Source organism: Rattus rattus, chromosome 2 (genome assembly GCF_011064425.1).
Source record: "Rattus rattus isolate New Zealand chromosome 2, Rrattus_CSIRO_v1, whole genome shotgun sequence".
Lineage (NCBI taxonomy): Eukaryota > Metazoa > Chordata > Mammalia > Rodentia > Muridae > Rattus > Rattus rattus.
Window position 1 is genome coordinate 8,774,872 of NC_046155.1, and position 60,948 is coordinate 8,835,819.

The 60,948-nt window shown below is 43.2% G+C and overlaps 1 protein-coding gene across 1 annotated transcript; it reads left to right on the top strand.

Moving 5' to 3' along the window:
* Window positions 1-36,809: 36,809 nt before the first annotated feature.
* On the top strand, window positions 36,810-57,928 carry Asrgl1 (asparaginase and isoaspartyl peptidase 1). The gene is made up of 6 exons (XM_032891526.1): window positions 36,810-37,641; window positions 49,681-49,823; window positions 50,441-50,598; window positions 52,630-52,748; window positions 55,605-55,715; window positions 56,646-57,928. The coding sequence occupies exons 1-6, from the start codon at window positions 37,413-37,415 to the stop codon at window positions 56,855-56,857; spliced, it is 972 nt and encodes a 323-aa protein (XP_032747417.1). The 5' UTR covers window positions 36,810-37,412; the 3' UTR covers window positions 56,858-57,928.
* Window positions 57,929-60,948: the final 3,020 nt, after the last annotated feature.

Genomic DNA, 60,948 nt, shown 5'->3' on the forward strand with positions numbered 1-60,948 from the left:
AAAAAAGAAGAAGGAAGCCCAAAACGTGGATGCATTACTCCTTCTTTGAAGGGGGAACAAAATTCTCACAGGAGGAAATATGGAGACAAAGTGTGGGCAGAGATTGAGGGAAAAGACATCCAGAGACTGCCCCACCTGGAGATCCATCCCAGACACCAAACCCAGACACTATTGCAGATTCCAAAAAGTTCTTGCTGGTGGGAACCTGATATACCTGCTCCTGGGAAGCTCTGCCAGAGTATGGCAAATACAGAGGCGGATGCTTGCAGGCAACCATTGGACTGAGCATGAGATCCCCAATGGAAAAGTTAGAGAAAGGACTGAAGGAGCTGAATGGGTTAGAAACCCTATAAAAAGAACAAAAATATCAACCAACAAGACAAACCAGAGTTCCCAGGGACTAAACCACCAACCAAAGAGTACATATAGAGGAACACATGGCTCCAACCACATATGTAGCAGAGGCTGGCCTTGTCAGACATCAGTGGAAGGAGAGGTCCTTGGTCCTGTGAAGATTCGGTGCCCCAGTGTAAGAGAATCCCAGGACAGAGAGTTGAGAATGGTTGGATGGGGGACCACCCTCATAGAAGCAGGAGGAGGGAGGATAGAATGGGAGTTTCTGGAGGAGAAACAGGACAGGGAATAACACTTGAAATGTAAATAAATAAAATATCCAATTTAAAATAAAACAACCGGGAGTTCAAAATATATCAATAAAATAAAAGAGACTTATACAAGACCTGGACAAAGCATTTTTCAGACTGAATGTGCATTCAACACAGGTTGCAGCTAATAGCATATGCCTCTTAAATGCATATTTTGATGCATGGATGAAAACTCCCACGTTGTGTTTTGTTATACCTGAATGTTTCCTGTGAAAGCCTGCTTCTTTTTATGTAAGTTTAAGTTATAGGTGATTGTAAAACAATGAATTCCATTATGACCTTTTCACACATATGCATCATTTTGATTCAGTCATTTGGTCCTATCAATACTCTGCTTTAACAAAGAGTTCCTCTTCTACTTTCATATTATATTTTCAGGGAATAATAGATACATATATGTTCAGAAATTTGGAATGAACAAGGAATGGTAATTAATGAAATCACTCTCTATGAGAGTCTTAAGTAAGGATCAAAAGATAATAAACTTCCTCTGAAACTCAAAGAAGAGAGTCAACAGGAAAACATGATTGTAAAAACAGGTGTGTGGCAGTGCTGAACCTAACCACTGGAACCATCAGAAACAGAAATAAACAAAATGAAGCTATTTATAATTGGAAAATAAAAGTTAAAGATCAAGAAAAGAATATGAATAAAGAGAGATGAAGTAGGAAAAAAAGGGGAAATGTGTAATAAGATGATAATGAAGAAGACAAAAATATGAGGGGGGACAGAGGAGGAGTGCAAAAAGGCAGAGAGTATATTATTAAAAAGTCACAGTGTGCACTTTCCTTCTGGTCTACACCTTCTGCTGGGACAGATCACCAGCTTGTCTGCTCTGCTGAAGAGCCAACAGTCTGAAGACATCCCAGAAGTCTTGCTCCATGCAGGGCAACAGGTAAAGGACACGCTCAAACAATTGCAGCAGCTGGAAACCCCAAGGAGCACAGCAGACTTGGACCAATCCCTCCATTTCCTCCTTCTTCCTGTGCACTCTGCAGGGGCAGATCACCAGCTTGTTTGTTCCGTGTTTCGTGACCAATTATATGGTCAATTTTGGAGAAGGTACCATAAGGTGCTGAGAGAAGGCATATTCTTTTTTCAGGATGGAATGTTCTATAAATATGTGTTAAGTCCATTTGGTTCATAACTTCTGTGTCTCTGTTTAATTTACTTGCATGATGTGTTCTTGATGAGAATGGGTGTAGAAATCTCCTACTATTATTGTGTGAGGTGCAATGTGTGCTTTGAGCTTTAGTAAGGTTTCTTTTATGAATGTAGGCACTCTTGCATTTGGAGCATAGATATTTAGGATTGAGAGTTCATCTTGGTAGATTTTTTTCCTTTGATGAATAGGAAGTGTTCTTCCTTATCTTTTTTGATAACTTTTGGTCTAAAACTAATTTTATTCAATATTAGAATGGTGACTCCAGCTTGTTTCTTCAGAATATTTGCTTGGAAAGTTGTTTTCCACCCTTTTGCCCTGAGGTAGTGTCTTTGTCTCTGAGGTGTGTTTCCTGTATGGAGCAAAATGCTGGGTCTTCTTTATGTATCCAGTCTCTTAGTCTATGTCTTTTTATTGGGGAATTGAGTCCATTGATGTTAAGACATATTAAGAAATAGTGATTGTTGTTTCCTGTTATTTTGGTTCATAGAAATGGAATTATGTATGTGTGTGTCTCTCTCCTTTTGGTTTTGTTCCATGGAGATTCCTGTCTTGCATTTTCTAAGGTGTAGTTTCCCTCCTTGAGTTGGAGTTTTCCATTTTATAGTTTGTAGGGCTGGATTTGTAGAAAGATATTTTGTAGACGACAAAAGGAGCCAGAGATACAACCATCATCAACAGAATACAAGAGATAGAAGAGAGAATCTCAGGGCAGAATATACCATAGAAAACATCGACACAACTCTCAAAGATAATGTAAAACGCAAAAAGCTCCTAGCCCAAAACCTACAGGAAAATCAGGACACAATGAAAAGATCAAACCTAAGAATGATAGGTATAGAAGAGAGTGAAGCCCAACCTCGCTGATCCTGGCCCACAGCTCACTGCCCCCAAACCCCTTGGGAGAGAGAGCTCACTGCCCGGAGAGGTGGGCACTCCTGAGACTGCAGAGCGGGAGAGACGACCAATACTGCCCACCCCTGCCCACATGCCTGGCCCAAAAGGAAAATGTATAGGGCCTCTGGGAAACGGAAGATGGGGCACTCGAGCGGCAGGTCCCCTACATTCCAAACACCACCCGGACCTGAAGGGACCCAGTCAACAGTTCTCTGCACCCAAATCCCAAGGGAGGGAGAGCTAAACCTTCAGAGGGCAGACACGCCTGGGAAGCCAGAAGAGACTACACTCTGCCCACATTTCTGACTTCAGAGGAAAACACCTAACACCATCTGGTACCCCAATGCACAGGGACCCTGGGAAAAGGCAGTGCAGGCCCTCCTGGTTGCTGCCCTCATGGAGAGCACAAAAGCAGCCCCTGACGAGCAACTTGAGCCGAGGGACGACAAGTAAGACCAACTTTTCTGCTCCAAGCGACCTGCCTGGTAGACTCAGGACACAGGCCACAGAACAGCTGAAGACCAGTAGACAGGAAACACTACACGCCAGAAAGTAGAACACTCTGTTCCCATAAATGGCTGAAAGAAAACAGGAAAACAGGTCTACAGCACTCCTTACACACAGGCAAATAGGACAGTCTAATCACTGTCAAAAATAGAACAAAGTAACACCAGGGACAACCTGATGGTAAGAGGTAAGCACAGGAACCCAAGTAATAGAAACCAAGACTACATGGCATCATTGGAGCCCAATTCTCCCACCAAAGCAAACACTGAATATCCAAACACACCAGAAAAGCAAGATCTAGATTTAAAATCACAATTGATCATGATGATGGAGGACTTCAAGAAAGACATAGAAAACTCCCTTACAGAAATGCAGGAAAACATAAATAAACAAGTAGAAGCCTATAGAGAGGAATCACAAAAATCCCTGAAAGAATTCCAGGAAAACACAATCAAACAGGTGAAGGAATTAAAAATGGAAATAGAAGCAATAAAGGAAACAACCCTGGATATAGAAAACCAAAGGAAGAGACAAGGAGCGATAGATATAAGAATCACCAACAGATAGAAGAGAGAATCTCAGGAGCAAAAGATTCCATAGAAATCATTGACACAAAGCGATCTACAGATTCAATGCAATCCCCATCAAAATACCAATCCAATTCTTCAAAGAGTTAGACAGAACAATTTGCAAATTCATCTGGAATAACAAAAAACCCAGGATAGCTAAAACTATCCTCAACAATAAAAAGGACTTCAGGGGGAATCACTATCCCTGAACTCAAGCAGTATTACAGAGCAATAGTGATAAAAACTGCATGTTTATTGGTACAGAGACAGATAGACCAATGGAACAGAATTGAAGACCCAGAAATGAACCCACACCTATGGTCACTTGATTTTTGACAAAGGAGCCAAATTCATCCAATGGAAAAAGATAGCATTTTCAGCAAATGGTGCTGGTTCAACTGGAGGTCAACATATAGAAGAATGCAGATCGATCCATGCTTATCACCCTGTACAAAAGTTTAAGTCCAAGTGGATCAAGGACCTACATCAAACCAGACACACTCAAACTAATAGAAGAAAAAAACTAGGGAAGCATCTGGAACACATGGGCACTGGAAAATTTCCTGAACAAAACACCAATGGCTTATGCTCTAAGATCAAGAATCGACAAATGGGATCTCAAAACTGCAAAGCTTCTGTAAGGCAAAGGACACTGTGGTTAGGACAAAAAATGGAAACCAACAGATTGGGAAAAAGATCTTTACCAATCCCTACAACAGATAGAGGCCTTATATCCAAAATATACAAAGAACTCAAAAGTTAGACCGAGGGAAACAAATAACCCTAATTAAAAAATGGGGTTAGAGCTAAACAAAGAATTCAGCTGAGGAATGCCGAATGGTTGAGAAAACACCCTAAAGAAATGTTCAACATCTTTAGTCATAAGGAAATGCAAATCAAAACAACCTGAGATTTCACCTCACACCAGTGAGAATGGCTAAGATCAAAAACTCAGGTGACAGCAAATGCTGGCGAGGATGTGGAAAGAAGAACACTCCTCCATTGTTGGTGGGGTTGCAGACTGGTACAACCATTCTGGAAATCAGTCTGGAGGTTCCTCAGAAAATTGGACATTGAACTGCCTGAGGATCCAGCTATACCTCTCTTGGGCATATACCCAAAAGATGCCCCAACATATAAAAAAGACACGTGCTCCACTATGTTCATCGCAGCCTTATTTATAATAGCCAGAAGCTGGAAAGAACACAGATGCCCTTCAACAAAGGAATGGATACAGAAAATGTGGTACATCTACACAATGGAATATTACTCAGCTATCAAAAACAACGACTTTTTAGGAAATTAAGTGAGGCAAATGGTTGAACTGGAAAATATCATCCTGGAGTGAGCTAACCCAATCACAGAAAGACATACATGGTATGCACTCATTGATAAGTGGCTATTAGCCCAAATGCTTGAATTACCCTAGATGCCTAGAACAAATGAAACTCAAGGCGGATGATCAAAATGTGAATGCTTCACTCCTTCTTTAAAAGGGGAATAAGAATACCCTTGGCAGGGAAGAGAGGAAAGATTAAACAGAGACTGAAGGACACCCATTCAGAGCCTGCCCCATGTGGCCCATATATATACAGCCACCCAATTAGACAAGATGGATGAAGCAAAGAAGTGCAGAAGTGTAGATGCCTGAGAGACACAGCCAGAATACAGCAAATACAGAGCGAATGCCATCAGCAAACCACTGAACTGAGAATAGGACCCCCGTTGAAGGAATCAGAGAAAGAACTGGAAGAGCTTGAAGGGGCTCAAGACCCCATATGTACAACAATGCCAAGCAACCAGAGCTTCCAGGGACTAAGCCACTACCTAAAGACTATACATGGACTGACCCTGGACTCTGACCTCATAGGTAGGCAATGAATATCCTAGTAAGAGCACCAGTGGGGGAAGCCCTGGGTCCCTAATTACTGAACCCCAGTGAACTAGACTGTTGGGGGAGGGCGGCAATGGGGGGAGGGTGGGGAGGGAACACCCATAAGGAAGGGAGGAGGGGGGATGTTGTCGAAACCGGAAAGGGAATAACACTCTAAATGTATATAAGAAATATTCAAGTTAATAAAAAAAAAAGAGAAACTGAAAAAAAAAAAAGAAAGAAATCATTGACACAATGGTCAAAGATAATGTAAAACGGAAAAAGCTACTGGTCTAAAACATACAGGAAATCCAGGACTCAATGAGAAGATCAAACCTAGGATAATAGGTATAGAAGAGAGTGAAGACTCCCAGCTCAAAGGACCAATAAATATCCAACAAAATCATAGAAGAAAACTTCCCTAACCTAAAGAAAGAGATGCCCATAAACGTACAAGAAGCCTACAGAACTCCAAATAGATTGGACCAGAAAAGAAACCCCTCCTCTCACATAATAGTCAAAACACCAAATGCATAAAATAAAGAAAGAATATTAAAAGCAGTAAGGGAAAAAGGTCAAGTAACATATAAAGCAGACCTATCAGAATCACACCAGACTTCTCACCAGAGACTATTAAAGCCAGAAGATCCTGGACAGATGTCACACAGACCCTAAGAGAACACAAATGCCAGCCCAGGTTACTGTATCCTGCAAAACTCTCAACTAACATAGATGGAGAAACCAAGATATTCCATGACAAAACCAAATTTACACAATATCTTTCTACAAATCCAGCCCTACAAAGGATAATAAATGGTAAAGGCCAACATGAGGAGGCAAGCTACACCCTAGAAAAAGCAAGACACTAATTGTCTTGGCAACAAAACAAAGAGAAGAAAAGCACACAAACATAATCTCACATCCAAATATGAATATAACAGGAAGCAATAATCACTATTCCTTAATATCTTTCAACGTCAATTGTTGCGCCCGCCTCGGCCAACAAGGAAGATGCAACACGGTCAGATTCTTCTCAACAGCCTTTATTGCAGGACCACCTCTTTGCTGATACGGGGACCTTAAGCGGCAAAAGTGCTCCCCTTATATACACAGCAGGCTGAGGCTATGCTAATTGTCCTTCAGGGATTGGCGGAGCATGAATCCCTCATTAGCATATTACCGTCCCAGCCAACTGACACCAGGTGCAAAACCCGCGCATGCACAGTACCATTGTTCATTACAGGAGGATACCTACAATCAATGGTCTCAAGTCTCCAATAAAAAGACATAGGTTAACAAACTTGATACGCAATGAGGACCCTGCATTCTGCTGCTTACAGGAAACACACCTCAGAGACAAAGTCAGACACTTCCTCAGAGTGAAAGGCTGGGAAACAAGGTTCCAAGCAAATGGTCGGAAGAAGCAAGCTGGAGTAGCCATTCTAATATCAAATAAAATCGATTTTCAACTAAAACTCATCAAAAAAGATAAGGAAGGACACTTCATATTCATCAAAGGAAAAATCCACCAAGATGAACTCTCAAACCTAAATATCTATGCTCCAAATAAAAGGGCACGTACATACATAAAAGAAAACTTACTAAAGCTCAAAGCACACATTGCTCCTCACACAATAATAGTAGGAGATTTCAATACCCCACTGTAATCACTGGACAGATCATGGAAACAGAAATTAAACAGAGACGTAGACAGACTAGGAGAAGTCAAGAACCAAATGGACTTAACAGATATTTATAGAACATTCTATCCTAACGCAAAAGGATATACCTTCTTCTCAGCACCTCATGGTACTTTCTCCAAAATTGACCACATAATTGGTCATAAAACAGGCCTCAACAGATACAGAAAGATAGAACTAATCCCATGCATCCTATCAGACCACCCCGGCCTAAAGCTGGTCTTCAATAACAATAAGGGAAGAACGCCCACATATACAGGGAAGTTGAACAATGCTCTACTCAATGATAACCTGGTCAAGGAAGAAATAAAAAAAAAATAAAGACTTCTTAGAATTTAATGAAAATGAAGGTACAACATACCCAAGCTTATGGGACACAATGAAAGCTGTGCTAAGAGGAAAACTCATAGCTCTGAGTGCCTGCAGAAAGAAGCAGGAGAGAACATATATCAGCAGCTTGACAGCGCACCTAGCAGCTCTAAAACAAAAAGAAGCAAATACACCCAGCAGGAGTAGAAGACAGGAAATAATCAAACTCAGAGCTGGAATCAACCAAGTAGAAACAGAAAGGACCATAAAAAGAATCAACAGAACCAAAAGTTGGTTCTTTGAGAAAATCAACAAGATAGATAAACCCTTAGCCAGACTACCAAGAGGACACCCAGAGTGTGTCCAAATTAACAAAATCAGAAATGAAAAGGGAGACATGACTAGAGAATCAGAGGAAATTCAAAAAATCATCAGATCCTACTACAAAAGCCTATATTCAACAAAACTTGAAAATCTGCAGGAAATGGACAATTTCCTAGACAGATACCAGGTACCGAAGTTAAATCACGAACAGATAAACCAGTTAACAACCCCATAACTCCTAAGGAAATAGAAGCAGTCATTAAAGGTTTCCCAACCAGAAAGAGCCCAGATCCAGACAGGTTTGGTGCAGAATTCTATCAGACCTTCATAGAAGACCTCATACCAATACTATCCAAACTATTCCACAAAATTGAAACAGATGGAGCACTACTGAATTCCGTCTATGAAGCCACAATTATTCTTATACCTAAACCACACAAAGACCCAACAAAGAAAGAGAACTTCAGACCAATTTCCCTTATGACTATCGACGCAAAAATACTCATTAAAATTCTGGCAAACCGAATCCAACACCACATCGAAACAATCATCCACCATGATCAAGTAGGCTTCATCCCAGGCATGCAGGGATGGTTTAATATACGGAAAACCATCAACGTTATCCATTATATAAATAAACTGAAAGATAAAAACCATGTGATCATTTCCTTAGATGCTGAGAAAGCATTTGACAAAATTCAACACCCCTTCATGATTAAAGTCCTGGAAAGAATAGGAATTCAAGGCCCATACCTAAACATAGTAAAAGCCATATACAGCAAACCAATAGCTAACATTAAACAACATGGAGAGAAACTTGAAGCAATCCCACTAAAATCAGGGACTAGACAAGGCTGCTCACTCTCTCCCTACTTATTCAATATAGTTCTTGAAGTTCTAGCCAGAGCAATCAGACAACAAAAGGAGATCAAGGGGATACAGATCGGAAAAGAAGAAGTCAAAATATCACTATTTGAAGATGGTATGATAGTGTATTTAAGTGATCCCAAAAGTTCCACCAGAGAACTACTAAACCTGATAAACAACTTCAGCAAAGTAGCTGGGTATAAAATTAACTCAAATAAATCAGTAGCCTTCCTCTACACAGAAGAGAAACAAGCCGAGAAAGAAATTAGGGAAACGACACCCTTCATAATAGACCCAAATAATATAAAATACCTCGGTGTGACTTTAACCAAGCAAGTAAAAGATCTGTACAATAAGAACTTCAAGACACTGAAGAAAGAAATTGAAGAAGACCTCAGAAGATGGAAAGATCTCCCATGATCATGGATTGGCAGAATTAATATAGTAAAAATGGCCATTTTACCAAAAGCGTTCTACAGATTCAATGCAATCCCCATCAAAATACCAATCCAATTCTTCAGAGAGTTAGACAGAACAATTTGCAAATTCATCAGGAATAACAAAAAACCCAGGATAGCTAAAACTATCCTAAACAATAAAAGGACTTCAGGGGGAATCACTATCCCTGAACTCAAGCAGTATTACAGAGCAATAGTGATAAAAACTGCATGGTATTGGTACAGAGACACACAGATAGACCAATGGAACAGAATTGAAGACCCAGAAATGAACCCACACACCTATGGGCACTTCATTTTTGACAAAGGAGCCAAAACCATCAAATGGAAAAAAGATAGCATTTTTAGCAAATGGTGCTGGTTCAACTGAGGGCAGCATGTAGAAGGATTCAGATTGATCCATACTTATCACCCTGTACAAAGCTTAAGTCCAAGTGGATCAAGGACCTCCACATCAAACCAGATACACTCAAACTAATAGAAGAAAAAGTGAGGAAGCATCTCGAACACGTGGGCATTGGAGAAAATTTCCTGAACAAAACACCAATGGCTTATGCTCTAAGATCAAGAATCAACAAATGGGATCTCATAAAACTGCAAAGCTTCTGTAAGGCAAAGGACACTGTGGTTAGGACAAAACGGCAATCAACAGATTGGGAAAAGATCTTTACTAAGCCTACAGCTCATAGAGGGCTTATATCCAAAATACACAAAGAACTCAAGAAGTTAGACCACAGGGAGACAAATAACCCTATTAAAAAATGGGGTTCAGAGCTAAACAAAGAATTCACAGCTGAGGAATGCCGAATGGCTGAGAAACACCTAAAGAAATGTTCAACATCTTTAGTCATAAGGGAAATGCAAATCAAAACAACCTTGAGATTTCACCTCACACCAGTGAGAATGGCTAAGATCAAAAACTCAGGTGACAGCAAATGCTGGTGAGGATGTGGAGAAAGAGGAGCACACTTCCATTGTTGGTGGGATTGCAGACTGGTACAACCATTCTGGAAATCAGTCTGGAGGTTCCTCAGAAAGTTGGACATTGAACTGCCTGAGGACCCAGTTATACCTCTTGAGCATATACCCAAAAGATGCCCCAACATATAACAAAGACACATGCTCCACTACGTTCACAGCAGCCTTATTTATAATAGCCAGAAGCTGGAAAGAACCCAGATGCCCTTCAACAGAGGAATGGATACAGAAAATGTGGTACATCTACACAATGGCATGTTACTCAGCTATCGAAAACAATGACTTTATGAAATTCATAGGCAAATGGATGGAACTGGAAAATATCATCCTGAGTGAGGTAACCCAATCACAGAAAAACACACATGGCATGCACTCATTGATAAGTGGCTATTAGCCCAAATACTTGAATTACCCTAGATGCCTAGAACACATGAAACTCAAGAAGGATGACCAAAATGCGAATGCTTCACTCCTTCTTTAAAAGAGGAACAAGAATACCCTTGGCAGGGAATAGAGAGGCAAAGATTAAAACAGAGACAGAAGGAACACCCATTCAGAGCCTACCCCACATGTGGCCCATACATATACAGCCATCCAATTAGACAAGATGGATGAAGCAAAGAAGTGCAGGCCGACAGGAGCCGGATGTAGATCTCTCCTGAGAGACACAGCCAGAATACAGCAAATACAGAGGCGAATACAGCAAATACAGAGGCGAATGCCATCATTAAACTACTGAACTGAGAACTGGATCCCCGTTGAAAGAATCTTAGAATGGACTGAAAGAGTTTGAAGGGGCTTGAGACCCCATATGAACAACAATGCCAACCAACCCGAGCTTCCAGGGACTAAGCCACTACCCAAAGTCTATACATGGACTGACCCTGGGCTCCAACCTCATAGGTAGCAATGAATAGCCTAGTAAGAACACCAGTGGAAGGGGAAGCCCTTGGTCTTGCCAAGACTGAACCCCCAGTGAATATGATTGTTGTGGGGAGCGCGGTAATGGGGGAGGATGGGGGGGGAACACCCATAAAGAAGGGGAGGGAGGGGTCAGGGGATGTTGGTCGGAAACCGAAGGGAATAACAATCGAAATGTAAATAAGAAATACCCAATTTAATAAAGATAGAGGGGGAAAAAAAACCTCAGGTGACAGCAGATGCTGGCAAGGATGTGGAGAAAGAGGAACACTCCTCCATTGTTGGTGGGATTGCAGACTGGTACAACCATTCTGGAAATCAGTCTTGAGGTTCCTCAGAAAATTGGACATTGCACTACCTGAGGACACAGCTATACCTCTCTTGGGCATATTCCCAAAAGATGCTCCAACATATAACAAAGACACATGCTCCACTATGTCCATAGCAGCCTTATTTATAGTAACCAGAAGCTGGAAAGAACCCAGATGCCCTTCAACAAAGGAATGGATACAGAAAATGTGGTACATCTACACAATGGAATACTACTCAGCTATCAAAAACAATGACTTTATGAAATTCATAGGCAAATGGATGGAACTGGAAAATATCATCCTGAGTGAGGTAACCCAATCACAGAAAAACACACATGGCATGCACTCATTGATAAGTGGCTATTAGTCCAAATGTTCGAATTACCCTAGATCCACAGAATACATGAAACTCAAGGATGACCAAAATGTGAATGCTTCACTCCTTCTTTAAGAGGGGAACAAGAATACTCTTAGGAGGGGATAGGGAGGCAAGGTTTAGAACAGAGACAGAAGGAACACCCATTCAGAATCTGCCCCACATGTGGCCCATACATATACAGCCACTTAACTAGATAAGATGGATGAAGCAAAGAAGTGCAGGCCGACAGGATCTGAATGTAGATCTCTCCTGAGAGACACAGCCAGAATACAGCAAATACATAGGCGAATGCCAGCAGCAAACCACTGAACTGAGAACGGGACCCCTGTTGAAGGAATCAGAGAAAGGACTGAAAGATGTGAAGGGGCTTGAGACCCCATATGAACAACAATGCCAACCAACCAGAGCTTCCAGGGACTAAGCCACTACCCAAAGACTAAACATGGACTGACCCTGGGCTCTGACCTCATAGGTAGCAATGAATAGCCTAGTAAGAGCACCAGTGGAAGGGGAAGCCCTTGGTCCTGCCAATGCTTGACCCCCAGTGAATGGGATTCCTGGGGGGGAGGGTGGTAATGGGGGACGGATGGGGAGGGGAACACCCATATAGAACGGGATGGGGAGGAGTTAGGGGGATGTTGGCCTGGAAACCGGGAAAGGGAATAACAATTGAAATGTAAATAAAAAAATACCCAATTTAATAAAGATGGGGTGGGGAGAAAGAAAGCTAAGGAGATATAAGTCTGTAATTCCAGCACTTGGAAAGTGGCGCAGGAAGATCACAGCTTCAAGTCCAGACTATAGAAGTGAATTTGAGCCAAGTATCGGCTATATGAGATCCTGTTTAAAAAGACAAAAGCAAAAGCAATCATCATAGTACATGGTCCGGATCTGTGATGAATATATTTTACATCAAAGCAAATACTAGGACTGGAGGGATGCCTTACATCTGCTACTCAAGCCAGAGCAGGGATAAATTTGAATGCCCACCAACCACATAAAGGTGCTTGTCATGGTGACCCTAGCACTAGGAGGGAAGAGACAGGCAGAACCCCAGAGACCAGTGGCCAGCCAGCCTAGGCAATTGGTGAACACCAGGTTCCTTGAGAGATGGATGAACAGTTAAGAGTAGCTGCTGCTCTAGCAAAAGACCTGAGTTAATTTCCTAGCACTCATGTTGGATGTCCTTCAATGACCTGTAACACAGCTCCAGCACCAGAGGATCCAGTGCCCTCTTGTGGTCATCATGGGTACCTGCATATATACACACAAAATCTTAGGGGAAAACTACCATATGATCCACCTATACTTTCTTTTTTGTTACTATTTTTGAGGTTGGGGATTGAACTTACAGATTCAATGCTATATCTACAGCTTCAGCGAGCTCAATTATGAATATATTTCAAAATATATTCGGAATGAATATATTTGAATGAAATCAATGTACCGAAGAAACACCAGCACATAGTTTTACAGCACCGTTCGCAATAACTAAGTATGTAGTTAGGCTAAGTGACGGTCAGTGAATGAGTCAATAGTTAGGCTAAGAGACGGTCAGTGAATGAGTCAATAATATGTGTCATATGAACATATGGGCTGTTGTTTGGTCATTTTTTAAAAAGTGAAATTTTGTCCTTTACAGAAAAATTAATGGTATTAGAGGACATTGTGTTAAGTGACATAACACAGACACAAAAGAAGAAAAAGCCAAGTACTACATGTTTTCTGTCACATGAAGAAGATAAAAGGGGGGAGAGTGATATGACCATAATGAGGGTGGACAAGGAAGACTGGATTTGATCAGTGTGTCACCACCCTGAGCCCCCAAGTGACTGATGATCTATTGTTGTGTCAGTCAAGTAGCCCTTGATTACAAAGACTAAAGCCCAGCTGTTGATTAACCCATGTTCTCAGCTGTCAATTATCAAATATCACACGCTGTCAGCCACCCAAGGAAGGACTCCAGGCTGCCTCTCCTTGGTCCTGGTGCCATGTCAACACTCCAGATGATCTTGGGATCCTTCTAGTTTCATTATAATGATAAAACATACCAACCAATGCTATGAACCAATGCAACCACGCCCAAATGAGGAAGGAGAAGGGGTAGCACCCTCCTTCCCCAGAAATTCATGTGCACCCGTCACTGAGTTTACATCTTCTCAAACTTAGTACTCTGAGAAGCTGTGGCAGCAGGCAGAAGAGTATCAAATAGCCAGTTAACAGAGTGGAGATGTTCAGGGTCTAAAGGCACCTTCTCCCCACACAGGTCTAGGATTTGGATTCTTAAAGCTGGCTTCTGGTGGGGGTGGGGTATGCATGCTGTCATCTGTGCACTACCCTGCCCAGTTGTTTTATTGTGGTTTTGGGGAGAGGGTACTGGGGATTGAACCCAGGGCTGCTTCACACTTGCTAGGTAAGTGCTCTACCACTGAGCTAAATACACACACACACACACACACACACACACACACAAACACACACACACACACACACCACCTTTTTATTTTAAACTGTCCCTGTGGAGTTGTTTCTACTCCATACCATGACCCCACCAGGAGCATAAATTCCTAGCGTGTCCAAAGGACCCCATTGTTCACTCTGCCATGGCAATAAGCCATACTCATTGGCCAGCTCACAAACATCCAAATTACCCATTTGACTCATCACTCTAAGATCCATTGCCCTAGATTTCTGTAAATTCGTGGGAGAGGTACTTGCTTGTTTTTACATTTTGCTTGAGGGTACTAAACTCTTCTTTAACGAGCAAACATTCATTAAACCTTGAGAGATGAGTGCTGTGCTCAGCTTTCTGGTACCATCAACACAAGAATGCAACTCTTGTCGAAAGGGAAAAAGAAATAGGGTCCAGGAACACAGATTTAGGCTACCCCAAATTCCATATTCCACCATGGAAACAGTTTTTCTTTTTTGACATTTTATAGAAACAAAAGGAGGAAAGTCACAATCGAACTTTTCAGATCCATTAGTGGCTGATAAGCTTTTTTCTCTCCCTCGGTGACACAGATCTAAGCCAGATTAGACCAGATTAAAAACAGGCAGGTTTATTAGGAGGCAGCTGCTGAGTGTGTTCACTGACCTCACAGGTGAAGGTCAGTGAACTTACACATCCAAAGCAGGGGAGTTGATGATGTGTGAGCTAGGAGCTGGGGCTGTGTCCATACCTGGTCAAAAACCGAGCCCCTGGGCAGGCCCTCTTGTGTGAGTTGCCACAAAGAGAGGAGGAGTGATGACATGTTAGCCCAGATTTTCTTCAAACAGGTTGGGAGTTTTCTCTGTGCGGGCAGGGTTAGGGGAAGAATGGGGTTTCCTAGCTTGTGCGAGGGGTGGGGAACAGGGCTTCCAGCCTAACAGTGACTATGTCAGAAGGACAATTTTTAACAAAACAGGGAATATCTACTATGGGTCTCGGGTACTACTATCTGATAACATTCTTAGGTTTGAGATGTAGAATATTCCAAAAGTTCTTACCTAGCATTCACAGGGTGTTAGGCTAGATAGAGAGGAGGCAATGAGTGGATATCAAAGAAGCTAAAAACAAGCCAAAATGATCTGTAATGTAGGCTCTCGACCTGCAACATCCCAACTTCTCCAAGGTCATGGGAGTTCTAATTAGTCAATGAGCCTTTGAAAATGCATGGCTTCTTTAAGGAAACTTTAAGAATACCAAGGGAACTGTTATGGCTGCTCATTAGATGCTCAGGGCCAGAGTACAACACAGACAAATTCAATAACAGCCACAACCTCCCTGAAAGAATTTCCTTAGAGCAGCCTCTTCCTCAAGGACACCTATCAGGCCTGTGAATTTAGTTTTGGGCACTGATTTTAATTATTCCTAGTCTGCTTGAAATCTTCCTAGCCTACCCACAGATGGGCTGAATGAAGCAGCCCAGTGTTTAAGGAATAAATGAGACTCATTCATCATTCATCGAGCACTTGAATAAAAGAGAAAAGCTAAGAGCTCGCATTATTCAGCCTCCCTCTGGCTTACTCTGGATGCTGTGAGAAAAGCTGTGCCAGCCTCAGATTAAATGTGCTTACAAAGACCTGCTGGATAGAAAATGCTGGAAGTGGGACCTAGCGAGCTGCATGCTGCCTCCAGGTAGTTCTCAAGTCACTGTCTAATACCACAGGCTTGAGCCACCTCTTCTCACTGTGAGGAGAAATCAAGGTCAGGACTGGGCATCCTCCCAGAGATGGCTACTTATGGCTGTGATAGATCAAAAAAATTTTAAGACCAAAATACCTCTAAAGTAAGAGGGGTGATTATAGTGTTACAAATGCTAGCCCAAAATGAAAGGATTGATCCCGGGACCAAGTCCCTAAGCCAGCAACTGCTTGGTGAGAGTGGTGATTTGGGCTAAGAACACTAAGGCTGTGTTCTCCCACAGCAGCCTCTTTCTCCCTCTGTCCTCATAGCTGCTGCCAAAGAAATGGCAAGCACCTCCCTGAGAGTCTGCCTTTCTGTCCACAATTCTGGCGACCATCCCAAAGGATGTTTATAGAGAGTCTATGGAGAGCTGCACAAGGCACATCCACTGCGACTAACAAATCAACCAAAGAGCCAAACCTCTGTCCCATCTTCTCCTGCCACACAGACATCTGAGACAACTGACTGCAGGCATGTACTATGGGCTACTTGTGAAATATTTGAGAGAAGGAAGTATAAATATGTTAACAAAATTTACCAGGAAAGAATTTAAGACCAGATGGAAAAATTATTTTAATCATTAATTATTAATAATTAATATATTTATTTTAATATATTAATTATTTTAATTTTTAAAAAGATACAATCTTTGGTACAAAACAAAAGTGCCCTTGGAAGGAACAAAGGGATGGGTTTGCAGTCATTATTTTTCTGTTGCTGTAATAAAACCACCATGTCCAGAAGCAACTTTCAAACATGTTTGATTTGGCTTATGGTTGCCATAGAGCCCATAATAGTCCAAGAGAGAGAAAACTGGGAGTGAGTAAAGCTGTAAACTCTTGAAGCTCACCCCCAGTGATGTACTTGCTCCAACAAGGCTCCAGTCTCAAAAGTTCCATAGCCTCCCCAGACAGCATAGCCAACTAGGGAACAAGTGTTCAAACATGAGAGACAGCCTATGGGGATCATTCCTCACTGTCAAATCCCCAGTATAAAGGGGGAGAGAAAGAGAGATTGAACTACTAAAGGAAAGTTCCATTCAGAAACCCATTCTGGTCTCCTATGAAAAGGAAGATTAAAATGTGACTCCTCGGGGGAGTCACAAACAATGGGCCACTAATCAATGATAGACCAACAGTGGACCAAAAGGGAAGAAAGCCCAGAGCTGACTCAGTTCCTGGGATACCTAACCAAAGGAGAAAGCAAGACTGGAGCTGAATCAGCTCTCAAAACACTTCAAGGCCTCACGGAAATAATAGAACTAACATAGCAACCAATCAAAATTGTAGTAATGTTGCTGCTGCACTTCTAGCCAATCACATCAGAGGTTACCTAACCCGTCTAGAAAATTCCCCCAGCCCTGCATAAAAAGGGGGCCTCTGAGCTCCTCTCTGGTAGTCATTCTCATGAATGGCTGATGAATTAACTGCATGCTGCTTGTTTCTGCAGAGTAAATGCTCGTTGCTTTTGAATACTAATAAAAAAAACCCATCTTCATTGGTTGACATTTAAATTTGCATAATTACAGCTGAGGTCTGCATGGTAAACTGAGAAGCTGTTCATCTGGCAGTTGAAATAAGAACAACATCAGACATGAGCCACAAATCTCAGTTGATTCTGCTAGAGAACACCTAGTCAGCAAATAACTTGGAGAGGAGATGCCATTACTGAATTTAGGCCATCAGTTCCTTACCATAAAGCCATGGTCACATAAACCATGCCTTCAAACTCAGGCATCTCACTAGTTTGGCAATACCAATTAGGTGACTGAGTGGCCAGACATTCACTGGTTTTGACACCAAGATAGAAAATAGCCCTAATCATGCAGGCTGGTAACTGAGAGCACAGTGAGTGACATAATTGTTTTCCTCCACTTGATGTATCTACATCCTTCTCTGTATCTTTTAACGGTGTTCTTAGAATGTATCACCCTAGACCAGATAGACATTGGGTCTATTATTTCTTCAACATGTTTTTATTCTTTGTCTGAAAACAGCATACTTTGGTCAAGTCTTTGGACTTCGCTCTTTTGGGAAGACCGTTTACACATACTGTAAACTGAACAAAATTTCATCAGCAATTTTTCCAATAATTTACTTTTTTCATTTTACATCCCAATCACAGCTCCCCTTCCTCCTCTCTTCCCAGTCCCACCCTTACAATTCCCTTGTCCCATTGCCCCCTTCCCCTTCTCTTCTGAGAATGAGAGCCCCTCCCTTGGGTACGACCCCCACCTTGGGACATGTAATCATAGCAAGACTAGGTACATCCTTTCCCACTGGGGCCTAAGCAGGCAGGCCAGGGGGAAGGGGATCAAATGGCAGGGAACAAAGACAGAGGCAGCCCCTGTTCCAATTGTTAGGGGACTCACAGGAAGACCAAGATGAGCATTTGCTACAAATGTGTAGAGGGGTCTTGGCCAGAGGGTTGGGGGGAGAGTGTTGATTCCCTAATTGGTTTTTTTTTTTTTTTTATTAACTTGAGTATTTCTTATATACATTTCCGAAAGTGTTATTCCCTTTCCGGTTTCCGGGCAAACATCCCCCCCCCCCCCCTTCCTTATGGGTGTTCCTCCCATCCTCCCCCATTGCCCCTCCCCCAAACAGTCTAGTTCACCGGGGGTTCAGTCTTAGCAGGACCCAGGGCTTCCCCTTCCACTGGTGCTCTTACTAGGATATTCATTGCTACCTATGAGGTCAGAGTCCAGGGTCAGTCCATGTATAGTCTTCAGGTAGTGGCTTAGTCCCTGGAAGCTCTGGTTGCTTGGCATCGTTGTACATATGGGGTCTCCAGCCCCTTAAAGCTTTCCAGTTCTTTCTCTGATTCCTTCAACGGGGGTCCTATTCTCAGTTCAGTGGTTTGCTGCTGGCATTCGCCTCTGTATTTGCTGTATTCTGGCTGTGTCTCTCAGGAGCGAACTACATCTGGCTCCTGTCTGCCTGCACTTCTTTGCTTCATCCATCTTGTCTAATTGGGTGGCTGTATATGTATGGGCCACATGTGGGGCAGGCTCTGAATGGGTGTTCCTTCAGTCTCTGTTTTAATCTTTACCTCTCTAGTCCCTGCCAAGGGTATTCTTGTTCCCCTTTTAAAGAAGGAGTGAAGCATTCACATTTTGATCATCCGTCTTGAGTTTCATTTGTTCTAGGCATCTAGGGTAATTCAAGCATTTGGGCTAATAGCCACTTATCAATGAGTGCATGCCACGTGTGTTTTTCTGGGATTGGTTACCTCACTCAGGATGATATTTTCCAGTTCCAACCATTTGCCTACGAATTTCATAAAGTCATTGTTTTTGATAGCTGAGTAGTATTCCATTGTGTAGATGTACCACATTTTCTGTATCCATTCCTCTGTTGAAGGACATCTGGGTTCTTTCCAGCTTCTGGCTATTATAAATAAGGCTGCGATGAACATAGTGGAGCACGTGTCTTTTTTATATGTTAGGGCATCTTTTGGGTATATGCCCAAGAGAGGTATAGCTGGATCCTCAGGCAGTTCAATGTCCAATTTTCTGAGGAACCTCCAGACTGATTTCCAGAATGGTTGTACCAGTCTGCAATCCCACCAACAATGGAGGAGTGTTCTCCTTTCTCCACATCCTCGCCAGCCTTTGCTGTCACCTGAGTTTTTGATCTTAGCCATTCTCACCGGTGTGAGGTGAAACCTCAGGGTTGTTTTGATTTGCATTTCCCTTATGACTAAAGATGTTGAACATTTCTTTAGGTGTTTCTCAGCCATTCGGCATTCCTCAGCTTTGAATTCTTTGTTTAGCCTGAACCCCATTTTTTAATATGGTTATTTGTCTCCCTGTGGTCTAACTTCTTGAGTTCTTTGCATATTTTGGATATAAGGCCTCTATCTGTTGTAGGATTGGTAAAGATCTTTTCCCAATCTGTTGGTTGCCATTTTGTCCTAACCACAGTGTCCTTTGCCTTACAGAAGCTTTGCAGTTTTATGAGATCCCATTTGTCGATTCTTGATCTTAGAGCATAAGCCATTGGTGTTTTGTTCAGGAAATTTTTTCCAGTGCCCATGTGTTCCAGATGCTTCCTAGTTTTTCTTCTATTAGTTTGAGTGTATCTGGTTTGATGTGGAGGTCCTTGATCCACTTGGACTTAAGCTTTGTACAGGATGATAAGCATGGATCGATCTGCATTCTTCTACATGTTGACCTCCAGTTGAACCAGCACCATTTGCTGAAAATGCTATCTTTTTTTCCATTGGATGGTTTTGGCTCCTTTGTCAAAAATGAAGTGCCCATAGGTGTGTGGGTTCATTTCTGGGTCTTCAATTCTGTTCCATTGGTCTATCTGTGTGTCTCTGTACCAATACCAGGCAGTTTTTATCAAAATTACTCTGTAATACTGCTTGAGTTCAGGGATAGTGATTTCCCCTGAAGTCCTTTTATTGTTGAGGATAGTTTTAGCTATCCTGGGTTTTTTGTTATTCCAGATGAATTTGCAAATTGTTCTGTCTAACTCTTTGAAGACATGGATTGGTATTTTGATGGGGATTGCATTGAATCTGTAGAACGCTTTTGGTAAAATGGCCATTTTTACTATATTAATCCTGCCAATCCATGAGCATGGGAGATCTTTCCATCTTCTGAGGTCTTCTTCAATTTCTTTCTTCAGAGTCTTGAAGTTCTTTTTGTACAGATCTTTTACTTGCTTGGTTAAAGTCACATTGAGGTACTTTATATTATTTGGGTCTATTATGAAGGGTGTCATTTCACTAATTTCTTTCTCGGCTTGTTTCTCTTTTGTGTAGAGGAAGGCTACTGATTTATTTGAGTTAATTTTATACCCAGCCACTTTGCTGAAGTTGTTTATCAGCTTTAGTAGTTCTCTGGTGGAACTTTTGGGATCACTTAAATATACTATCATATCATGCAAATAGTGATATTTTGACTTCTTCTTTTCCAATCCGTATCCCCCTTGACCTCCTTTTGTTGTCTGATTGCTCTGGCTAGAACTTCAAGAACTATATTGAATAAGTAGGGAGAGAGTGGGCAGCCTTGTCTAGTCCCTGATTTTAGTGGGATTGCTTCAAGTTTCTCTCCATATAGTTTAATGTTAGCAAATGGTTTGCTGTATATGGCTTTTACTATGTTTAGGTATGGGCCTTGAATTCCTATTCTTTCCAGGACTTTTATCATGAAGGGGTGTTGAATTTTGTCAAATGCTTTCTCAGCATCTAATGAAATGATCATGTGGTTTTGTTCTTTCAGTTTATTTATATAATGGATCACGTTGATGGTTTTCCGTATATTAAACCATCCCTGCATGCCTGGGATGAAGCCTACTTGATCATGGTGGATGATTGTTTTGATGTGCTCTTGGATTGGGTTCGCCAGAATTTTATTGAGTATTTTTTCGTCGATATTCATAAGGGAAATTGGTCTGAAGTTCTCTTTCTTTGTTGGGTCTTTGTGTGGTTGAGGTAGAAGAGTAATTGTGGCTTCATAGAAGGAATTCGGTAGTGCTCCATCTGTTTCAATTTTGTGGAATAGTTTGGATAATATTGGTATGAGGTCTTCTATGAAGGTCTGATAGAATTCTGCACTAAACCTGTCTGGACCTGGGCTCTTTTTGGTTGGGAGACCTTTAATGACTGCTTCTATTTTGTTAGGAGTTATGGGGTTGTTTAACTGGTTTATCTGTTCCTGATTTAACTTCGGTACCTGGTATCTGTCTAGGAAATTGTCCATTTCCTGCAGATTTTCAAGTTTTGTTGAATATAGGCTTTTATAGTAAGATCTGGTGATTTTTTGAATTTCCTCTGAATCTGTAGTTATGTCTCCCTTTTCATTTCTGATTTTGTTAATTTGGACACACTCTCTGTGTCCTCTCGTTAGTCTGGCTAAGGGTTTATCTATCTTGTTGATTTTCTCAAAGAACCAACTTTTGGTTCTGTTGATTCTTTCTATGGTCCTTTTTGTTTCTACTTGGTTGATTTCAGCTCTGAGTTTGATTATTTCCTGCCTTCTACTCCTCCTGGGTGTATTTGCTTTTTTTTGTTCTAGAGCTTTTAGGTGTGCTGTCAAGCTGGTGACATATGCTCTTTCCTGTTTCTTTCTGCAGGCACTCAGAGCTATGAGTTTTCCTCTTAGCACCTCTTTCATTGTGTCCCATAAGTTTGGGTATGTTGTACCTTCATTTTCATTAAATTCTAAAAAGTCTTTAATTTCTTTCTTTATTTCTTCCTTGACCAGGTTATCATTGAGTAGAGCATTGTTCAACTTCCCTGTATATGTGGGCATTCTTCCCTTATTGTTATTGAAGACCAGCTTTAGGCCGTGGTGGTCTGATAGGATGCATGGGATTAGTTCTATCTTTCTGTACCTGTTGAGGCCCATTTTTTGACCAATTATATGGTCAATTTTGGAGAAAGTACCATGAGGAGCTAAGAAAAGCTATATCCTTTTGCTTTAGGATAGAATGTTCTATAAATATCTGTTAAGTCCATTTGGTTCATGACTTCTCTTAGTCTGTCTACGTCTCTGTTTACTTTCTGTTTCCATGATCTGTCCATTGATGAGAGTGGGGTGTTGAAATCTCCTACTATTATTGTGTGAGGTGCAATGTGTGTTTTGAGCTTTAGTAAGGTTTCTTTTACATATGTAGGTGCCCTTATATTTGGGGCATAGATATTTAGGATTGAGAGTTCATCTTGGTGGGTTTTTCCTTTGATGAATATGAAGTGTCCTTCCATATCTTTTTCAATGACTTTTAGTTGAAAATTGATTTTATTTGATATTAGAATGGCTACTCCAGCTTGCTTCTTCCGACCATTTGCTTGGAAAGTTGTTTTCCAGCCTTTCACTCTGAGGTAGTGTCTGTCTTTGTCTCTGAGGTGTGTTTCCTGTAGGCAGCAGAATGCAGGGTCCTCGTTGCATATCCAGTTTGTTAATCTATGTCTTTTTATTGGGGAGTTGAGGCCATTGATGTTGAGAGATATTAAGGAATAGTGATTATTGCTTCCTGTTATATTCATATTTGGATATGAGGTTATGTTTGTGTGCTTTTCTTCTCTTTGTTTTGTTGCCAAGACGATTAGTTTCTTGCTTCTTCTAGGGTGTAGCTTGCCTCCTTATGTTGGGCTTTACCATTTATTATCCTTTGTAGTGCTGGATTTGTAGAAAGATATTGTGTAAATTTGGTTTTGTCATGGAATATCTTGGTTTCTCCATCTATATTAATTGAGAGTTTTGCAGGATACAGTAACCTGGGCTGGCATTTGTGTTCTCTTAGGGTCTGTATGACATCTGTCCAGGATCTTCTGGCTTCCATAGTCTCTGGCGAAAAGTCTGGTGTGATTCTGATAGGTCTGCCTTTATATGTTACTTGACCTTTTTCCCTTACTGCTTTTAATATTCTTTCTTTATTTTGTGCATTTGGTGTTTTGACTATTATGTGACAGGAGGATTTTCTTTTCTGGTCCAATCTATTTGGAGTTCTGTAGGCTTCTTGTATGCTTATGGGTATCTCTTTCTTTAGGTTAGGGAAGTTTTCTTCTATGATTTTGTTGAAGATATTTACTGGTCCTTTGAGCTGGGAGTCTTCACTCTCTTCTATACCTATTATCCTTAGGTTTGATCTTCTCATTGAGTCCTGGATTTCCTGTATGTTTTGGACCAGTAGCTTTTTCCGCTTTACATTATCTTTGACAGTTGAGTCGATGATTTCTATGGAATCTTCTGCTCCTGAGATTCTCTCTTCTATTTCTTGTATTCTGTTGGTGAAGCTTGTATCACGGCTCCTTGTCTCTTCTTTTGGTTTTCTATATCCAGGGTTGTTTCCATGTGTTCTTTCTTGATTGCTTCTATTTCCATTTTAATTCCTTCAACTGTTTGATTGTGTTTTCCTGGAATTCTTTCAGGGATTTTTTGTGATTCCTCTCTGTAGGCTTCTACTTGTTTATTTATGTTTTCCTGTGTTTCTCTAAGGGAGTTCATTATGTCTTTCTTGAAGTCCTCCAGCATCATGATCAAATATGATTTTGAAACTAGATCTTGCTTTTCTGGTGTATTTGGATATTCCATGTTTGCTTTGGTGGGAGAATTGAGCTCCGATGATGCCATGTAGTCTTGGTTTCTGTTGCTTGGATTCCTGCGCTTGCCTCTCGCCATCAGATTATCTCTAGTGTTACTTTGTTCTTCTATTTCTGACAGTGGCTAGACTGTCCTATAAGCCTGTGTGTCAGGGGTGCTGTAGACCTGTTTTCCTGTTTTCTTTCAGCCAGTTATGGGAACAGAGTGTTCTGCTTTCGAGCGTGTAGTTTTTCCTATCTACAGGTCTTCAGTTGTTCCTGTGGGCCTGTGTCCTGAGTTCACTAGGCAGGTCACTTGGAGTAGGAAGGTTTGTCTTACCTGTGGTCCCAAGGCTCAAGTTTGCTCGTGGGGTGTTGCTTATGAGCTCTCCGTGGGGGCAGCAACCAGGAAGATCTGCGCCGCCCTTTCCGGGAGCTTCCGTGCACCAGGGTTCCAGATGGCGTTTGGTGTTTTCCTCTGGAATCAGTAATGTGGGCAGAGTGTAGTCTCTTCTGGTTTCCCAGGCGTGTCTGCCTCTCTGAAGGTTTAGCTCTCCCTCCCACGGGATTTGGGTGCAGAGAACTGTTTATCTGGTTGGTCCCTTCAGGTTCTGGTGGTGTCTCAGATGCAGGGGACCTGCTGCTGCTGTGCCCTTATCCAAGGGAACCCAGAGGCCGTATACAGTTTCCTCTTGGGCCAGGGATGTGGGCAGGGGTGGGCAGTGTTGGTGGTCTCTTCTGCTCTGCAGTCTCAGGAGTGCCCACCTGTCCAGGCGGTGAGGTCTCTCTCCCACGGGGTTTGGGAGCAGCGAGCTGCTGCGGGCAGGGACCCGCGGGTTTTGGGAATCCCGCTAAAAACCAGAAGTGTCCGGTCACAGAGGAATTTTGCCTCTGTGTGTCCTGAGTTCACCAGGCAGGTCGCTTGGAGCAGGAAGGTTTGTCTTACCTGTGGTCCCTCGGCTCAAGTTTGCTCGTGGGGTGCTGCCTACGAGGTCTCCACCCCCTAATTGGTTCTTGATTGTGTCAATAAAGGAGTAGGAAGCCAATTTCTGGACAAAGGGAAAAGATGGGATTTCTGGGTCCCAGGAGGAAGAGAAGGGATGCAGAGAAAGATAATTTGGACCAGGCTTTGGAGCAAACAAGAAGCTGCAGACTTGTAGGTATTGGGGCTCCTAGAGCAAGTTTTCACCCCAACATCTGGTTCCTGGGTCCTCTTTCATAAAATTGAATGGCTAGGCTTTTTGTTTTTAAAACAACACTTTGGCCCTCTGTCTTATGGGAAGACACCATGTTCAGAGAGATCACTCCAGCTGCAGACAAACTTAGAAGCCATAAGATATTGTAAGTCATCTGGGAAGCCCTCAAAGACAGCATAAAGGATGGGAAGTACCATTAAAAAAAGGCTTTAGGACCCTATATAGTGCCACTCTAGATGACTTGAAAATAGAAGCAGAATATGAAAAGCTAAATAACTTAACTGAAATTGGCTCAGTACTGACTATTGTAGGGATTTGGGTAGTGTCACACAAACCATTCAAACACCAATCTTAGGTAAACAGGGCTAGTTTATTGAATACATACCCCAATAAGGGTCAGAACTCAGACTTGGCAGCTGAAACCTGTGACCACTAATATTTTTCATGGTCAGTTTATGTGGTGATTTGAATATGGTTGGCACAGGAAGTATCACTATTAAGAGGGATGGCCTTGTTGGAGTGGGTGTAGCATTGTTAGAGGAAATGTGTCATTGTGGGCATAGGTTTTAAGACCCTCATTCTAGCTGCCTGGAAGCCAGTCTTCTCCTAGTGACCTTCAGATAAAGGTGTAGAATGCTCAGCACCTCCCACACCATGCCTACCTGGGCACTGCCATGTTCCTGCCTTGTTGATAATGGACTGAACCTCTGAACCTCAAAGCCAGCCTCAATTAAATGTTGTCCTTATAAAGGCCATCCAGAGGCTGCCCCACCTGGGATCCAGCCCATACACATACAGCCACCAAACCCAGACAATATTGCTGATACCAAGAAGTGCATTCTGAGAGAAACCTGATATAGCTGTCTCCTGAGAGGCTTTGCCAAAGCATGACAAATACAGAGGTGAATGCTCACAGCCAACCATTAAACTGAGAACAGGGTCCCCATTGGAGGAGTTAGAGAAAAGATTGAAGGAGCTGAAGGGGTTTGCAACCCCATAAGAACAATACCAACCAACCAAAGCTCCCAGAGACTAAACCACCATCCAAAGAGTACACATGGACAGACCCATGTATCCAGCTGCATATGAAACAGAGGATGGCATTGTTGGGCACCAATGGGAGGAGAAGCCCTTGGTCCTGCCAAGACTGGACACCCCCCCCCAGTGTAAGGGAATGTCAGGGTGGGGAGGCAGGAAGGGGTGGATGGATGGGTGGGGGAACACCCTCATAGAAGAAGGGGGAGGGTGATGGAATAGGTGGGATGGGGGTTTATGGATGGAAAACCAGATAAGGGGATAACATTTGAAATGTGAATTAAAAATTATCCAATAAAAATAGTTGTCCTTATAAGAGTTGCCTTGGTCATGATGTCTGTTCACAACAGTAAGACCCTAAGACACTTTGTATAGGCAGAAATCCATAATGAGTTCATAAGCGAGTGCAGAGAGAGCTACCGGTGGTCGGCCTTTTTTCAAGATTTTTTGGTAGTTTAGGCATAAAAGTTTAAGCTGCCCTCTATCTTGCTTGGCTCTGAGTGAAGGCTATGGTTGGAGAATTTTCAAGAGGATGAGGAGGAGGAGGAGAAGGGAGGAGGAGAAGGGAGGAGGAGGAGGAGGAGGAGGAGGAGGAGACCTCAGATTATATGTTCAACTTGACCATGCTCTGAGCCAAACTATTTTCCTATGTCTGCAGTCAAGCTGCTTTTGTGTCAGCAATATGGGTTGCCTGACAGGCATGAGATGAAAGAGTTAAAGCTAAGCTAGCAGGTTTCATCAATTATGATTCTTATCATTTTGGTATTTTATACTTTATTCTTTATAGCCATAACAGCTTTCTGTACCCATTCAAAGATAGAGTGCATTGAGAAGGCTTAGAAGGAAAATGACAGAGACTTATAAGTGAGAATAATAAAAATACTCAGACACAGATGGAGAAACTTAGACAAGCCTTAGAAAGACCTAAAAAATAAACTCAGACACAGACACGGGGATTTAGACAAGAGCCTACCATGCCACTGAATAATGAAACTAATAGGGGTCAGTCCAAGATTGTTAGAAAACCAACCTTAGTTTATCCAGGAGATGACAGGTACCTCCAAGGTTATAATTAAATTAAATGTAATCCTATAAACATATTAGATTTGAGGATATTTAAGGAATCAGTCCTTTCCTATAGTATGCATTCATCCTATGTGAAACAGATATTAAATTCATGGTCAACTCACAACAGAATTATGTCCCAAGACTGGAAAGATTTAACAACATCAATATTGGAAGCTGGTCCTCAGTTACAATGGTGAATGTGGTGAAAAGAGGAAGCTAGGTTCATAGAACAATGACATAAGGCCAGAGGTATTGAGAGTTCCCAGGACCATTTGATAGGTAAAGGTCAACATGCTGCTACATGAGCTCAAAGCCAGCTTGAATTTGATGATCATATCTTGGCATTCTGTTGTTTTGCAGCTTTAAATGCCTGGGATAAAGTTGAAGCATAAAGTTGAGGAAAGAGATAGGAGTCATTTACTAAGATTATGCAAGGCCCAAAAGAAGCCTTCAAAGATTTTTTGCAAAGAATGACTTCAGCAGTAAATAGAATAATATCAGAATCAGAAATCAGAAAAATAATGATTGGAACTTTGGCTTTTGAAAATGCTAATTCAGAATGAAAAAGAGTGATTAGACCTTTAAAAGAGAGAGCAGTACCAATAGAGGAATAGGTTAGAAATACAGTTGATGCCATGGGCTAGGGGCCAAGAGAACCTGGCCCAGAGAGCTGCCTGGTTGGTACTAAGAGCAGTCAGATGAAACATAGTATTAACTTGGGTTATGGATAGGAAGGTAGATAGCATGGATGGTAGGAAGCTGCCCAGCTATTGTGCTGCCTAAGGCATAATTAAAAATAAAAATAAATAAATACAGCTGATACTGGATCTCAAGTTTAGGATGCTAATCAGATAAGAGAAGTAATTTCTAAAAGTCTTAAGAAAAATTAAAATGGTAGATGTTTTAATTGTCATAAGCAGGATCATTTGAAAAGGAATTGTAGGCAAAGCATTCCTAGAAACAATGGTTTTTGTTTTCTATTTTCTTGGCATTTTTAGAAATAATACAAAAGGAAGGTCTCTTCAGGAATACTGAAGGCGTGGCAAAGACCAGCATTGGACTAATAAATGTGGATCAACAAGGGATAAGCAAGGTAACTCTTTGCCATCAGGACACACCCTTGGGGAACTCTCACAGACCCGGATATCAAATTTGATTCAGTCATTCCCTCTCAGCCACAAAACAATTAAAAGATTTAATGCCTGTTGTTGAAAATAACACTATTCTGGGTATAATCAAGGTCAGAACACCTTCAGTGAATAAAACAAAAAATTCAGGAGAGATCAGAAAACAAGTATTTTGACAAACTGCTCTAAATGATCACACACCTAAACTGAAAATACAAATAAACGGTATTGAAATTGAAGGCTCAGCAGACATGGGAACAGATGTATCAATAATTTCACCAAAATCATGGCATCCAGATTGGCCTCTTCAGGAGATAAATATTAGAACTTTATCTTAGGCAAAGCAAAGATGGGTCAAGTGTATAGGGCCAGAAGGATAAATAGATAAATTAAAACCATATGTGGCTAATATAGCAATGAATTTATGAAAGTATGATTTGTTCTCTGACCCATAATTCTTCCTGTCTGAAAGAAATGCAGGGATAGAAATGGAGAAGAGCCTGAGGAAAAGAAGGTCCAGCAACAGGCCCAAAGGAGGATCCAGCTCAAGGAGAGGCCCCAAGACCTGACACCATTACTGAAGCTATGGAGCACTCACCAAAAGGGACCTATCATGACTGCTCTCAAAAGACCCAACAAGCAGCTGAAAGAGTCAGATGCAGATATGTGTACACAACCAATGAACAGAAGCTGCTGACCCCTCTGGTTGAATTAGGGAAGCTGGAGGAAGCTAAGGAGGAGGGCAACCCTTTAGGAGGACCAGCAGACTCAATAAACCTGGACCGTTGAGATCTCTTAGACACTAGACCACAAACTAGGCAGCATACACCAGCTGACATGAGGCCTCCAACACATACACAGCAGAGGACTCCCGGGTCTGGGTTCAGTCAGAGAAGATGCACCTAACCCTCAAGAGACTGGAGGCCCCAGGAAGTTTAGAGGTCTGGTGGGGTGGGTGGGGTGGGGACATCCTCGTGGATTGGAGGGGGCATGCAAGAGGGCCGGGGAGGAGGTATGGAACCCTCGGGGGTGGAGTGAGAGGGGAATAAAATCTGGAGTGTAAAAATAAATAAATAAATTTTAAAAAAGAAAATATGATTTGTTGAAGCAATGAAAAACACAGATTAACATTCCTCCAAACTCAGAAATAAACCATAAAATAAAGAATGCTTCTGAGAAGAATATTTAAAAATACTATCAAGAACAGTCATAGTCGGGCTGGAGAGATGGCTCAGTGGTTAAGAGCACTGACTGCTCTTCCAGAGCTCCTGAGTTCAAATCCCAGCAATCACATGGTGGCTCACAACCATCTCTAAGGGTCGATGCCTCTTCTGGTGTGGATATAAATAAAAAAAAATCTTTAAAAAAAAAAAAAAAAAGAACAGTCATAGTCTGTCCAAGTTGTCCATAAGCAGCACGGGAATATAATTACAATGATTCAAATTTAAAAGCTGCTTGCAAAAGACAGGCTGAAACTGAAACTCAAAGTGAAAGTCCTCTATGAAAATGGCCTTGTCGGCTCGAGACCCCATATGAACAACAATGCCAAGCAACCAGAGCTTCCAGGGACTAAGCCACTACCCAAAGACTATACATGGACTGACCCTGGACTCTAACCTCATAGGTAGCAATGAATAGCCTAGTAAGAGCACCAGTGGAAGGGGAAGCCCTTGGTCCTGCTAAGACTGAATCCCCAGTGAACGTGATTGTTGGGGGGAGGATGGTAATGGAGGGAGGATGGGGAGGGGAACACCCATATAGGGGGGGAGGGGGAGGGGTTAGGGGGATGTTAGGAAAGGGAACAACATTTGAAATGTAAATAAGAAATACTCAAGTTAATTTAAAAAAAAAAAGAAAAAGAAAAGAAAAGAAAATGGCCTTGTCAGGCATCAGTGGAAGGAGAGGCCCTTGGTGCTGTGAAGGCTGGATGCTCCAGTGTAGGGGAATGCCAGGGCAGAGAGGCAGGAGGGAGTGGGTGAATGGGTTGGGGAACACCCTCATAGAAGCAGGGGGAGGGAGAATGGGATAGGAGATTTCCAGAGGGGAAACCAGGAAAGGGGATACCATTTGAAATGTAAATATCCAATCAAAGAAAAATTGGAAAAATAAAGTTAGCATCAAAGTTTTTTGATGCTAAAAAAAAAGTTCTCTATGATCTAAAATTAAATACATGTAAACCTTGAATATATATTCATATATTTATATATATGAAAGAAATGGGTATATCTGTCCACTAAGATACATTTAGTCTCAATTTTTTTTATTTCAATTGAAATATAATACTTTTTTTCTTATCAGAAAGCATTTTGCCCTAGGAAAGATATAACCTGCCAAAAAAAGGGAAGGGAGAAAGTCCAGCCCTATTCTCTCCCCTGCTCAGTCACTGGCTGATCAGCTTTTATTGACAAGTCACAGAATAAATGGGAAGCAGAGTTTATACAACACTGGGTCAGGAGATACTTAGAATAAGCATCACAATGCTGTGTCCTAGGTTGCAACCAGATATGGGTGCAGAGAGATCAGCATTTGAATAATACAGGGATAATCTTCACACACTGCACAATAACATTATGCCTACAAGCTTCGACTACATAGTAAGTTTGAGACCAGACTGTAATTCATGAGACCATCTCAATTTCTTTCTAACTAGAGCAAATTAAAACTCCTCTCTAGAGTAAAACCGCTCTTAGGGTCTCACATTCTAACTTTACATCCCTCAAGAAAAGAGAAAGGGCTGAAGGCATCACTAGCTGAAAGCATAGTATACAGTAGAAGGAGGTAGACAGGCAACCAAGACAGGGTATTACTAGAGCTTATGCTCTGGTTTTCAGGATTAAAGGCCAGTCCTTCCTCCAACATCTCCTTCACATACGGTCTTTCTTCAAGCAGAGATCACTATTTACGCAGCAAATAAGCACAATAAATGAAACTACCCCAATGAAGAAGAAACATCTACTCAGAGCTTGCTATTGCAAAGGCAAAAGGGTAAGGAAAATCTCACCGGGGGTGGGGGTGGGGGAGGCTCGGGTGTGTCCTGTTTGGATGCCCTTGGACTAAGAAAGCTAGGGATAGACTAACTACAAAGGATGGCCCTTTGTGAGGTTAGGGAAAACAGATGCTGCTTTTCTCTGATTGGTGGTAAGATGAAAGCAAGAAAAAATATTAGGAAAATTGAAGTCATCTCTATTGAGGTTTATTGAGGTCTACAGAACTACTGGTCGGGAAGTCTTACACAAGGTCAGCCCCTGTCCTGGCATATATCCAGTCTCTCATTAACATATGATCCTGGGTTGCCCGAGCTTAAAGAGAGGACTTGCAAAATGAAAGTCTATATCTGACACAAACTCGTCTAGCCAATTATCAGTACAAAGCAATTGATAATGAAAATAAAATATTGCTTCAGTAAATCTAAAATTAGAAAACAAAGGTTATGAAAATACAAACTCATGAGATTCCCCGCCCAACAAGAGATGTGTACCTTCAGCTTCCCACCTGTGCCAGGGAACAGAGCCCCGGCACTGGACCCAACCCCACAGAGCCCAAACCCCAGTTGCAGCTTGACTCCCCAGGTATTCTGACACATCTAGGATCACAGGATCAGAGGCTCACAGGAAGGACAGGCTCCAGCAAGAGACAGGGAAGCCAAAAAGCACCAGAGACAACCCGGTGGCAAGGTGAGAGGCAAGGGCAAGAACATAAGCAACAGAAACTGATTTGACTTGGCAACATCGGAACCCAGTGTTCCCAACACAGCAAGGCCTGGATACCCCTACACACCGATAAAGCAAGGTTCAGATCTAAACTCTCATTTCATGAGGATAATAGAGGACTTTAAGAAGGACACAAATAACTCCCTTAAAGAAATACTGGAGAACACAATCAAACAGGTGAAGGAATTCAACAAAACTGTCCAGGATCTAAAAATGGAAGTAGAAACATTAAAGAAAACTCAAAGGGAGAGACATGGGATGGAAAGCCTAGGGAAAAGAACAGGAGTCACAGATGCAAGCATCATCAACGGAATACAAGAAATGGCAGAAGATAGAATAGAAGACATCTACACAACAGTCAAGGAAAATACAAAAAGCAAAAAGCTCCTATCTCAAAACATTCAAGAAATCCAGGACACGATGGAAAGCCCAAATCTGAGAATAATAGGTATAGAAGAGAGTGAAGATTACCAACTCAAAGGGCCAGCAAACATCTTAAACAAAATTATAGAAGAAAACTTTCCTAACCTAAAAAAAAAGAAATGCCCAAAAACATACAAGAAGCCTACAGAACACCAAACAGATGAAACCAGAAAAGAAATTTCTCCCATCACATAAGAATTAAAAGAGCAAATGCACAGAACAAAGAAAGAATGTTGAAAAAAGGTCAAGTAACATATAAAGGCATACCTATCAGAATTACACCAGACTTCTCAACATAGTCTCTAAAAGCCAGAAGATCCGGGATAGATGTCATACAGACCCTAAGAGAACACAAATGCCAGCCCAGGATACTATACCCAGCAAAACTCACAATTACCATAGATGGAGAAACCAAGGTATTCCAAGACAAAACCAAATTTAAACAATATCTTTCCACAAATCCAGTCCTAGAGAAGATAATAGAAAGAAAAGTCCAACACAAAGAGGCAAACTACACCCAAGAAAAAGCAAGAAATTCATCTTTTCACAACAAACCCAAAAGAAGAGAAACAGACAAACATAATTCCACCTCTAACAACAAAAAGAACAGGAATCAAAAATCATTGGTCCTTAATATCTCTTAACATCAATGGAATCAATTCCCCAATTAAAAGACATAGGCTAACAAACTGGATAGATAAACAGAATCCAGCATTTTGCTGCATACAGGAAACACACCTCAGAGTCAAAGACAAACATTACCTCAAAGTAAAACGATGGGAAAAAAAATTTCTAAACAAATGATCCCAAGAAACAAGCTGGAGTAGCCATTCTAATGTGGAATAAAACACTCTTTAAACCAAAAGTTATCAAAACAGATAAAGAAAGACACTTCATACTCATCAGAGGAAAAAATCCACCAAGGTGAACTCTCAATTCTGAACATCTATGCCCAAATGCAAGAACACCCACATTTGTAAAAGAAACTTTACTAAAGCTCAAAGCACACATTGCGCCTCACACAATAATAATGGGAGACTTCAGCACCCCACTCTTATCAATGGACAGATGATGGAAACCAAAACTAAACAGAGACACTGACCAGAGACACAGTGAAACTAACAGAATTTATGAACCAAATGGATTTAACAGATATGTAAAGGCCTAAAACAAAATAATATACCTTCTTCTCACCACCTCATGGTACCTTTACCCCAAATTGACCATATACTTGGTCACAAAACAGGCCTCAACTGATACAAGAAGATTGAAATAGTGGGCTGGAGAGATGGCTCAGTGGTTAAGAGCACTGACTGCTCTTCCAGAGGTCCTGAGTTCAAATCCCAGCAACCACATGGTGGCTCACAACCATCTGTAATGGGATCTGATGCCCTCTTCTGGTGTGTCTGAGGAAAGCGATAGTGTACTCACATATATAAAATAAATAAATAAATCTTTTAAAAAAAAAAAAAGGTTGGAGATTTAGCTCAGTGATAGAGCGCTTGCTAGGCAAGGCCCTGGGTTCGGTCCCCAGCTCTGAAAAAAAAAGAAAAACAAAAAAAGAAGATTGAAATAATCCTATGCATCCTATCAGATCACCACAGACTAAGACTGGTCTTCAATAATGACAAAAACAACAGAAAGCCCACATACACAAAATCTCCTTGTACAAAGTCCAAGTGGATCAAGGACCTCTACATAAACCCAGATACACAGAATCTAGTAGAAGAGAAAGTGGGAAAGAGCCTCGAATACTTGGGCACAGGGGAAATTTTCCTGAACAGAACACCAATGGTTTATGTGCTAAGATCAAGAATTGACAAACAGGACCTCATAAAACTGCCAAGCTTTTGTAAGGCAAAAGACACTGTCATTAGGACAAAACAACAACCAACAGATTGAGAAAAGATTTTTACCAACCCTACATCTGATAGAGGGCTAATATCCAAAATATACAAAGATCTCAAGAAGTTAGACTCCAGAGAGTCAAATAACCCTATTAAAAAGTGGAGTATAGAGCCAAATACAGAATTCTCAACCTAGGAATCTCAAATGGCTGAGAAATATCTAAGGAAATGTTCAACATCCTTAGTCATCGGGGAAATCCAAATCAAAACAACCCTGAGATTTCACTCCATACCAGTCAGAATAGCTAAGATCAAATACGCAGGTGACAGCAAATGCTGGAGAGGATGTGGAGAAAAAGGAACATTCCTCCATTGCTAGTGGGACTGCAAACTGGTAAAACCACTTTGGGAATCAGTCTGGAGGTTCCTCAGAAAATTGGACATAGTACTGCCTGAGGACCTAGCTATACCTCTCCTGGGCATACACCCAATAGATGCTCCAACATATAACAAGGACATATGCTCCACTATGTTCATAGCAAACTTATTTATAATAGCCCAAATTTGGAAACAACCCAGATATCCAACAGAAGAATGGATAAAGAAAATGTGGTACACATACACAATGGAGTACTATGCAGTGATTAAAAACAATGGCTTCATGAAATTCGTAGGCAAATGAATGGAACTAGAAAATATCATCCTGAGTGAGGTAACCCAGACACAAAAGAATACATATGGTATGTCCTCACTAATAAGTGGATATTAGCCCAAAGGCTCACCATGTCCATAATACAACCCACAGACCATATGGAGCATAGAAGGAAGACCAGAGTGTGGATGCTTCAGTCCTGCATTGGGGGGAGCACAACGATTGTGGGAGGTGGAGGGGAAAGGGGGACTGAGGAGGGAATAAGGGTGGCAGCATCAGGATCTGGAGACATGAGAGAGGGGCAGAGACTGAAGGAAGGTCCAATCAGGGACTCTCCTACCTGGGGAATCCATCATTTCTGCAGACACCAAATTCAACGTTGTTACTGTGGTTGCTGACAGGAACCTAGTGTGGTGGTTCCTGAGGAAGTCCGGACAGCAACTGACCAATGCAGATGTTGGAGCCAACCATCAGACTGAGCTCAGGGAACATGGTGGGGGAGATGGTGGAAGGATTGGAGGAGTGAAGGGGGGTTGCAACCCCATTGGAAGAACAACATAGGCTGGCCTGACCACCCAGTTCCCCCAGAGTCTATACCATCAACCAAGGAGTGTTCCTGGAGGAATCCATGGCTCCAGATACATATGTAGCAGAGGATGGCCTTGCCTGACAGCAACAGGAGGAGAGGCCCTTGGTCCTAGGGAGGCTTGATACCCCCTGCTTAGGGGGATGGTGGGGCCCCGAGAGTGTGGGTAGGTGGGGGCGTACTCTCATACAGGCAAAGGGGAGGGGATGGGTGGATGGGGGATGGAAACTGGTGGAGGGGTAACCTGGGAGCGAGATATCATTTGAGATGTAAACGAATAGAATGATTAATAATTAAATAAAAAAAACAAATAAAATAAATAAAACTGCTTTAAATAATAAAGCAGGGCATCTTTCCCATGTGTCACTGCTACAGAAATCTGTAGATGCGCATCTGGGTGATCTATTCTCCATCTTTGACTATTAGAACGAAACTAGAGGGTTAGGGATTTAGTTCAGTGGTAAAGCGCTTGCTTAGCAAGTGCAAGGCCCTGGGTTCGGTCCTCAGCTCCGGGGGTGAAGGGGGGGTTGACACAAAACTACAATCTAGGATCTGTTTGGTGAATACAAAGTGTTTGTTCTTCTATTCCTGCTGCCACGACTTTAGCGAATGCTGGAAGCAGGGGAAGAAGAAATATCAACAAAAAGAGGGCACTGAGAGATGAAGGGATTTAGAGCTGGAATCCCTAGACTTGGGGGGGCGGGGAGCTGGGATTTTCGGGGGGCTCTCAGAGCATCTAAGGAACAGAACCTGGCAAATTAGAGGTGATTGTATACTTTATTTTCTGCTCTTCCGAAAAATTAGGATGGGGAAATTAAAGGGAATGAGTTTCAGTGTAGAATTCTAACTAGCAAGACTTAAGAACATACGATAATTTCAAAGCAAAGGATTCCGCGTGCTACTAGGGAGGTAGAAGAGTAAAAAAGCAGTGTTACTCTAGATCTGGAGTTCCTGGATGCTGGTGCGCAGCGCCAGGGACCCCCGGGCTTTACGGTAACTCAGCTGTGCCCCGGGGGGCGGGGGGGGCACCCTCGTGCGCAAGCGCGGAACCGTTGCCGGCGGAGCGGTTGCGGCCGCAGCGGTTTGCTGCCCAGTGTCTTGGCCAGTTTGACATCATGGCGACCGCCCGCCCCTCTTTGTGCGGCCGCGACCCAGCCCCGGCGCCACCCCGAGGTATGGGAAAGGAAGCAAAAACAAAAATGTAGGAGTTACCAAAGACGAGGAGCTTGGGAAGTCTAGTCCTCAGGGTAACCCGGACCCTCCGTGGAGGGAACTAGAACAGGGAGCATGGACCCCGGGAAACTGAGGCACAGAGAGAGTCCTGGCAGGAGGGCTAGAGCTCTGATACATGCGTCCTCTGTACCGGCGACCCAACACGAAACAGAGGCTGGTGTTCTCCGGGGAAACTGAGGCTGAGGGTTAGCGCTGTGGCACAAGCGCGGCTCGGAGTCTTGACACCGGCATTCTGAGGCAAAGATGCCCCATGCTCTGCCCCGGGGGTCGGAGTGGGAGAGCATGGGGAGGAATGCTGGGGGTCATGGGTCGCTTTGGGCTTTTCCGGCAAAACTCTCACTGAACAGGAGGGGAAATACAAACCATTTTGTCGCCGCTGCTCACTTGGGTCCGTTCTCTTGGACCGGTTCGAAATGACACTTGCCTCTTCCTGGTGCCTAGCCCCCATCGATGTGAGTCTCGTGGTGGTAGTCCATGGTGGTGGAGCAAGCAACATCTCACCCGGCCGGAAAGAACTGGTGAGCGAGGGCATTGCCAAAGCTGCAACTGAGGGCTATAACATCCTCAAGGCTGGAGGGAGCGCAGTAGATGCTGTGGAAGGAGCCGTGACTATGCTGGAAAATGACCCGGAGTTCAACGCAGGTAAATTATGCTTTGCCTAGTGAATAATGCCAAATCAGAACAAGCACCGGTCCACAAAGACGCGGTATCCTTTAGTCTAACCAGCTTTGTGGTCAAACAGTACTCTAGAGCAAGATGCAGTGCTGAAGTTCCTCATTTTGCGCTAAGCAACTTGTTCTGAGAATTTTTTTTAAGTCTGCTAATTCACCGTTTATTTAGCCTGCCCCCTAAGAATTTAATAACAAAAGCCAGGCATCTCCCTTCATAGCCTCAAACACAATCTTCAAGCCTCAGCCTCCCAAGTGCTGGCCTCGAAAGTGTACATTTTTGTATTTGTGGGCCTTGGGGTAGACTTTACATAAAATGTAGTCATTTCAATTTTAAGAACTCTGTGTTCATTCCCTCCCTCTACCCCTCTGCCTCTCCCAAATTAGGCTCAAAAATTTTGAAACAGGTGCTGGGAGAATCCTTTATTACAGTATGTGGTCCCTGATAAACAATAAAGTCCTTAAATCATCTCTCTCACTAGTAAATTGACTCTGGATAGGTCTCTAGGTGGAAACTGATCAATTTACAGACCAAGCCTTAAGTGGAAACTTGGGGTTCACTGTCCCTTTCATCTTCGGGAAAAGAGAAAGGGCCCCCCACAATCAAGCAATCCAAAAACCATCCCTGACTTTTGGGAATGGGAGAACCTCCACATTGGTGAGTATGGCCATATGTCAGTCCCAGCGCCACAGCAAACATAGAGCCAGCACCCTTCCAGCCCCTGACCTGTGTGTGTTTCTTCATCTGACTGTTAACTGCCTCCTTTATAGAACACACTAGCAATACGTCTGAGTTCTATGAACTGCTCCAGAAAATGAAGCCCTAGCAGGAGTTTTAAGAGACTGGCTTGCAACAGTTGTCTGGCAGAAGTTAGAGAGGACCTATTACTTAAAAATTGACATCTGAAGTAAGGAAGCAATCTTGTGGAACTAAACCCTTTAACCAGTGGGATCAGACTCCAGGTGGCTAGTGTCAGAAGGTCAGTGTCTGCCAAAGCGTGACAAGAGAGGGGACTCACACATCACTCTCAGAAGGGAGGTGCTGAGGGAAACTCCAAAGCTCTTTCCCCTCCTTCCTTCAAAAGAAATGAGGTTGTGTTTCCTAAAAGCCATATAAATGCAATCAGAATGGATTATTTTGGCCATGCTCTAGAATAATAATCACTAGTTAATGTGTCTACATGTCACAGGTAGCCATTGTCTAAGAAATTCAGAAGATTATAGTGCTGTGAAGTAAGAATAATTATTTTTCTTATCTCTCAGAACACTGCAGATTAATTTACTGGGAAAACATTCATTTCTTTTGTTTTAAAATAGAAAACCTAAGATCTTAAGATTAAAATACTTTTTAGAGCTGTACCACCCACACACCATCTGTCCTCAGGGAAAAAATCAGGCTATCTTAAGCAATTAATCATCACATATCTGCCCAGAGGATTCTAGCAGAGGCTTCTGGGATACTGGGATACCTCAGCTGGAAAGCGCAGATGGGAAGGACCGAGTCCAGGCAGAGATTCTGCTGTTACCAGTCCCACTGCAGCCGCTCAATCTCTGACCTCCTGGTTTTCGGCACTACTCATCTTCAGGCATCTGGAAGTAGGACAGCTGCAGCCGTGGGGAGCTGTTTGCTCTGTCTCTTTAACTTTGTTAGGCACTCTGATACTTACTGAAAGATCTACCTACCTATGGATGAGACATTACAGTTCACTTTCATAGTGATTTCTTTCTTTCCTTTTTTCTTCCATTTTTATTAAATTGGGTATTATTTACATTTCAAATGTTATTCCCTTTCCCAGTTTCCTGTCCATCGGCCCTCTAATCCCTCCCCTCCTACATAGGTGTTCCCCTCCCCATCCACCCCCTATTACCATCCCCCCAACAATCCCCTACACTGGGGAGTCCAACCTTGGCAGGACCAAGGGCTTCCCCTTCCACTGGTAGCAGGCTTCCAACAAGGCTATTCACTGCTACATAGGCAGTTGGAGCCCAGGGTCAGTCTCGTGGTGGTTTCTAGACTTCCAGACAGACTAGACTTGCAGAACCTTTCCTTGAAGAGGCTAGTTCAGTTAGGTCTCTGGTGACCTCTAACCTAAAAGGATCCTTCTGGTATGCTCCATAACCTAACAGGGCCCTTCCTCCACACTAGTTGAAAGAATACAGATCAGGGACCTGCTGCAGCTGCTTCCCAAGGCTGCCTTTCTGTGGTCTCCCACTTCCAGATGCCTGAAGACGAGAGCACCTGGACTCTGTCTTTCCCAGCTGCTGTTTCCAGCTGTGGTCACTAGAAGCAGTATCCCAGTGACCTCTGCTAAGATCCACTGGGTAATTAATTGAAATCTTCAAAACCCTGACACTGGGTTCCGATAAGAGTTCCTTGCATTTGTAAACTCTGTCATCTGTGTTTCTGTTCATGTTTGAATGTGAACTTGGTTTTATATTTAGAGCTTATTCCTTAATACTTAACTCATTGAAAAGTAACACTGTAAAAATGAGCTTCTAGATGCTGTGCTAGATTTATTTTTATTTTTGTTCGTTTATTGATTTGAGATGGAGTCTGGCGTTTTCCGTAGCTGGCCTCAAACTCCTGAGGCTCAAATGATCTTCCCACCTCAGCCTCCTGAGTAGCAGGAACTACAGGCACAGGCTGCCACACCTAACTTAAAAATATTCTTTAAAAATGTACTCAAATGGGCAAGTAAATAATTGCATTTTGCTTTCACAGGAGTTGTGTTTACTTGACTTTTGCTACAATTTGGTTTGATAGCCTGTCAGAGCCTTTGAGATAACAAGATTGTTTTCCTTATCTGCTTTTTAATTCTTTGCAATGTCTACAGTAATGATTAACATTCGTAAGTTCTTTATAAGATACAAGTATCCCATGGTGGCTCACAACTGTCAATAAACTCCATTTCTGGTTCAGACTCTTTCTCTGACCTCTGAGGGCCCCAGACTTGCATGAGATGGACAGAGATACACAGGCAAACGCTCGTACTCATAAAATCCAATAAAGAGACAAAACAAAGAGAAAATGTCCTGCTACATAGTACAGGGCCAGAGTATTCCGAGAGTAAAGGAAGGGAAACACTGTTCTTTCCTACATGTTTTCTCAGTGATACATATGAAACATTGAAACTTGACACACACTATGAAACACACAAAAGTGTATTTCTAACCAAAGATATCTAAAATTTTTAGAAGATAACCAAGATGAAAATACTTATGAATATTGGGCTAGGAATTGATTTTCTTGCCTTTGTTTTGAAACTTCCAGGTGATTCTGAGGTGTTGTCAAATTTAGAAGTCTCTATCAGAATCCCATACAGTTTTAATGATGTTTTTAATCCCATATATTTACGTGCAACAAACTTCTCCCCAATGTATAGTTCTGCCTGTGGCAAGCACATAGTATAATAATCACTGCTGCACGGAAGATTAAAAAGCCCCGTTGTCCACGCCCTTTGAGGCTGCTTCATACAGCCCTCGACTCCACTAGCAGCTGTCTCCTGAGCCTGTTGTGGTTTTGCCTTTGCCATTGTCACAATGGAACCTTATGATCTGCTAACCTTGCGATTGTTCCATGTGGGCTCTGCTTACATGGGGTCAATGACTGTACCCTTTGAGAGCTAACAGTATTCCAATAGCACAGACAGAGGGAGCCCAACAAACTTACTTAAAACCTGTATTTTCACAAATTTTTTTTTAACTCAAATTGTGTGGCTCTTGAGTGAGACTACAGTGTTGTATTACAGAGTCAAAAGCTGGGCCCTCCCAGTAGATGTCCCACCACTGACAGCAGGCTGTTCACCAGCTGAGCACAGGCCACCCGGCAGTGCATTAAATCTCTGTAAACACAAGTAGAGTTTTGGTTTTGTTTTGTTGGTTTTTTTTTTTTTTTTACTTGAATGCAAGTTTTACTTCTCAGGCATTCAATAAAGGTTGTGGTCTTGTATGACAAGAGCATATTTAACTTAAGTATATTAGGAACTTCCAGACTCTGTGATTGTGAATCCTTCTCCCATGTCCTGGAGCACACAAACACACTGATGGGTTTTGTTTGTTTTGTTTCGTCTTTTACTTTAGCCGGCCTAATAATCAAAGTAGACCTGTGATGTAGTGCTAGTCTGCATTTCCCAAAACCATTAATGATGTTAAACACTTGTTGGAGGGCAGGGGAGAGTATCTAGTCAACAAAGCCCTTCGTCTATTCTTGTTAGATTAATTTTCTGAACTTCTGAAGAGTTCTGGGGATTCTTTTTATATTCAAGATAAAAATTTTTTGTCAAACATATGAATGTGATCAGCGAAAATGGCTCCTCCCAACTCTGCCTTATCTTCTCTGTTCCTTGTGAATGTCTTTCTAAGAATGTGAGGTTGAGTAAAGTAGAGAGACTAGTTATTAGATAGGGATACATTGGTTTATTTAGTGGTTCGCTTACAGCACCGCCTGAACTGCGGTTTGCCAAGCATGATTTCACTTGTTGCCTGGAACAGAATGACCTGGAGAATTAGCTGAAACAATGTGTCGTTGCCCTTAACAACCTGCTGGCTGCCATACTTGTCTCTGTAAAATCTCACTTAGCCTGTGGCCTTTTTTTCCATTACTTTTTTATTGTGGTTTTTATAGTTTAAAATGAAAATAAAATCTGAACCTGAGAGCATATAGCCTTTCAGGATCCATCCTGGCTTCAGTCCACCAGTGTTAGTGGTCTCTCTTCCACTCAGTGATGTGAGAATTCTTACTCCATCACGCGCTTGTTCTTGATTGTACAGAAACACAATGTATCCATTTTTGTTGTTGTAACTAATGCATTTTCAGGCTGGAGAGATGGCTCAGAGGTTAAGAGTACTGTCTGCTCTTCCAAAGTTCCTGAGTTCAATTCCCAGCAACTACATGTTAGCTCATAACCATCTGTAATGAGATCTGGTGCCCTCTTCTGGCCTGCAGGTATACATGCAGGCAGAACGATATATATATAAAATAAATCTTTTTTTAAAAAATGCATTTTCTGTCATAGCTTAAAGAATAAACGCCTAAACATTTTCTTTTTGGTTATCTTTTAAAATTTTAGATAGATTTTGGTCATGAATAAAATTTTGTGTGCTTCAAAATGTGTATCAAGTTTCAATGTTGTGTACATATCATTGGAAAAATATATTGGAAAAACTTTCCCTTTCTACATTTATGGAACACTCTGCCTCCCCTCCCCCAATATGTAGCAAAGTTTTGGTATTTTGGTTGGTTGGTTGGTTGGTTGGTTTGGTTTTTTTCTGTGGTTTTTATTTGTACTTTATGTGTATGAGTGTTTCCCTGCATGTATATTTGTGCACTTCATGCATGCCTGGTGCCCTCAGAGGTCAGAAGAAGGTGTTGCACCACCTAGGCACGAAATTTATAGACAGTGGGCAGCACCATAAGAATGTTAAAAATTAAACCTGGATGTTTTGCTAGAGTAGCCAGTGCTCTTAACCACAGAGCCATCTCTCCAAACTGAAGCAGGATTTGTTTTGTTTTGTTTTGTTTTGTTTTTTCTTTTGTTGTTTTGTTTTTCTTTTGTTTTTTAACTTTTTATTGATTCTTTGTGAATTTCACATCATGTACCCCAATTCTACTCATCTTCCTGTTCTTTCATATCTACCCTCTGCCCTTGCAACCTCCCCCCAAAAAGAAAATAAAACACAAAAATGAAATAAAATAAAAAATAAAATGAAAGAGATCATCTCATTGTAGAAGCTATAGTGTGTCACAGTGTGCCCCAAACATCTTCACTTGCAAATGTTCATTACAGTGAGTCATTGGTCTGGTTCAAGGCCTCTGGCTTCTCAGATTCCTCTCAGAGGAATTCCTGTTGTTGCCCTGTGTCATGGAGAGCCTGAAGCTTTGGATCTGCAGGACCTCCCCTCTCACAGGCTCCAGTAGATCATAAACGTGGTAGACTTTGGAGTGGACGGACTCAAAGCCCTGGATCTGGGCCTGGGTGGTAGCTGGGTTGGTCAGCCTGCCAGCTGTCCTGCACCCGCAGCACCAGAGTGAGCTCTCCAGCACTGCCCCAACTAGGTCACCCAGTGCCAAAGCTAGCAAGGGGCAGGGCCTCTCCTGCTTTCCGGCGCCCCCACTCCTCACTCCCAGGCCTACCCTCCTCCGACCAGGGCCAGCTCTGCTGCCCAGTGTAAGGTACAGGACCAGCTCTCCCAAGTGCCACAGCCAGTTAGGGTTGGGGCTGACTCTGCATAGCCCTTAAACATCAACATGGTCCCATGTAGCAGCCCAGACCAAGAATGTCCACACAGCCTGTGGTGATAATATGAGTCACAGACTTTGGCACAGAAGCCTTTTGCTGCCTGGCTACAGATCCAGACATGGCCCTCACAGCAGATAGGCCAAGACTTCACTGTAGCCTCAGGTAGCAGAGGACTCGCATCAAGCTCTTCCCCTCTACCCTTGAGTCAGCACCACCTCTCTTCATAATGCTTAAACTGTTCAGTTCGCTCTCTCTCTCTCTCTCTCTCTCTCTCTCTCTCTCTCTCTCTCTCTCTCTCTCATCTCTCATCTCTCATCTCTCATCTCTCCATCACATACTTGTACATTGCAGTGGCTTTCTCCAGTCCCTTTGTGCCTCATGGTGTGGTGGCAGGCAGGCAGGCCACGTCTTACATCTGCCCTCACCATATGGCATAAAGCGGGATTTAATATCACTAATTCTCTAACACTCTGGGCCTCAATCACATGTCCTACAATCAACTACAACTCTATCTCAGTGGTTCTCAATCTCAGAGGTCACATATCAGATATCCTACATACCAGACATTTATATTAAGATTCATAACAGTAGCAAAATTAGTTATGATGTAGCAGTGAAATAATTTATGGTGAGAGGTCACCAAAACATGAGGTTAGAAGGTCACAGCATTAGAAGGCTGAGAACCACTGGCCCACCTGGAGTCCGTATACACTCAGCACATATTAAAGGCTCAATTTTACAAGACTTCCCCCTACTGCAGACATGAATCACCAATATGAGTCCCTGTGTTATTCATACTTCTACCCAATGTGGCTACAAACTGGGCTTCCTATTCAGGCATCAGTCATTTTTCTGGTGGCCAAAAAAATTCATGGGAATTCTTCATTTTTTATAAAGTAAATAACAAAGACTGGTAATGATGGGCTAAGCCAGACACAGTGATGCACACCTTTAAGCCCAGCGTTCAGGAGGCAGAGGCAGGTGGATCTCTGTGGATCTGAGGCCAGTCTAGTCTACACGGTGAGTTCCAGGACATCTAGTGTTATGTAGAGAGACCTTGTCTCAAAATAAAACAAAGCAACAACAAGCAGATCAGCCAGGCAAGAGGGTACCAGTGCAAGGCTTTGTCCATTCTGACACTTACCTGCCAAGGCCGAAATAAAATCCTGCCACTGAGTCTGCAGGTTCCTTTCTTGCTTGGTGCCACGTGCAAATAAGCAAACAGTTGTGGGGTATTGAATGACCAGTGAGTGTAGAAAGACATTTCATGCTCTAGAGGCGTGGTTCTTCCTGAGGAAAAATTCCAGTGGGCTTTTATTAAGGCCAGGCTAGGGTATGGGGCAATGCATGCTGTCATAACTTTTCACAGAGAAGAGAGATCTTCACGAACCAGGCCGCCACTTCTTGTCTTCCTAATTTGGACATAGTTCCATCTGCCATGACTCCTGTAGGTGTATGTTTCTATCATCAGAAGATTAGAATGATGCCCAGGTCACCTGGAATGTCACATGATGTCTAGCTGGTTTTGATGTGATAGCATAACAGCTGGGAGTATGTTACCAGTATACAGGCTTTTAACTTTAGCAAGCCTGCAGGTAGCCGACGGGACAACAGGCCACCAGTCATTTGAGAGCTCAGACTGGTTAGTCCTACAGATTCAGGACCTGGTCTCACCACACAGCATCCCACGTGCCTGTCAGAGCAGCCAGTAAACTTTGGGGAACATATTTACCAGTTTCTGATAGGAACAAACTGCTGGTGTATCTGCTAAACGTGTTTTATCATTTTTAAGTGTTTTCCCCTTACTACAAAGTTTCATGAGTTAATATATTCTTGACAGATATCTTTTATTACATACATTAATTTGGTCTGTAGATATTTTCTCCCAGTTGGGCCAAAAAAAAAAAAATCAAACCACACTTTCTTTCAATGAGTCCGTTTGGAATACTTACATTTTATATAGCTACTGATAAGGGCTTATACATATCAGCTATTATGTTTTTGGGTCTATTTACCCTCATTTTCCTATCTGGTCTTTACTCCTCTGTCTGTTGCTTGAGCATTGGTTTTAGAAGTCTGTTTTACTTTCTCGACAGTTTTGAGTTGTGGAGAACTTGAGGACTTTGCCCTATTCTATGTATATAACTAACTGCTACCAATAAGAAACCATTTTTGCAATGGAGGCAAAACATAGACCTCTTACCTTTTTTGTGATTAGTTGTGATAAGTTCCACCTGACAGTTGTTTTCAGTTTTCCTTTCTGTGAACACTGGGAACAACTTCAGGATCTTGTCATTTTTGCAACAACCACCAAACATAAACTAAGACACCAAAGAGGAGAAGGCAAGCCCGCTGTGTCAAGGGGTCCACTTAAACCTGACACAACTCAGACATCAAGTCAATGCAGATGACAAGAGTTTATTGTAATCAAGTGCTACTGACCAATCGGGGTTCAGAGTGGCCCCAGAAGCTGAACTACCACCCTGAAAGGGCACTGTACAGCATATTTGAAGGATAAACTAATTCATAAAGCAAGGCAGAGCAGGGAGGACTGTAACATTGTCCAATCACATTTGACATAAGGGGTTGAGCAAGGATCTTTCCACTAATTAGGGTAAAAGTTGGTTCCTGGGCTGGGGAACGTGAACTTAGTGTGACCCTGCCAGCAAGATGGAGAAGCTGTCCCTGAGATGGCTGGACTCAGACAACCGTCTCCTTCCTGCAGAAGCTGTTCAGACATTGGGAAGTCCCCAGCTCCCCTACGGCCTGGGACCGTGAATTTAGTTTCCCCCTATGATTAAGTGGAGTCTGAAAATTGAAGTGGTGATACTTAGAATACATTTCTTCTACTTGTTGCCAAAGGCTGTATTTGCCTGTGTGTTCACTCTCTGGGCAGCTGGGCCTTCCATCTTGATTTTGCAGGATTCTCCCTTCTGCCATTGCCTCTCCACTTCGATGCCTCTCTTAGCCACTCTACTGACTTAGGTGCTCTGGCAACAGAATCTGTGTTCCTCCATCTGTATTGTAGACTCAGTGTTTGTACCCACGTTTGCGTTCCTACAGATTCTAGTGTTGAACCCAGGATTCCCCACTGTGCCAGTATCTGGAAATGGAGCCACTAAGGAAATTGTTCGCATTGAGTGAGGGCATGGGACAGAGTTCTGCTCTAATTGGATTAGTATCCTTACAAAAAGAATCAAAGGGACTAGAGACATTGTTCAATGATTAGAGCACTGGCTCTCTTCCAGAGGACCTGAGCTTGATTCTTAGCACCCACATGGCAGCTCACAACTGTCTATAAACACTCCAGTTTTAGGGGACAACCTCTTCTAGCCTTCAAGGGCACCAGGCACATACTTGGTGCACAGACATACATGCGGAAAAAACACCCACACACATGAAACAAGTTTTTTTAAAAAGCTGGGGATGGCTCCACGAATAAAGTGCTCAATTGTGAGAACCTAAATTTGGATCCCTAGAACATACACAGATCCACAGTAGACCACATCTGTAATATCAGCACTCCTGTTACACAATGGGAGGTGGCATGAGGAGAATCATCAGATGTTCATTGGCCAAACAGCTTGGTGTGCACGGTGACGAACACTTGTCTAAAACAAGATGAAAAGTGAGAACAGACACCCAAAGTGGCCCCTCGCCTCCACCATGGTGTACAATGCCTACACCCATCAGAGCACACACAGAATAGTCACTGACTGACTAGAGTCACCTCCCACTGTGGCACAAGGACAGACTATTGGAATGCATAGTGAAATAGTAACCATGGACCTACAAGCCAAACTCAGAAAAATGGTCAACCTTTCAGTCACTTGGACTTTGAGCTTTCCAGTCTGCAGATTGAGAAATAACTTTTTGTTGTGTAAGCATCCCAGCCTGGGTTGTCTTGTTAGAGCAGCCGGAACAGACTAGTCCAATCTAAACTTCATAAGCATGTATGAGTGGGTATTTGATAGACACAGAATTCTGATTTGATAGTTCTTTTCTTTCAGTCCTTGGGAATGCTGTCTCTTTCTGGCCTCCATGGTTTCTGCTGAGAAATCCTTTGTCATTATAATTGGTTTTCCCCTATAGGTAAGGTGTCATTTCTTTCTTGCTACTTTCAAGACTGTTTTTCTAGTGCTTGGGATTGAACCCTTGCAAAGCACTCCACCATCCATGGCCCCTCAAGACATTTTTATATTGATCATGATGTCCTACTGTGAATTTCCCTGTATTGTATTAATAGTATTGGGGGTTTGCTGGGCCCCTTGAATTTTAGCCCATTTGTCAAATGTAAACAGTTTCCAGTTATCTTTTCCTTGAATGCTTTTCAGCCCTAGGCTTCCCCTCCCTGCTCTTAGGGCTCCAGTAAATTAGGTGTTAAATCTTTTGTTAGGTGCCAGTGGCTCTGTAGGCCATCCTCACCTAGCTAACCCTGTCTACTGTGTACCACTTGCTCAGTTTGCACAAGATCTTTATTCTTTCTCTTGACAGTTCTTTCTTATTAATTCATACCAGTTGCAGATTAAGGAAGTTGTCTGTGTCGTTTGCTTATGAAACAATACATGGTTGTTATGAAACAACAATCTTTGGTTGTTATGAAAAGAAGTAAAGACTAGGTCACTTTTATAACAAACTCATTTTTATTATATGTGAGAGCGTATTTGTGGGGGGGGGGGTTGGGGATTTAGCTCAGTGGTAGAGCGCTTGCCTAGCAAGCGCAAGGCCCTGAGTTGGGTCCCCAGCTCTGGAAAGAGAAAGAAAGAGAGAGAGAGAGAGAGAGAGAGAGAGACATGTGCCATGGCATGTGAGTAAAAGACAGTTTTCAGAGGTCAGTTCTCCTTCCACTGTGGGTTCTAGAAATAGGAATGGAACTTGGTTCCTGTGGCTTCCATGGGAAATGGTTTCACCGATGAGTCATCCTGCCTGCCCTGGATTGCTTTAAACTGAAATTTTGGGTTGTTTGGTTTTTTTAAGCTTTTATTAGCATATGGTAATTACACATAATAACATGTTCTGTTTTGACATTTTCATGCCTGTTTTTCTCCCCCATTGCCCTCTTTCTTCCCTCTCCAACTCCCCCTAATCCTCTTCCCCCTCCCCACCCCACCCCCAGTCTCCTGACCTCTTTTTTTATAGCATTTAGTCTTCATACTTTGCTGTCTTTGAGGGGACAAGCTCTCACTGTGCAGCTCAAGCTGGCCTGGAACTCATTGTGTAACCCAGGTTCACTTCTAGCATGTAGTCCTCCTGTGACAGCCTCACGGGTGCCAAGGTTGCATGAGCTTACACGTATCTGCCAACACACCAGCCCATAGTGTATCTCCAATATAATGTAGTGGCTAGGCCGTTCAACGGTGTGACTCAGTAAGAGTAATGAGAGCAAACATCCTTGTTGGTTGCTAGCTACAGAGAAGCACTCAGGCTCTCACTATAAAGTATGATATTGCCTGCAGAGTTTTATAGATGACCTTTATTGGATTGAGAATAATCTATTCATATAAGACCTTCATATGCATGAAGGTAGAGTGCTCTGACCTAATTATCTTCTATTAAGCCCACCTCTTATTAAAGGCTCCCCTAGATCAATGTTACAGTCCTAGGGACCTGTAGGAGACAAACCATATCCAAACCAATAGGTACCAAGTCAGATGTGTTTGTACAGTGTTCGTCTACAGTAGAACAGAAGGTGTGTTGAAAGAGGTAGGTTAGTAGAAAATCTGGAGTTGTTTATAAATTTTTCACTCTAGCTTTTCAACTTCCTCTTGGACTAGGTTGTGGGTCTGTCCTGAATGCAGATGGTGATGTTGAGATGGATGCTAGTATCATGGATGGGAAGGACCTATCTGCAGGAGCAGTGTCTGCCGTGCGCTGTATCGCAAATCCTGTTAAACTTGCACGGCTTGTTATGGAAAAGGTACGTGTGCTGGAAGCAGTGCTTCCTGAGAAGCTGGCACTGCCGGACGTCTGGGTGAGCAGGCCAGACTGAACGGTGCTGCAGATCGCTGTTCTAAACATGCACAGGGCCAAGCATAATGCCACTGGAGTCAGCCATGGCTTTGGTCCTGTTAGGACTAGCTGGGTGACACATGCTGACTTTGTTATGTCCTGGCCTTCTTAGGCCAGCTGGGGGCACAGCTCAGTGACAGATCCCTAGGGCTCACCAAGTCTCTGAGGTTGACCACCAACAAGGAGAAAAAAAGGGGAGGATCTAGTTCAACTTTCACTTTGGGGCCTTTTTTTTTTATTTATTTATTTATTCTATGTAAGTACACTGTACTGTCTTCAGACACACCAGAAGAGGGCATCAGATCCCTTTACAGATGGTTGTGAGCCACCATGCAGTTGCTGGGATTTGAACTCAGGACCTCTGGAAGAGCAGTCAGTTGCTGTTAACCACTGAGCCATCTCTCCAGCCCACTTCAGGGCCTTTTAACACTAAAAATATAGTAACTATTTCCACACCATAGAACAGGTGTGTGTGTCAAAAAAAAAAAAAATACACCTTCTCTGTCCCTTCCTACCCTGGCTTAGACTCCTCATTGCTTTCTGACGGGCCGTGGTGCAGAGAAATTTGCAGCAGACATGGGGATTCCAAAGACTCCTGCCGAAAAACTGATAACGGAGAGAACCAAGAAGCACCTGGAGAAAGAGAAGCTTGAGAAGGGGGCGCAGAAAGCTGACTGCCCTAAGTAAGTTCCAAGAAACACCCAGACTTTTGCAGTCAGAACAGCTGGAGAGTTTGGCAGTGTCCACTCACCTCTGTTCCCTGAGGAACTGAAACTCTGGGGGAGGGCAACTCTTCTTAACTTTGCCTTTACTTATACCCCTGTGTGAATAAGAGGTCAGATTGGCAGGGTTCTCTGACACAGTGAAGCAGAAGAGTATTAGACAGGCTTGGAGGCATACGCATGATCCCAGCCAGCAGGAGGCAGAGACTGAGAGGGCAGGTTTCAAGGCAGCCTGAACTGTAGAGTGAGACCCTTGCTCAAAAACCTAATAATAGCTCAGTAAGATTCAGGAGCTCATAATAGAATAGAATTCAGTCCTGTAACACTACCAACTCCCTAGTTTACCAGACACCAACCTTCAAATAACCTAGGCAGAGTATATATATATATTCAGACTAAATATATATACATACACACATACTTGTTTTGTATATACATGTGTGTGTATATGTGTGTGTACATATATACATATATGTGTGTGCACGCACATAGGGCGTGTGTGTTTTCCTTTACTTTTTCTTTTTAAAGATTTATTTATTACATATGAATACACTGTAGCTGTCTTCAGACACACCAGAAGAGGGCATCAGATCTCATTATAAATGGTTGTGAGCCACCATGTGGTTGCTGGGATTTGAACTCAAGACCTCTAGAAGAGCAGTTAGTGCTCTTAACCACTGAGCCATCCCTCCAGCTCCCATGCTTCCCTTTCCTAAAGAATCAGAGTTTTGGTGGGTCTGAGGCAGAGAAGCCAGGCAGCTATAATATGCAAGTCTCTGAGATAATAATCCGATGCCTTTCCTGATTATGAGATTGGAGATATTATCATAATATTATTCTTATACTTGCTCTGAAATAGGGCTTTACTATATAGCTCAGGCTAAGCCTGGTACTTGCAATCCTCCTACCTCAGTTTCCCAGGTACTAAGACTTAATTAAGGCTTTTTTATCTATGGACTATAGTCAGTGAGGCTACTGGGTCAGTGCCTTGTGCTTATTTTCAAAGCTGCTTTCCTATTGCTTTCTGAAAATTGTGTCTGAGCTGAGGGTGTGGTTCAGTGGTAGAGTGCACGCTTAGTGCATGCATAAAGCCCTGGGCTCAGAGCCCAGCACTAAACAAAAAGACTCCTCTAACCATACATCCGCACCAGCCAGTACTGCTCTTAAATGTAAATAAGTAGCCTCTTACCCTGTATCTTGCAACTTAGAGAGGTCAGAAAAATTAATTATAGAAAGCATGGGTCAGCTTTGGCACTCAGAATTGGCTCAGCATGACTGATAACCCTGGCCTCTGTTCCTCTCACTAAAACTCTGCAGTCTCCAGGAAGAAAGGCTTCTTTGCCTATCTGAGCCCAAAGACTGACTGTGCCCCTGTCAACATCAGAAATGAAACTTTTAGGGAATTTGGGAAGATACAAACAACAGGACTTAGGGAAGAGAGAGAAAGCAAAAAAGTAACTTTTAGAGTACTTAGACCATGAAGCACTTACATCAAGTTCCCTTGAAATGGCAAGAGTCCACTTCTTTGCCTCCCCATGTTTCAGTGTAAGCTTCTGAAGGTAGCCAATGAATTGGGGCCATCTCTGAAAGGGTTAAATTTGTGCATGTGTCCATCTCAATAAGAAGCACTTATGCTGTTTAATTTTTTTCTGTTTAATTAGCCACAACAAACATGAAAAAACATTAAAATGAATAAATTTTTGTGATAGGGTCTCACTATGTCACCTTAGCTGGCTTGGAACTCATTCTGTATACCAAACCAACCTCAGACTCAGAGCTCCATCTGCCTCTGCCTCCTGAGAGCTGGGATGGTTGTACTCTGTAAGGTAGAAGTGTAAAGGGCCATGTGGAAATCTACCTGCTAGTGACATGTAGAATAAGTAACAAATGCTTTCTTGAGCCCAGAATCTTAACATACAATATGGAATGTAAGTGATTTTAAGTGACAGTGTTACTTGGGGGCCCTTTCCCTTTTCTGCTTATCTTTGACAGAAACTCAGGAACTGTGGGTGCTGTTGCCTTGGACTGCAAAGGGAACTTGGCTTATGCAACCTCTACTGGGGGGATTGTCAATAAAATGGTTGGCCGAGTTGGAGACTCACCTTGCATAGGTAGGACTAAGAGGTGGTTCATGCCGCTCCCTTGCCCTTCATGTCACCAGATTCACACCCTTTCCTGTGTCGTTTCCTTTACCCTCTTGGTGACAGCTTCTAGGAGTGGCATTTGGGTTGGAAGAGGTTGTTGGGGACCACTGCTCTAAAGTATTCACTTCTTTTATTTTTTAATTTTTTTTTTTTTTCTGGAGCTGGGGACTGAACCCAGGGCCTTGAGCTTGCTAGGCAAGCGCTCTACGACTGAGCCAAATCCCCAACCCCAAGTATTCACTTCTAATAGGCACATCAGTTTCCTCTGGATTATATTTTGGGGACATCTTGGGAGAGAAAGTGAAAGAGAGGATGCTAAAGTTGTCCCAGACTGCTGCAGCCATACCCGTCTTCTCTGTGGATGCTAAAGTTGTCCCAGACTGCTGCAGCCATACCCGTCTTCTCTGTGGCCCCAGTGTCAGGTCCTCGGGCTCACTTGCAGGGGCTAAACACATAAGAGTGCCTCTTCCCAGATGTGACTCACATTAACAATGTAAAAGAACAGCCGAAAACTTGGGCTGGAGAGATGACTCAAGGGAAGTATTTGCTGTGCATGCATATGGACCTGAGTTCAGATCCCCAGCACCCATGTAAAAGCCTCGTACAGCAGTCTGCACTGTAACCCAGCACTGGGAGAGCAGAAATGAATGAATCTTCAGAGCATGCTAGCCAGCTAGTGTAGCTAAACCAGCAGACTCCAGGATCAGTGAGAGACTCTCTCTCCAAAAACTAGGTAGAAAGGGTTGGGGATTTAGCTCAGTGGTAGAGCGCTTGCCTAGGAAGCGCAAGGCCCTGGGTTCGGGTCCTCAGCTCCGGAAAAAAAAAAAAAAAAAAAAAAAGAACCAAAAAAAAACTAGGTAGGGAGAGAGAAAGATACTGGAAATCTGCCTCTCCTCTCCACATGTGCCCTGTGCGCGCGCACGCACGCGCACACACACACACACACACACACACACACACACACACACCAAGCACCAAGCACCAAGCACCAAGCAAGAGGAGGCATGCTGTCGGAGGGCATCTTTTGCCCTGTGTAGATTTGCACTTTCTTGCAGAAATCCCACAAACCCATACAGCTGAATGATATTTCAAGAAACAACTAAATTTTTCATCTGCCCAAAGGAGCAGCTTATACTTTTAGCAGAAAACTTGACCTTTTATATATGTTACACTACTCTTAGTGATAATTTACACTCTTTTTTTTTTTTCTTTTCGGAGCTGGGGACATAACCCAGGGCCTTGCGCTTGCTAGGCAAGCGCTCTACCACTGAGCTAAATCCCCAACCCCAATAATTTACACTCTTGACAGCTCTTTGTACCCTATACAGCAGTGGCCTCGGAGGAAATGCTTGAAGCCTCTTTAAACTCAGAGGCAGAGGCCTGACACTCGTGAAGCACTCTCCTTTTTGCTCCTTAGCAAAAATCCTGCCAAAATATGGCTGCTCAGTAGTACAGTTTGCATACAACTGGGATCTGACCAGGCTGCAGAGCCAGGCAGGGTCAGAGCCTAGGAATTAGGTTCAGGCTTTGTAAGTTCTCGTGGTAAAGTATTGAGAAGAAAAAACTCTGTGACCTGAATTCCCTGTATTGGTTGTGGGTACCAAAGGTGCTTATCTTGACCTTTCTGATAAGCATTCCCCAGGAGGAAGCATCCCTAGGACATTCTGTAAGTGACACTAGGTACACAGTAACATTTCCTCTGCAATGCAGTTATCATCCCGAAAAATGGGGGTGCCCACCCTAGGAAACATGGGTTACCCTGGCCTTTTATGACTCTAAAAGAACTGCAGAGAAAATGAAGACTTAGCTACTTCCAAAAGGTAGGGCCTTATTGGAGCTGATTCACCACACAGCAATAGCTTGGAGGGAAAGCCACCTTCTCCTATTGTAAGACTTTGTATTTTTTACCTAACCTCAACTCTCCCAGAACCAGAACCATGGAGTTACCTGCTTTCAGACAGGTAACTCTAACCCTCAGCAGAGAGCTGCCCCAATACCCAGCATTGTGAAATAAGGCAACGTCAGTGTGATGCTTCTGCACCAGCTAGAGCAGGGTGGCAGTGAAGCCTGCCAGACTGTGGGACTCAGACTGGCGGCTCTGTGTGGACAGATCAGGAATGGTGGAGAGACGACTGTAGAGTTGCTTAGTCTAAGACCAGGGGAAAATATAATCAAAATCACTTTGGCTCCAGATGCTGTTATATGGATAGCCCAGAATAGTTCTCTCAGGTCTAATTAAGCTACTTTCAACAGATGCTCTTAGGGGCTCGAGAGTTAAGAGCACTAACTGCTCTTCCAGAGGTCCTGAGTTCGATTCCCAGTATCCACATGGTGGCTCACAACCATCTGTAATGGGGTCTGATGTCCTCTTCTGGTGTATCTGAAGAAAGCTACAGTGTCTTTAGACACATACATGAAATAAATATTTTTTTTTAGATTTTTTTATTTATTATATATGAGTACACTGTAGCTGTCTTCAGACACACCAGAAGAGGCCATCAGATCTCATTACAGATGGTTGTGAGCCACCATGTGGTTGCTGGGAATTGAACTCAGGACCTCTGGAAGAGCAGTCAGTGCTCTTAACCACTGAGCCATCTCTCCAGCCCAATAAATCTTTTTTTAAAAAAGACAAAAACAGATGCTTTCAAAACTACATAGAGTTTTGTTTACGGGTGTGCCTTTGTACACTTGTGCATCACCAGATCATCAATATGGCGCTGGTCTGTCTACACCTCTATGATAAAATACTGTGAACATGAGCCTTGTGTTTAACTTTTTGACTACTGTTGCTCAGTTATAACCAGTCACCTTTTTGAGCAGGAGCTGGAGGTTACGCAGATAATAACCTTGGAGCCGTTTCAACCACAGGACATGGGGAAAGTATTCTGAAGGTGAATCTGGCCAGACTCGCTCTCTTCCATGTAGAGCAAGGTATGTAGGCTGTGAAGCAAGTGTGTGGCTAGCGAAGACAGTAGATGATGTGGTTTGACCACTGCCAGCCTAGTGCGTGGAGCCGCACTTGCCACAGACCCTACCCCAGGGCGGTTCACACTCTTCTAACACCTGATAGGTTCTGGACCAGAAGAACCTTTAGAATGCTGCTCTGCAATACTGCTCTCTGAGCTGAGGAAGTGTCTCTGTGTGTCAGAGTGCTTGCTGCACAAGCATGAGCTAAAACCCCAAGGACATATAAAAAGGAATGGCTGTGCGGGTGCCTGTAGCTACCTCAGCACTGTGGAGGGAGAGACAGAGAATCACTAGGATTTGCTGGGTGACAAATGCTGAGTGGGGGGGGAGGGGGCAGGGAGTGGGGGAACCAGCAAGCTCCAGGTTCAGTGAGAAACTATGTAGAGGGATGAACGCAGAACATGATCTAGTGGGACATATGGTGATGTGGTGTGGGCACACACATAGCACATACATAGTACCTGTCTGCTGTTCTCTTCACGTCATAGAAGACGAAGCAATAGAGACCATGGTCAGTCCTTGATGTCTCTGTCCCGGTAAGGAGCGGAGGCATGCGAGTTGCACTGCTTTGCTGTCCATGTGGCCAGACACCTGACAAGAAGCCCTTAGGGAGGTCTGTTTGGCTCACAGGTTAAGAGAGTGCGGTCCTCCTGATGGGGAAAGCACAGTGGGGCAGGTTTGTGGCAGGAGAGTGTGTAGGAGTTGCTAGCTCCAATCTCAGTGGACCAGGAAACAGGCAGCACAGGGGGCAGGGACCTGTGTCTCTCGAGTGAAGCCCACTCTTATTTCGCAGAGTCTCAAAGCAGGGGCACCGCTGGGGTCCAGGTATCCAGACATGGGAGCCTGTGAAAGTTATCGCATGTGCTGTTTCTCAGTCTCTCCTTTTCTTTTCAGGAAAGACCGTAGATGAGGCTGCTACGTTGGCACTGGATTATATGAAGTCAAAGCTCAAAGGCCTAGGTGGCCTCATCTTGATCAACAAGACGGGAGACTGGGTGGCAAAGTGGACCTCTGCCTCCATGCCCTGGGCAGCGGTGAAGAACGGCAAGCTGCAGGCCGGCATTGACCTTTGCGAAACCAAGACAAGGAACCTGCCCCCTTGCTAGCCTGGATGTGAAGTCAAGCTGCCTGCTGTGGAGACCTAACTTAATCAATTAGATGTAGACATGGAAAACTTGTGCAGTCTGTCCCTCCTTTTGTTGCCTTGATCAGTAAGTCAATGAATGCTTGGTTGAGGGTCGGGTTCTGAAGGGATGAGAGGTGACTGCCTGTATCAAGAGCAGGGAAAATGGAAGCCTTAAGGAATCTTTCTTTCCCAGTCACCGTCATGTAAGGCCAGAAAGGAGCTGTTAGATATGGACCCCACAGAACTGCCTCTGAGCTACGAGTGTCATCTGGATTGGGAGGATGGCAATTTGCAGAGGCTAGGCTCAGGGAGTGCAGGAAGAAGGGCTGGGGAAAAAAATAAGGTGTAAGAAAGACCAAGTCCAGGTGAAGCTCAAATGCTAGAGATTATTCTTAGTCACGAGGACACCGGGCAAGATGGTCGAGAAGGTGCTCTTTGTCTGTGGATCTTTCCAAAAAGCTCAGATTTCTCCAACACGTATCTGGGCACTTGCAGAGTCTCCCTTGCTGCCCAAGCTGTAGACTATTGGAGTTTGGTTTTTTTTTGTTTTGTTTTTTTTTTTTTTTTTTTTTTTTTTTTTTTTTCGGAGCTGGGGACCAAACCTAGGGCCTTGGCGCTTGCTAGGCAAGCACTCTACCACTGAGCTAAATCCCCAACCCGCTGGAGTTTCTTAATGTCTGGAATTTTTCTTGGCTCCCAAAAGCCAGCCCCAGCCCTGGTTGTCCTCACTGGGCCTTGATAGGGCACATGACATTCCTAGCCTTTCCAACAGTGGGGTGGCAGATGGCTGGAGCGGTAACACTGTGTGTCACTAAGAAGTAGCTGCTAGTGCTTTGGGACAGTCCCAAGCACGCTGAATCAAATGTCCAGGGTGGTGAGCATGACGCAGAAAGCAGTCTCCTCAGTGGGGAGCACTCTGCACCTGTCAGCACCCTGGGAACGGTATGTCTGCCGCGGTGTGTCTGCTCAGCTTTTCAGTCTAGCAGAGATTCCCTGGGAAGAAACTGATTAACTTTAACGTGCCACTAATAAAATTATTTTTAAAAGAAAAGAGTGTGGTTAGGCGTCACTATTGACCAAGATCAGAACAGATACAAGCTCCCTTCTTGGTCCCTTAGTGCAGGCAGATAAAATAGTTGAGAGGACCTTTTGGTGAAATGTGTGACAGTAGATCCTGCCTCGTAGAATTTGGTAGGGAGTGTTTTAGCAGCATTGAACTTTCTCTGAGTTAAGGAAGGAACAAAACGACCATTCCCAGCCTCGGCCGGTCTCCTGGCTGAGTGTCTCCCCGACACTTTGCTCAGGTTCACAGTGTGTCCTGACCCCAGGCCCTCTTGTGAGCCTGACCTGCTGTGGTAAAGAGAGCAGCAGCCGAGAGTCTGAGACTCAGCTTGAAGCTGCCTCTCCTCACTACCCAGAGGACCTGGGAATATTATCTGAGAATTTCTCCTCTATGAAAACCCTCTAGGACTCGAGGATTAAATGAAAGTGAAGAACTTAGTGTGTCATAAGGATCTTCTGGACAGACTCAGAAACTGTAGCCAGGACCCAGTGTGAGATCGATTATGCATTTAGAAATCTTGAAGGCCTCGTATGCAGCCGTGCTGATTGTTACGAGGTGTATGTTTGTTTGCTGGGGCTGCCCTAATAAGTTCCTCAGGTGGGGGCAACTGAATTGTCAGCTGTGATCTTTCAGTTCTAGACGCTGGAAATCCAACAAATGGAGTTTTGCTTGTTTCTGGTTAGCTGGCTGTTGGGGGCTTTGGAGAGCACTGTTGCTTGGTTAGGATTTTTTATTTTTTGTTTTTTTGTGGTTTTTTGCTTTTCATTTCTGGGTTTTTGTTTGTTTTGTTCTGTTTTTGGGGGGCGGGATTTTATTTTTTAGTTTTTTGGTTTTGTTTGTTTTGTTTTGTTTGAAATGGAGTCTCACTGTATAGCCCAAGTCCTTCAACCTCAACCTCCCAAGTGCTGAGATCGTAGGCTGTCTATGTGCACCTCCCTGCCTGGCCGCCTAAGGTGAGATGGTCTCAGAACATGGATTTTCCCCAGCCCTACAACATCCTCATTTTAAGTCCATCCCTCCTCTGCTGGTCCTGTCCCCACATGTAGCCACATTCTGAGTTACTAGGGCTTGATCCAACCTGTGAACTAGAGAAGGTAACAGGACTAAGCAGAGACCATGGTAGAGGCTGAAGAGAGAAGAGACGCTTTGGAGAAAATAAGTCACTAGATATCTTGGAGGGGGCGCAGAGAAGCCAAATAGAAGGTCTCATCTTGAACTTGTCCATTCTACCATGCACAAGGGAGGCAGCCCTGATTAGCAGACCTGTAGGTACTCTGCTCTGACTTCTTGGGCTGAGCAGCGTGGTCCCGGGGTACCTGATAGTCCACCCCTTTGTGTAAAACCCTAGTGTGTGTTTTCTAGTGAAATCCACAAGTATTCCCTAAATGAAGATCACAAATGGTTCTCGTTTTTTATCCACATGTTATAACTAGCAAATAACTGTCCAGGAGAGAATGACCATCAGCTGTATGAGCACCTCTAGGCCACAAGAGGGCAGCATACTACAACATATGGGCAGCTTATAGGCACCCAAGACAAGTCTGGCTCAGAATAGCAAACTCTACACAGCATTTGAAACTGACAGGGTTCCTGGTCACAGCGTTCCATTCCACTCAAAGCAGAGCCGTGCAATACCCAGGCCTGCTACTGGCCATCAGGGCCCAAGGGTCGAGCTGCCCAGCGCCCCACCCCCACCCACCCCACCACACCTTTAATTATATCTTTCAGCCAGAAAGACAGGTAAACTGCCATTTGGTCACTACCAGCCAAAATGGCGAGATAATTAGAACCAGGAGAAGACCAAAAGCTAGGCAACTGTACAGCAAGAGACATGGTAGCCAGCCCTCTCCCAGGTAAGGGCCTCTACCTTATAGCTGCTGCTCAGGAAATGGTTTCATTTGTGTGTTTTCAAGTAAGCTCTCTGACTTGGTCTTTGTTGACACCGGGGAAGGTGGGGTGTGCATCCCTGTCATCAAAGATGGGGGTGTTGGGAGGCTACATGAGGTCGCTCCTCCAAGCCCTCCTATCAGTCAACCTTGCACAAAATCTTCACAGAGTTTAGATTCTGTAGATACTCTAGGACAACAGGGAGTGATCCCAGCAAAATACAGGTGTTCTGCTCCCTGAGAGGAATGAGGGCCAGCAGAAGTCAGAGGCAACCCCAGGTCAGGAATGGGGCAGGGAGGATGTTTGGGCCACCAATAGGACTGGGGTAAATGGGTGTGGCTTGGGGGTGACACCTGTAGGACTCCTTCCACAGCTTAAATGCCATATTCAAACATCCAGTTGAGCCATAGTGATTCTGTCTCCTAAGGAGTCAGAAATGTAAAGAGAAAACTCGGGCATCCAGACCTTCCAGGGAGGAGGAGGAAAGCTGGAGAGAGTCTCTCCAGGCACAGCAAATCTGTGTTTATGTCAACTTCCCCGTCCACATGTCCTGTGGTTCCCACCCAGATGTCATCCAGATCCAGGGGCAGCCCAAAAGCACTCTGGGTCAGAGGTTGGGAAAACCAACATATCCTAACAACTTTATCCTTCAAATTCTGTTTTTCTTCAACCCAATATTAAAATGAAATTTGGTTTTCAGAACTGAAGCTCCTGACTTCTGTACAGAGTCTAAAAAGTGACATGATTAGATTGATAAACAAAACCAGTATGGATAATTTAACATCATCTCAGATTTAACATCTACTGTGCTCTTACCAGCACTTTGTAAATTCTGTACAGAACTCAGGAACTTGGATTCTGTTGGGAGCAAATACAATGTCACACACCTATATTCCCAGCACTTGGGATGCTACAGCAGGAGGCTCAGGAGTTTCAGGGCTGACCTCAGCCACATAAGGAGTTTGAGGCCAGCCTGGGCTATATGAGACCCTGTCCAATAAAAACAGTAGCTTGAGTCTTCTCATCCAAGAAGACAGAGGCTCAGTGGTCACCACTTAGTACCTGAGGCAGGTCCCCAATGCCTTTTTGTTTTGTTGGTTTTTTGTTTTGTTCTTGTGAGT

Coding starts and splice junctions, on each gene's coding strand:
- Asrgl1 (XM_032891526.1), top strand. CDS start 37,413: ATGACACTTGCCTCTTCCTGGTGCCTAGCCCCCATCGATGTGAGTCTC. Junction 49,824..50,440: donor CACGGCTTGTTATGGAAAAG/GTACGTGTGCTG, acceptor ACCCTGGCTTAG/ACTCCTCATTGCTTTCTGAC. Junction 52,749..55,604: donor TGGAGACTCACCTTGCATAG/GTAGGACTAAGA, acceptor CTTTTTGAGCAG/GAGCTGGAGGTTACGCAGAT.